The sequence below is a fragment of the Limanda limanda genome, chromosome 16 (genome assembly GCF_963576545.1).
Source record: "Limanda limanda chromosome 16, fLimLim1.1, whole genome shotgun sequence".
NCBI lineage: Eukaryota > Metazoa > Chordata > Actinopteri > Pleuronectiformes > Pleuronectidae > Limanda > Limanda limanda.
In genome coordinates this window covers 5,245,014-5,297,255 of record NC_083651.1, presented here as the reverse complement: position 1 = coordinate 5,297,255, position 52,242 = coordinate 5,245,014, and the positions used below count along the sequence as shown (strand labels likewise).

Here is a 52,242-nt window from a genome sequence, read left to right as displayed (position 1 = left end):
GATGTATTAGCAGGTTTTGTTAAAGCTATAGACAGGAACGTGTTTAAATGAAGCAGCAGCATTAAATATGAGAGTGAACTTATGTTCTTTGTTACTCTCTTTTTGCATAACTTCCCTCACTCTGCTCTGTAAACAGTTATCAATGAACCCACAGCTACAGAATAAAGATCATTGTTATACAAATACTGAGAAGCTGATGTGGAAGCAGAAGTGGTTTCTCCCAGTGCCGACGCCATCCAGTGAGTAAAAGGCTCTTGTGATGAATCTGTGCAGAACCACAGAGTCTGCTGAGGAACCGTTATTCCTCCGTGAGTCCACTGAGCTGTTTCAGAGTCAATGAATAAATATAATAAAATAGAAATACATCAGAAGAGGTCTTGTGAAATGAAGAACTGAAGAGCAAACCACGACTGTATGAAAATAGAACAAAGCTGCGTCTGCGATCAGAGAATTCATCCAAACTCAGAGCGCTGGCTGGTGTTTGGGGAGGGGGGGGTGGGGGGGGGGGACTGGGCCGACTCCAGACCCTTGGGACTCCACAGCTTCACAGGCATAAAGATGTCATCCTGATGTAGAGGTGCTCTTGTCTCTCTGCGCCGCCTCTCGATGGACAAACTGGATTATTAGTGATACAGTTGTTGGAGGCTGAACATCTCTCCTGTCACTGGGTGTAGATCTGGGTCGGGGGGGGGGGGGGGGGGAGGCAGCACAGTGATTTCTTATGAGCATCATAATCAATCAGGAAACAATCCATCCAAATTCCATCTTCCCCTTCTTTTACACTGCATTCATCAAATACAAGTTAATGAATCGTGATGGAAATAAATCAGACGTGTGGAGGAATGTTTTTTACGAGCGGGTGGAATTTTGTGCAGATTCAAATATCAATTCCAGTTCTAGTGAATTTAAATGTGGTTTATGTGCTGTTGGACTGTTGGACATGTGTTCTACTGAGTGACATTCCACTTAGTTTGGTATTTGATTAAACCACTGGAATCAAACTATCGAATCTACAGCGGCTTCAAGATTCTCCTCGTCTGTTGAACCTACAAAGGTTTTAAACCCAGATCCAGAGCCGCCCTGAATCACAAGGTGTGAAACTGAGGTTCAGATGCTACCGACACTTTCTCCTCTCATCACACCAAGGACACATCCAAGAGCTGCTATCACACAAAGTCATTCTAAGAGAGCAGCGGTGGAAAGGAGACGACAAAGAGACAGCATCACTGTCTCCGTCTTCAACTCGAGGAGCTGAGATGAGATGAGATATGATGATGACTGGAGTGAAGAGTAACAGGATCTGAATCAGAAATTAACACAGCTGATCAACTTGGTGGAGATCTGGGGACAGAGAAGACCATGATGGGACTAATCCAATGCCAATAGTGACACCTTGATACAAGCATCTGTCTCAACCCTGTCTCTCCATTACTTCTAAACTGTTTTAAAGGAGACATGTTATGCCCATTTTATCGCAGTTGATATGGTTCCTTGGGGTCTTGATGAAATGTCTGTAACATATTTTGGCACAATACCACAAGGATCATTTAAAACAGAACTTTTTTTAACCCTGTCTAAAACAGCCCTCCTCAGATTGTTTTTTTCCAGAGTTTTTGGGACGGTAGACATGCCAGATACCCAAATGAACGTGTAGAAGCACTACAAAAGTGGAATTTTCATAATATGACCCCTTTATTGGAACAACGTCTTCTCCAGCTGGATTCCATTCAGAAGACATGGTTTATTTACAGAGTTGCCAAGAGGTGGTTGTGTTTGTTTGTAGTTAACTTCACATTTAAAATGTCAATCAGCTGATTAAAGTATTTTCTAGAGTCAGATCCTTGAATTTTTTGAATCAGTGCAGTGCCAGTTCCTTCCTGTCTGTTCGGACCGGGCTGTGTAATTGCTCCAGAGTCTATTGTTGGGATGAAGTCTAAGAGCAATGTCTGATTTCTATTTCCCATTGTGGTGAACGTGTTCAGCTGCTGAATGAATCACTGAGACCTCTTTTGTTTTTCTCTTTAATTGTTATAAATTATCTTTTTCGATGCTTTAATTTCAGAAACTCTCAGACATGACTGAAGCTATATGTTAGTGTCAAGTAAAATAGCTTCATACGTCTGTCTTCACATTATATTCTCTCTCGTTACCCCTCCTCTCCAGCCGGCGGAGCCCTATCCTTCAGAGAGACACAGACGTGTGTGTGTGTGTGTGTGTTTGTGTGTGTGTGTGTGTGTGTGTGTGTGTGTTGCAGACATAAATCCTTGTGAGCAAACCCTGCTTTTGGATACCTGTCAATTGTGATTACAAATAATAAGACACAGCTGCTTTCTTATCCCTCCGAGTGCTCAGTGAGTGATTTGAATAAGTCAGCCAGCGGAACGGAAGTGCCTCCGCTCCACTTGATAACAGCAATTGTCGGAGCACAAAAGGTTTTCCAGAGCAGGGCTGTTGTCTTCATCCTTCCATTTCCATAGCAACTCACGGAAATGGGAGGGACCTTTGGAGATGATGGCCGTGAAGAAATGAGGTGAAGAGGCAAACTTGTGCCTGGTGTGTGTGTGTGTGTGTGTGTGTGATTCAAACATCAGTTGAAATCTGTCCAAACCTCAACGTGACATGAATGCATTTATTTGTAAGTGGATGATTGTCTTGAGTGTTTTGATTTTACATGTAGTTTACAGATTGCACCGTTACATTTGCCTCCATGTGAGGTTTATGAATTTATCTGCCCACAGTTGGAGTCAAAGCCTGATTCCCATGAGGAATCTGTAAATCCAGGCCAAACTTATTTGTGCCACCTTCAGGTGACTGCAGATATTCAGTGTCCTGCTGGAGCTGTGACCTCTTTCCTTATCTTATCTTCACACACACACACACACATAGACACACACGCCGTCTCATAAGCAGTATCGATTGGGTTAAGCCTCCGTTAGCAGCTGTGCACAACTTCTCACACGTCACATGTTCTCCATTCACTTTCACTTTGTCCTTCATTGCACCTCAGTCTTAATCTGCCTGGCTCCTCTGTATCGGTATCTGATTACATTTGGGTTTACAGGCTCGCTGTGCCCAGCCAATGTCAGAATAACACCCCCCCCCCACCACCCCTTTTGCATGTTATCTTCTGTGCAACTGGATGTCCTGCAGAGTCTGATGATGGTGGGGGGTGGTGTGGGGGGGGGGTGAATCTGAGATTCAGGTGAAGAAGCTGCTGTTTAATGTGCACGGCCTCATTATGCTAATCCTCCTAAACGCAGCCTCCATAGGACGCAGACATGCATGAGCGTGAATTGGCTTTGAAGAACAGAACATGCCCAGAGAATAAATCCATGGGGGTGGGGGGGGCTCTGTTTTCCTCTCTTTTGAATGTGTATTCATGAGAGGAGGCGTATATGCATTCAGTTTGTGTCTCTTCCTCTTGTAAGAGTGCAGCTCTCATGTGCATGTTCCCAGTTGAACACCAGTAAGGGGGGGGTTACCATAGGAATCCACTGTAGCTGACCACTTCCTCAAATGGTCACCTGATTGTGTGTGTGTGTGTGTGGGTGGCTGATGTAATCCAGGGAGCAGACTTATCACACAAACTTACTCCTGCGCTCACACTCTTAAACTGATTAGTTTAAATGATGCAAATTCCCAATAATTACACTTCACTGTATTCACTTGTATTGTTTATGCAGCGTTTACTTTATACTTCATACTTCATACCTCTGGTGTAAGTATGATACTGTGGTAAACTTGTGTTGCAGATCTCTCACTGCTTTACTCGGTCTTTTCTTTCTTTTTATATTTCATAGGAAAATTCATTTAAAGGACATTTTACCTTCATGAGGATTTTATTAAAATAATGTCCTTGTTCAATCATTTCTTTCTTTGCCTGCTCAGGTTCCAAGGTAAGAACATATCCAGTCTGAGTCATGTCTCAGCATATAATACCCAGTGATCCCCCTCCCCCCCCCCTGTACTGATTATGACCTACCTTTTACCTGCACTGCTGACACAGGGCGTTTATAAAATACCTGCTAAAAAAAAAAGTCAACTCACGGAATGTGTGCTGCTCTCACAGGGAGTGGATCATAAATCACACAGACAAGCCTCCTGCAGCTGGAGAGGAGGAAACAGTTCAGTGTGATTTTTAAATCTGCAGCGGAACATGTTGTAATGAATCAAATTAACCAGAGGGGGGCAGTCTCACACTAAGAGAGAATAATGAGAACCGCCTGATTCCTGTGGAGACGTGAGATGTGAGTGAGGAACAGAAACTCAGAGAATCAGATGCACATCATGAGAATAATCAGAAATATGAATAATATAAAGACTACACAATATAAAACAAAGTGTAACATGTTGTCAGCACTGTAACCTCACACTCAGAAGGTTCCTGGTTCAAATCCCAGATTGACCAGGGGCCATTCTGAGTGGAGTTTGTGTTTTGAGTCTTATTAAACCTGTGTCACTTATGGAAGTTAATGGGAATGTAAGAGGCAAGTTAGAATCCACAGAATAACTGAGGCTCACACATGACGGATCCAAACAGTTTCCAGTAACCGTCAGTTGTTAAGAGGCAAATACATAAAAACATAGAGAAGTTAGATTTCAGACCAGATCAGCGATCAGGATTCAAACTCTGATTACAGAATGATATCAGCAGCTCGGCCGTTAGAAGAATGAGTTTGTGCACTTGGGCCTCGATCGCCCTTCACTCCACCCTCTCTCTCACATCTCTGACCGGAAAGCTCACATTTCATTGGCAGGTCTTTTCAAAGGCTGCCTTCAGGAGATAGCCATATCTCTAAATTCATCCCGTGCCCCCCCCGAGAGGGGCTCCGAGTTCTCCGGCTCAATCGCACCGATTTCATGCATATCATATTAATGCAGAATCTGACAGGAATACAGAGCGGAGGGGAGGAGCCTGTGTGCTGGCAGGAGAAGGACTTTGTGTTTGCTTTTGTTTTTCCTCAGCTGGTGTGAGATTAGGAAATTGTGTTCAAGAGGAAATGTAATGTGTCTTCTTGAACTTTCCATCTTTTTTATCTAAAGGCAAATCCTCAGGTCACACTGGACCTCGGGGTATAACAGCCAGTATGAAGTGAAATAAAATACACATATTATATCTATTGTAAAAGGTTCAATGCAGAACACACTGGTGAAATGTCTCCTTTGTGTTGGGAGCAGCAGTTTGAAGCAGCTCTGCAGCTTCAGCCTCTTTGAGCTCGTTGTTGTGGTCGACTGGTCCCAGTGCTCGTTGAATCCCATCAGTCGCTCAGTTCTTTCCACCAAACCGTAGATGGAAAAACAAGTGATCACTCGACACACACTTGTTTGGTGGTGAGATGGAAATGATGAACGATTAGTGAGATGATGCATGTTAAAACCACAGCTTTTTTTGACCTGCTTCAAATGGGGCCAGCAGAAAAAAAACACATCAACAAACCACCAACTTTTTAAACTGGCACTTGTTAAATTACAAATTCAAATGTGGAAGTTGCTCCTCCCACAAAAAACAGCAGAATTTGCCTTTTAAGCCGCAAAATGTTCTATTGACTCAGCCCCATAAAACATTAGACTCTAACGTGGGAGTTTGTTGTTTCAATCCCAAACACAAGTGATGGGTTTAACCACATCCCAGCACTGGTTCTGAGCCAAAGTCTATTTCCCTTTGTGCCTAAACCGAACCAAACCTTTGACGTTGATCTAATTTACACAAGAGATTTGGAACGAAGGTAGAAGCCAAAAAACAAATGATGCAGAACCTGATGAAAGCATCAGACCAAAATCACTCCTGTGTGTATATAAAATACTTATTTCTATTTATAGAAAGTATATCGGCTTCATACATCATCCACGTGATGACATTTCCCCCCCCCCCCCCCCCCGTCCTAGAGCATGGTATATTTTTATATAAGAAAAAGTTCTATAAGAAAGTAGAGAGTGTGTTTTTTTCCTCCTGGAGAGATACCCTGGGATGTCTTAGAGCACATCTCTGGCTCCAGGAGGCCGGTTCATGCTCCACGTATTTATCTATCGACTGCTTTTCCTCCGACATGTTTGTCCATCCATGTCTATAGAGCAGGTCGATCCTCGGGCCAGGGGATGATACAGAGTGTGTGAGTTCTACACCTCTCCAGTACTGAGCTATTGAAAATGAGAAAAATATCTTATGTTGGTTATTATCATGATAATAACCAACATAACATATTTTCTCATATCTCAGGTATGGTGATGGCTAAGCAAGGCTGTAATCATATATCTGATTGATAAAGAACGATCCTGCTAAAAAGAGTTTGCAGAAAGGTGTATTTATGTTTGAGTATCTTTATGTTTCTCAGGCCTTTCAAAGCCAAAAGCTACTGAGAAATAAATGCAAGCTATGGGTTGAATTGTGTTGGAATCAAAAATATGCTCCAAATAAAAGCAAAGACCTAACATTACATAGAACACTATTACAGAGAGGAAAGAGCATGTTATTAGCTGACTGTGCAGTTAGAGATTTACAAAGACATGCGTCTGCTGAGTTACATTTAAAGTGATATATATTCTATTTTAGATTATTTCAGTCAAAACATTATACAAAGTAAACACAAAGTTTCTATGTAGAAGCATTATGCTTATAAATGCCTGTCCTACATTACCATCCATCCGATTCATCATCCAGATATAAACAAAGCAAAGAGTTTAGTGTCATATTGTAAAAATAAAGTACTAAAACTGCTTCATTTAGAAAGAATGAATCTATAAATCTATGCAATATGAATATATTTAATTCAAATGCACTTGTACCTGTTTTAAATGAAGCTCCAGTGCATTAGCTCATTAAACTGAATTCCATAAAGCAGATGAATTTGCTTCATGAAAAAGAAAATGAAATACATTCATCTTGTACTTGTCAACCAGAGAGGACAGATATTTGTTGTGACTCTTTCCTGCCACATGCATCGCCTCCCTGCAGAAAGGTTAAGTAGGTGCTTGATAAAAATCAAGTGAAAGGTCAAAAGAAAAATGCCTCCGGTTTTTCCTTCCAATCCTTTCCATCTCCTCCTGAGATCTACATGTCACTGCCGCCCTGTGACATCTGCTCTGGTCCTTCTCCCTCCGGAAGCTGGAGAGAAGGACTGAGCCACAACTCGACTGAGCCGAGCTGTCCTCTCTGATCTGAGGACTGAAACCAGCACAGGGCTCAGCACCAGTGGCTTCAATCTGCACATGATCCAGATCGTCCCTGACATATTTATTTCAGGCTTGCATGTGAGGTCGATCATCTTCTTCCCATAATTGAATTCCTGGGTGAAAAAGGCATATTTACTGGGGCTGCGACTCCGTCTGCTGTCTCTAACCTTATCAAAACCAAATGGGCAAAGAAATGCTCCATGAAATACCAAAGGCTCCATCAGGGCTTTGTCTCATATCTATGGAAATTTATATTCACGCCGTCTTCTGTCTTCTTCACCTGCATTCGTCTGCATTTCTGATTTGAAAAGTCCCATTAACGTCTATACTGGCTTTGCTGCTTTGGATCATCTTTATAAAACTACAGGAGACACAGTTCAGTGGATTTTTCGATGGATTTTTCTGCTGCTAAAGAATCAGAATCATTCAGTGCTCAGGACCCGAAGCACATTATTACATCAAATTCAGTGTAGAAATCAGCAGAGAGACATCAAGGAGCATCCTCATCTACAGTAGGGAGACCCTGAGGACTCTCAGTGAAAGATGAGTGGCCCCAAGGACAAACAAACACACACACACAAGAGATAACACACACATCAAGAGGAAAGGCTTTCCAGTCCAGCAGCTCAACACAGACACACATGATTGAGAGCACAAACATTGACAATAACGTGAACACAATACAAATATAAACACATTCACATACATGCATGTTTTCAAGGAAGTAGCAGTGAGCGCAAGGGGAAGATGTAGTAAGACTAAAGATGAGAATTCAAGTAAATATTATATACAAAAGTAGAAAAGTAGAAAAATCATAAATGCGAGAAATACAATAAACAAGTGTTGTGGTAAAGCCTTGAGATAAAAGTGCTAAAATGGAAGAAAAGATTCTTTAAGATGTCTGGATGAATGGACCCGATCAGTTTGGAGGAAGAAGAAGATTCATAACAGCCATTTTAACATTTTAACAACTTGTTCATTGGACTGAAATCGTAAAGAAATGAAGCAAATGGGCTTGTAAATAAAATGTTAATCAATTTTTTCACGGTACAACAATTATTTATTGTTGTTATTATTTCAAACGAAGCATGAATCATTTTTGAAACACTATCTTTAATGTAAAATCATTTCTTTGATGTGAAACGTTCGGCACAGCAGAACAACAGGCAGATCTGATTGTGAGTGATGACTCAGCGTTACAGTTACTTTCCTCTCTGTGTAAGTGTTTAATTGTCTCAGTCACAGTTTCTGTGTTTACACCACTTTACTTCACCTGTTAAACTTCCCATCAGCAACATGTTTGACCTCATCCAAGCTAATAACTCCATGTTCAACTCCATGTGCTGCCACTGGGAACCAGTTGCTCCTGCAGCCGTCCTCAGCTCGGAGCTGTTCTCAGCTCATTGTTTTGGTTTGCTGGTCAGTATGATTAAGTCCCAGAGGCTCCCACTGACTCCATCCATCCGCCCACTCTCCCACTCCCATAGAACTGTGGACGGCAGCACACGAGCTAAACCAACTGGACTGTGTGCTGCTCTTCTTTGTATCAAGCAGTGGAGCGAAGAGCAAGATACTGAGTGGTGCAGAGTCAAGTGAGAAGCAGGTCAAAGGTAATCTGACTCCAGAAGATTTCCATGATGCTCACATGTGTTTTACTAGGCAACGATGTCTTCGCTGTAGGAACCGAACAAATCAACACAGAATAATCTCCACGTTGTTTGTGTAGCTTTGCAAACACAACGGAGCAGCTGGAGGCTACGGGGAGAAAAATCTGACAAATGTCACAAAGTGTTGTTCGAGGTTAGAAGACACGTTAGCAAACCGAGAAGTGATGCCTTAATGGATGATTCGTCCCGTGGCTGCACGGCAGAACAATAACCTCCTGCTTTTATCCACTTCATGAACCTTGAGCTGGTGAAACAAGTGCCGGGGCTTTGTTCCTGTAAACAAACAGACTCCACACGATGCGCTCAATGCAACTGAGAGTCAGAGCGAATACGTAACCACCTCCTTCCCCATTGATTAAAACTGGGCTGAGATCAGCAGCAGACCTGAGATCCAAAGCTGTGGCTCTCACACCACAGCACCAGCTCTTCTGTCTCAGACTCAAACACAACCCGGGTCCTGTTGTGTCCTGGGATCAGCAGAAAGCTGCTTGGTTTCACGTGTGTTCAATGTCTAGTCCTGTATATTTAACTTTCACCTGCTGCTGTCCTCCTACAAGAAATAAGCACCATCTGTTTCAGCTTATTTAACAAGGTCTGATGGGGGGTGTGGTATTAATAAAACAGTAACCTGGCATAAACTGTGGTGTTTTTAGGTTGCCATCATCCATCATTATGGTATAGAGGTGGTGTACACTGCCTCACTTCATAGATCTGCTTTAATGTTGCCCTTGCATTTGTTCTGTATTTTATTTAGTCTAGTGAGAATATGGCTGTTGGTGCAAAAGAAACATTCGACATCAGCAAATCCTGACGAACTTTACAATTTCCCTCAGGGTTTGATGCCCTTTGTCTAACAGAGGGAAACGTAAAGGCAACAGCAATAACGCTGCTCGGAGCAATCCACAGTTAAGAGTCGCATCTGTGGTGAGATGTTTTCACAAAGCTGTGAATGTCTCATGCAACGTGCCATTGATGGAAAACACTTAAAAAGAGTCGGTTGACCATGAAAACTCTGCATTGCACAAATTCTCTGAGAAGTTTGACATTTGAAAGGTCACAGGATATTTCATGTTGACACATGCGATGTAAGCTTCAGTACCAAGGAGAATTCTCTTTTGTTGACTGATTCAAATCGAATGAAACGCTGCTACTTATAAAGCCACAAGAAACATGCGCTGGAGGCTTTTCCATGTCTCTTCAAATGACTCAGCAGGTCGGTGGGAATCATGCAGGACAAAGAGACGCAGCAGAAACGTCTTTTATACCAGTCGTGTTCAGATTTCACCTGCAGAGGTTTTCACAGTTCACCTCTCTGCTCTCTGGGAGGTTCTCTGCTCTCACCACAGCAACAGAAGACCTCCCGACTTCATCCTGAGATATTTGAATTCTTTTTGCGTCTGGTACCATCTTAATGTACCAGGTTGTGACCGAACCCCCTGGAGGAGGCAACGACTTCCTAATTCACTCGTACTACATTATGAATGATAGAGAAAAGATAGTCAAACCCAGAAGAAAAACGACTTGTCCGTCACATGGACTGGGACTTTGTTCCTCTCTGGCTCTCACTGCTCTCCGGATGGAAGCATTAGCATAATCTGTCCAGTTGATTATGTTTGGGCAGCGGTGACATAAAACTGTGGCTCTGTGATGAGGCTCTGCCGGGCCGACAGCCAAGGCCGCCGGAAAGCAATCAGCGGAGCAGATTAAAAGGTGCGGCAGCAAACAAAATAAGGAAGGTGCAGACGGCCATGACGCTGAGAGCCCCCCCCCCCTCCCGTCTGTCTGTGTGGACGGGTCAAACCATGATGAGTGACAAGTCGGTTAATGGAGGAGTCCGTCCCCTTCCTGTCCCGGTTCTCCTGTCTGATGACTTCTGAATTAGCCGGAGGAGACAGTGACAGACATCTGATAATGAAACAAACACGGAGACATTTAATTGTAACCGTGTTCACTCGGAATGAAGCGGGAATCATCACCATCACCCACACAGCTGCGGTCAGGTGACGAATGGGGGGGGGGGCAGGATCATTAGATCTGCATCCAGCCACATATGCTCCAAGGAACTGAGGTCTGGGCGCTCAGCACTTTGTCTGGGAGAGAAGACAACCTGTGAATATTCATGATCTGAGACAGAACTCCCCCCCCCCCCCCCCCCCCCCACCTGCGGACCGTGGGTGTTAACGATGTGGTGGAGCCCATCTGTTGGTGCAGGTCTGTGGTAACAGGTGATTCTCTGACAGCACCGGGATCCGTCTGAGGTCGGTCGGTACGGAACAGTTTGTACTTTTATTTGCAGCAGAGAGCTTAAAGGGATAGTTCACCCAAAACTAAAATATCTTATTATTTAACCTTACAATAAAAAACATGCATAAATGCATTTCTTTAAAAATACATCTAATAATGTATAAACTGTTGATAGAAAGGGGAAAAATCATTTGGAAATTAGATTAATAAATACACAAATTAATCTAGCCTTAAATAATAAAATTGTTAAAAATGCAGTTTCATTTTACAAACTGATTAAAAAAAAATCAGAAGGAATTGCAGCAGGGAAACAAAGATGCAAAACGGGAATTTGAGACACATTTAAATATTTATTTATGAATGAATTCATGTCTTTTGAAATGATGAAGATGAGGAACTAGGTCTAAAAGAAGAAATGCAAGTGTGTGAAACTTTCACATTAATTGAGCCACTGAGACCAATTTTTCCATTTCCGTGCCCTGGTGTTAAAAAAGTTATGAATTCAGTTTAAAACAAAAAAGAACAAATCGTTATATTTCTGCAGCATCTGGTTGGAAACACAGATTGATGAGGAGACGCTCTTTGTCTGTGCCTCCCTCTACGCCCCCCCGCTCTTCCCTCCATGTGCTTTTCCAGATGTTCTCCTGATAATTCCAGGGTATAATAACGTCTCAAAAGAATAACGAGGGCGTTTCGACACTAAACTGTGTTTCTAACGCTACCTCCCGAATACTTAATTTCTATCATCAAGCCTGAGACGGACACAAGACCTCAGCAAACTCCCCGGAGACAAGTCGAGGAACGAGAGGTGAAGCAGTGCTAAGTACTGTGAATTGCCCCCATGCTGTTTTACCAGAATCACACAGCAAAGTATCCGGCTAAGGACAACAATGCTATTGTTCATTTTGTAAAACACGGGACTTTGTTTTCCATGTCATCAGTGGAACCCTTCGTTTCCCACTAAGCAAAACTGCCGATGTCACGTAGACACTCTGCTGTCGGTCGGAGATTCAATTCCCATTTACACCATCGACTTTGGATTTGCAAGTGACAGCATTTTGTGTAACCTGCCTTCCCAAACTGAATCACTTGGATTAAAAGGCTGCTGCAAATCTAGGAACATTGTTAAGAAAAATTGCACTTAGATTTTGTCATTTTTGCACATGACAATCAATCATTTTAATTATTTTTTTGGTGGCATTAAAATTAATTTTCTCTTTTCGTCGTCTCCTCCACTTTGCATCTCATTCCCAACTGATTTTAAGTGAGTTCAGAAGAAAATAGTCGAGTGAACCTGTTCCAAAAAGACGTTCTCTTCTTGTTCTTCTCCTTCCTGCCTGAGGCTCCCGGCTGCTCACTGGTGCGTGTGCTGCCCCCCTGTGGAGACTCCGGTGCTGGTGCAGCGCTCACCTGCTCCTCCACAGGCTCCTCGATGCTCACGCCCTCCTTCCTCTTGGATAGAAGCTGGATCTTTGAGTGCAGGTCAGCATTCGACTGTGTTTCAGACATCAGCTTCACTTTGAGCTCTTTGTATCTGTTGTGAAGTTTCCCCCGGTCCGTCTGTAGACCCAGCAGAGTCGTCTGTGTCTCGCAGAGCTGGGCGTCGAGGTCGGCACTGAAACGCTTCTCCTGCAGCAGCAGTTCAGAGAGATCCAGATTCTCATTGGCCAGTAACTTATTCTCCTGTAAGAGTTCTACTTCCCGCTTGCTCACCTTTCGAATCGCAGAGTCATCAGCTTTCCTCTTCTCATGTTTCATCGTCGTCAGCTCCTCACTGAGATGCTGATAGTTCTGTTTCAGACACGTACATATCTGTTTGTATTTCTCTGCATCCTCCATCACCAGTTGAATTGTTCTATTTAAATCGGCGCAGAAATCTTCTCTCAGTTTGATCTTCTCCTTCACCGTCTCCAGCTCTGCACGGCACTCCTTCAGCCTCAGCTTCTTATTGCTGACCAGCAGTATGTGGTTGATGTTGTCGTCGTACATGATGAACATCGCTTTGAACGTCCGGCGTTCTCGTCGGGTCTTCTCCTCGGTCTCCTGAGCCCTCAGCTTCTCAAGGTACAGGGGATCCATGATCGGCTGTGGGTCAATCATCTCGTGGTCTTTTCCCTCGATCGACTGCTCTGTTGACTTGAGCTGTTCAGTGGTGATGTGTCCAGTAATCCAGGATGATTTACTTTGAATATGTTCAGCTGAACTGCGCCCAGGCCTTATACAGAAGAACCCTAAAGGAGGGCATTAGGTAAAGAGTTCCTTTGATCCTGTTTCCTTAATTAAATGGCCCAGTGTCTGAGGTCATAGATGGCTTTGATCTCTTAGGCAACATGTTGCAATGGTGATAGATTTCTGAAGGGAAACGGGAGAGTGTGGTTGTTTTTCCTATGTAGCAGGTGTATGAACCGCACCATTAGACCAACAGAAGAAGAAGGAGACGCTGTCAAGTGTCCAGTATGACCAGTACAGGCTGAGCAGGGATAACTGGATCTCCATGGTGGTGGTGGTGGTGCACCTTGGTGATGGTGCAGCCAACTGCCAATGGGCCGATTCGAGGAAGAAGAGGAAGAGCTCAACTAATTTATGGAATTTATTACACATCCCAAAGGTTTACGACCATAAATTCAGGGTCAAAGTCAACACCCCCTTCGTTGAAAGTCTCCTCTCCTTAGCTGAGTCCTAGTGTGTGAGAGTGTGTGTGTGTGTGTGTGTGTGTGTGTGTGTGTGTGTGTGTGTGTGTGTGTGTGTGTAGGAACTTCACAGAGACAACCCGCTGCCGTTCAGCTTCTCAAAGGAGCTGCAGGAATAAATGTGACTATGAAAGCATTAAAATCAATGTGCTTTAACACAGAGATCCATTTGAGTAGTTTGTTACTGACTGTAAAGGTTTTAAATTACTGGTGAATTCACATTTTCTTGGCAATTGAAGGAGCTGTAAATGTAATATTGACGCATTACACCTCATAAAGTCGTGACGGCAAACAATTGCTTATTTACACTTTCAGGAGCAGCTCTGCTTCACAGAAATTATATATTTGCACATCCTGATTTGTGTCGTCAAACCCGTTCTGAAGAGATGTGTTTGCTGCTGGATTCTATTTACTGGCTAAATGTAACCAGTTCCTTTGGTGCAGTGGTTGGTGATGTGCTTCCTCCTGCAGGCCAGAGACTTTCAGATTGGGTTGATTTGAGTTGTGGTCTGGATGGACGTGTTTATTCCCATCAGATCGGTTAAATATTAAAAAAGCCATTAGAACATTGACTTATACAATTTGTAACCAACAAAATTGCCAAATCCAGTGGTTTGAGTTTCCTAAAAAGTGCAAATAGAACCAATGCTTGAGTAACACCACATTTGTGAGAGCCGTGTTTATTCTGTATGTTAAGGACCTTGAACACGATGACTTTAATAACCGGGAACCAAATACAAAGCTACACAGTGAAGCTCCCTGAAAGCTGAATGCATGATGAAGAGGAGCCACTGGTTTCTTCATCATAGAATTTATTTAATCAGACGTACGATCCACTGACCTCCACAGTATTCAATCATTTGGCTTTGGTTAAAATGTCTGTTTTTTAATTTCTAATGTTGCATCAAACGTAGCAGCATCCTGTTTGTGTGGAATCTGGTTAATACGAATACAAAGTCCTTTATTAGTCCTTCAATGGGGACATCTGCAATATTACAGCTGCAAAAAGACATCAGCAGCAATAGGGAGAAATATAGAAACATATGAATGGAATTAAACTAATTTATACAGTGTTGAGAAATATATTACGTGAGCGAATATGTGCAGTGAAGGATTTGCACATGAACCGTTCATATTGAATGTGGCACAGAGGAGAGCATCTCTGGGAGCTGGCCAAGAGTTTCACATTTTCTTTCTGGATCTAATGAAGCATGATAAAGTGCTCGGGCTCATATTTTCAACTCTTTCAAAGTGAGTGGATTGTTCTATCTTGCTTGTGGGCGGCCATCTTTCCAGCATGTGAAGCCCTGCTGGGCTCAGTTTCTGTTCTGCCTGATGACAACAGCTTTGTCAAATGCTTTAAAATAACATCACTGCGAGTTTGGGTATTTCTGAGTGTTACTAATATGAAGAGAAATGTAATTGTCATGCATCAAATCCAAAGTAAACATTGGGGTATTTGATTACAGTACTTTCCTCAGAGAGCACAGAGGTAAATAAAGGAACCAATTGAAATACAATACACCTTTAATGCGTGTTTGTCTTTTAAGATTGAAATTGCCTCATCATTGTTAATGTAAATTATTAATGTTGGAAAGACAGAAACACAGCAAAGGCAACAAAGTGCGGATATGTGTTGTGTTTCTCTGTTGTTCAACAGATGAAAGCTGCTGTCGGCAGTTTTCACGAGGAGGTGAAAGGTCACTTTGTTTTCTGTGGTGACTTGTTATTTCCCTTAAGCTCATGTTCATCATTTAAGTATGATGCAGTATTTGCAGTGAAGTGTGTTTTACCTTTTTTCCATTGGTTTTAGGGATTTCTTCCCCAGAATGTGTCAAAAAGAGGTGTTTGAAATAGTGAATTTAAGATCATTTTTTAATCCCTTCAGCACAGAAAAATGTAATTAAACTTTTTGTACAAATTGTTGAAATGCGCTGTGTAACTATATGAATTACAATTTCAAGCGCTTAGTTGAGTTAAGATTTATGCGTCTCACGGTTCACAATACTCTGCATAGATGCAAACCAGTCTCAGGTTTTCTGATGAAGACTATAGGTTGAAACCAGTTTTCTGTGACATCTGTTAGATTGAGTGTTAGGTTCGTGTACAGTGAATGGAAGCATTGAAATGGAGCAGTGTGTGAACATGGCACGCACAATGTATTTACGTCTCAGACAGACATTTTCCTTTTTGCCCTTTTATATTTGTAGACAGGCTGTGATGCATCTGGCAATCTATGAAAGAGATTGCATTTCAAACCGGTCTTTCAACAGCTCTTTTTGAAGCTCTCGCAGGCGTCAGTGCATATGAGTTGAGCAGAAATCACATTATACACATGCGCTTGCATACGATTACTGGTGGAAGAAAGTGTTTTTCTCCAGGCACGAGCTCACAAGGAGTTACAATCGATTTGGTGAATCGATCAGCCTCTGGCTACTGCCAGGATGTAAACAAATCCTCGAGTCTTTTCTGTCTGGGGAGACCGAGGCTGGTGTAAATAATTTGATATTCAAATCAAGTGAGTGGGTTGCCATGCCGACACTTTGTCTCCAGCCTCTGAACAGTGGTTAGTCTCTGAGCTCAGATTTAAACATGCATCACATTAAATTAAGTCACTGTACCACGTTGACCTGAAGGCCGCTGCAGCATGTTTAATACCTCAAAGCTTGTGTAATGGGAATCAAACCCCCGAGCCTCTGGTCCCTCTGCTTGTTTCCTCCTGTAGTCGAAGTCAACAGTCACCAAAAGCCACGACTTGCCATGTTTCCAAATCTGTTATTAAACTCCATTGAATCCCACGTTAACGGTGCATCGGAGGACATTGTTATCCTCCCTCTCCGCCGCCCCGATCGTTTAGCCTGTCAGCCCGACAGCCCGGTGGCTCAATGAAGATTAATTATGATCCCGCTGTCGACAGGGTGGCCGGGGTAATGAGATGAGCCGCGTGCACATCGTCTCCCGGCCTGTCACATACAGTATCCTGCCTCGTCTCTCTGCCACTCGGCATAAGGTCCACCCTCACGTTACGGCTCCGGTGACAGCAGCTGGGGGGGGAGAGACGGGAAACATGCCTGCCAGTAAACACACAACACGGTAACAACCTCATTATAATGACGGTTGTGGGAAACCAGTGGATTCCTGGCGCTGGATTCTGGTGCCGTCACACTGTGAACTGGGAGAGAAAAGTGTTGTTTGGTGAGAACATGAAAGAGAACAGATGAATGTTTCTCCTGCTAAAATATTTTCCAGCTGCCACTTTTTTCAAAAAACAAACCTACCAATAGCTGTCTCCTGATTGTCAGCATCGTTATTCCTCAAATGAAGCAATAATATTTCAAATGAAAATCTGCTGTGATGAAACTGGAGCATTTTTTTAATGTGCTGCTTCTACTACGTCTATATTTTCTTGTTTTTTCTTGAAATAATGAGTTTGAGAGTTATTTTCTCAACAGCACTTCTTAAAATGTCTCCTTCTAAAAAGAGCTCAAGATGTTTTCTGCCTCCTAGGACTTTTGCATCTTACTTTCTTCAGCCACACACACGATATCAAACCACACCATCTAACATTAACTACACAATAAAAGAAACTGATACTCATAGTCAGAAATATATTTAGTAGTTTATTTAAATTAAGCTTAGTTAAGAACATATCTTTAATAACTCTTTTCTCTCTGTGTACACGTTCCTCCTCTCGGTTGGAAAAACAGGCATATTCGTTATTCATTAAACGTAGATTCATTATTTTGGTATTTTTAATCATACAAAGGGCAAAATTATTGTAAAATTACCATATTGAACAAACATAAATACTTAAATCATGTGGAAACTTTATGGAACATTAATTTCAAACTGTAAGACAGGCTGTAGAATTACTGATAGAATGTCATGGTCTTATTTTCATAGAGTACATGGTTATAATTGTAATTTGGCAGGTGAATCGATTGATTGCTTTTCACTATATCAGCGGCGACTGTCGCAGCAAGTCTCCGCAAGGAAAAAGTACCTTTGTCCAACTTTTCTTTCTTTTAATTAAAAAGCTCATTAAAAAGCAGATGAATTGTCTGATAACTTCACTTCCTTTTCTGCTGACCTCAATTTGGCTCCGCTCACCTCTGCAAATGAGTCCTGAGAAGCTGCCTGAGCCTGAAAACTCACTTTGTTATAACCTTTCAAATGAATTCATTAAATGTGGCGGAGGTTTTTGGTTTGTTAATGTTGTGGATTGCTCACGGTGCAGCCTGGAGTGAGCCGACAGTGGTGATAACGAACATGGACTCCGGTGAAGAAGTGATGAATTATCGCTGACAGGCTACAGGTACGAGACAATATCTAAAGAGAAGATTTATTCTCTAAGCAAGTCTGAATTAAGTCATAAGAGCTCTATAGTAGATTTAATTAAGATCTGCAGTTTCTCTTCTTTTACGGCTGAGTAGATAGAAATTCTTCACTGGAGTGGATCTCTCACCTCAAACTTACAATACATCTCAAGAAGTGTTGATCTTAAAGTTGTACTGGATTTACTGTATTTGCCAAATGAACTTTGAGTTTTGTGAACCTTTTAGAATGATTTTAACTTGATTAAATGTAGAGGCAACACAAAGGAAACACAACAGATGTGAAAAGTTCGTTTTTAGCGAGTGACTTACACTAAACCACTTAACATAACTCGTTTTCATCTACTCTCATATCATAATTAATGTCTCCTATGGGTGCACAGGGTGGTTGTCTGCTGCATGTTGTCAGAACGACTCTGTGGCGTCTGAAGTCAGGAAATGAAACTGATACCAAATCATTCAAGGGAATTGTTCCGAAGGGTCCAGGTTATTCAGAAGTCAAGACCTGACTGGTGTTAAAGTCTTTGCACGTCTCATTTGATAATGTGTCTGACTCACACATCTGCAGCTTGTACACGGAGCTCAGTGTGTGAAGTGTAAACTTATATAGATTAAAGGGCCTTGGGAAAGTTGAAGAGAGGCAGGTCAGTGAGATGAAAAGTGAAGGAAAGAAAGTTGTGTGTCTATACCTCAACTCCTAGCATCACTTCCCACACGGCCCTACACACACACACACACTCACACACACCCACACACACACAGACACACACAGCAACCACCCACCACCTCCTGAACAGAGGCAAGCTGCACTCTGTCGATAACACGCTCAGAAACATAGGCAGCACTTCAGCCCTGTACAGAGCCTCCAGTGCTAATGTGATGCATTCCTCCAGCCGCCTGGATCTGCTGCTGTGGCTGCACTCGGAGTTGCATTGCTCAGATATATCATATCGCACCGAGGAACACCTCCGGGACACGGCTCCCGTTATCTACACTTGGATTCTGCTGTTATACGTTCTTTTATGGATCCGCACTACAACAGAGGTGCAGAGACTTTTTTCCTGTCGAGGGCCGTTTGGTTCTTTACAGCATCCTTCATGGAGCCGGACTAACTTCTCCAACACGGGCTATGTTTTGTTTGTCTGTATCTCCTCTGATTCGTTTGCTAATAGCACATTTATTAATGTAAGGAACATTTATGTATTTATCACACCAACCACTCGAACCTGTCTAATGTGGAGGTTGGAGCTGGGGTTCAGTAACGCTAAGATTTTGTTTTACAAGCTTTGGATCAATCAAGAAGTGTTTTAAAGTCTGAGCTGACTTTATCCCAGTGTTTCTCAACCTGGACCCTGTGTTTATGAATTAAGTTTTATTATTATGCTGGGTCCACAAGTCTAGAAACATCCCACGTCTTTTCTGAATATCATTGATTTACAAAGGATTCACCACGTTGACTGAACCTGAGTCAGGATCCAGAGCAGCTTTCCCCTCGTGCTGCTGCTCTCTTGGTCACAAGAAACATTTGCAGCCTAATCACATTCATGCAGATTTATTAATTGTGTTGCAACAATAGACGTGTGTGTGCATGTGTGTGGGGGGGGGGACATTATAGAAAAGTACGACAGAACACAATAACACCTTGAAACGAGCAGGGACCCAAAAAGATTCCTGTTCCTCGCTGGTGCATGCTGGGAAGTTGATGTTCCTCTATCCCTGTACGGAGGCTTCGTGATGTAACAACATTAACCGCCCTCCGTCACACATCACACAATCCATTCAGATAATGCAAATACATGAATATATTATTTAGGAATGCATGTTGCCCTGACCCTAAGATGAGTAATGAATATAATGTCCCTGCAGCTCAATACTGATTCATTCTCCCTACGTTTGCACTTGGAAAGATGTGGATAAACCTGAATCCTTTTTCTGCCAAACGACATCTCTCTCTCCTGCTTTCTCTGAATATTCAGTGTCCTGAATAACCGCTGAAGCACAGCGTTCCTCCCTGCGTTCAAACCACTGAAATGTCAAGTGGTCCCAGCTCCACACTCAAGGCTCGGTGATACATTATCTCTCATGTCTACCTTTGGGATATTTATTTGAATATTTTTTTTGCTCTGCCAATTCATCATGTAAATGTTGTTCTCGTCGGCCAGAGTGCTCGGTAAAAATTCTGAATTCAAGCGCCGCATGCACTCGATTTCTGTCGACAGGAGAGCAGGCTGAAGTCAGGGAGGTTTACTGAGCTCAATGTGCATGAAGCCAGAAACAGGACCACTTCATATCAGAACCCAAGGGAAGTTAACCCTGAATTACATCAATAATATTCTTGATTTTGTTGTTTTCAGTTTAAATTGGGGGTGGGGGGTGGTATCATCTCGGGTAGGAGGGCAGATTCAAAGATTAATGCATCAAGAACATCTTTCCCATCTTCGCGTTCAGTAGAGTTTACTACAACACACACAGTTTTACACTTTTCTCTACTTCTTGTATTCTGTATGCACTACTTTATTAAATGGAGTTATTATTTCAAAGTAATATACAGTATATATATATATGTATATAATGACTGAGATTCATAGAATACATATCCACGGAGTTACATGTATGTAAACACATTTGGACAGTGTGGCCGTGTGTCTTATGGTTCCAGAGGGTATCACTGTTGCAATTAATTATTGATAAATCTGCCAAGAAATTACAGCATAAAAGACACATCTCACCCCCCCGCGGGTTGCTGGAGGGCTGCAGGGTTTTGTCTGAGGAGTGTTTTCCACAGTGTCGGATTATGGAGAATACTGGATTCTTATAGAGCTAAAAAAAAACGTTCTTTGGAGAATAAATGTGTTTTCACAATCTTTTCATCTCCGCTCAGACGACTGAGCATTCTGATTGGCTGGCTTCGTTATGCTCTGGGCGTTCTTGAGCTGCTTCCTGTCAGACGCTCAAACCCTCCACCAGTGGAGCCACCTCAGGCTGACAGACACAAACATAACTTATTCTGAGGCTCAGAGCGAGTAGACTTCATCATGAACTATTTAAGAATGATAAATTAGAGTTAAAGAATTGGATCCATAACTTTTAAATTCAATATTATGAGAAATTAAAATAATCCTGGCAAAGGACTGACACATTCAGGTGATTGTTTTGAAATCCACAAATATCCACAGTAAAGCCAAATGTTTTGTTCTGTGCTGCCAGGCGTGTTGCATTCTGCCAGCAGTCCTGGTTCTGGAGGAAAAGACCCAAATGGGCTTGAATGCTGGAGAGAGAGTTGATTTTCAAATGTCACAGTGTGAAACACACTAGCCCTCATTGTTTCAGGTGTCGACCAATCAGCTGTAAGCGTGTGCTCCTTCACAGAGACACAGAGTGAAGTTACACAACTGTTTTTCTCCTTGCTCTAGAAAATTGACTTATTTGTTATTGTGCTTCTTTCACTCAACATAGTCAGTATTAAATTAGCTGTTAACATAGAATCTAGCTGGCTACCCCATACTTTATTAAATAAAGGGGTTTTCCTCATATTACAACATTTTTCACAAGGCGCATTGAAATTACTAATCTATATTATCGAGGTAAAGCAAAACAGTGAAAGGAGTTAAATGGAGAGACCATCGTTTTTGACCTGGTTTGTCATCGACAGTGAGTTGATATGAAGTTGGAAGAGTGCAAAAGGTGAAGGTGAGACAGCATTTATACATGGAACTAACGAAATAGTTCATTAAAATACAACTTACTCTTTAATCCAATATCATCATTTTGAGTTTTTCAGGAAGTTTAAGTTTCATCCAATATTATACTTGAATAAAACTACACTCAGTTCTTTGAGAGTGAAGACAAAATCCTCTAGATTGTGTTAAAAGTGTTTCATTGTTGAAAGCAATAGTGTTGAATTTGTCAGTATTGAAAACCAGTGGATCAAAATAAAATTAACATAAGTTTAATTAAAAGGAAAACAGGTTGTTATTGTGCTTCTTTCACTCACGCTCACACAGTGATGCTACATAATCACAGATAGTTTGGCTGAGACCGGAGCAGCCACAGATCGAACCGTCAACCTTTAGTCGACCTTTCTGACTTCATCTCAGACGGGGATTAAGACACAGATTAGCTTCTCGATAGCATTTATGGCTCTATTTCTCCGCTGTTCAATTTCAGCAGCTGAGCATCTTGAGAAACAGCTCCTGGCACAAGGCTGCGGATGAGAAAGAGAATCACACGGTGCTGTCACAGGGAAACTGTCAGAAATAGCTTGTTTGTTGGAAGATGTGGAGGAACTGCTCCGGCTGCGTTGACAGGTTAGAGGGCGGGACACGGTGACACTGCTGTCAGTGTGTCTGCTGGATTCATAGTGCTGCTTTGAGACCTTCAGCTCGGAGACGACACACAACGACACACATTGAACAAGCAGGAGTTGTCAGGAAAACACACACATTTGTCTAGTCACAGTATGATGAAGGTTTTACCTCCATTTAACTCCTGTCACTGTTTTGCTTTACCTCGATAATATAGATTAGTAATTTCAATGCGCCTTGTGACAAATGTTGTAATATGAGGAAAACCCCTTATTTAATAAAGTATGGGGTAGCCAGCTAGATTCTATGTTAATAGCTAATTTAATACTGACTATGTTGAGGAAACTGATGGTTTGATCTGTTGAGTCCGAGTTCTAAAATTATGAAAGATGGAACCAGGGCCGGGTCTAGGCAGGGGCAAGAGGGAGCCTGGCCCCCTCAAATAAATGTTGTGCCCCCTCAAACTAAATCCCAATTTATAATAATAATAATATAATAAAGCGCAATGCCCCCTCAAGATTTGTGGCTGCCCCCTCATACATGCCTGTCTAGACCCGGCCCTGGATGGAAACATCATTTACTTCTGAGGGTTTTCAGTAAATTAAATGAGAAACGAATGAAGATGTTTAAGTGTTTTTTTGTGTATTGATTTGTCTCTCTTTCCCTTTTTGAGAAACTGAACTGCCACAAAGCAAATGGATTATTCTGAATTAAAGTTTAATAGGGGAGATCGGTGCCTCTGTATTTTAAGAGATTTATAATGCATATATTTTACTGGACAAGGGATGATGACATGGATCCACAGCAGTTCAGACACGTTCTCATCTCACGTTTTCACAGCAGGGGAGAACATGACTCAACATAATCCCACCATAAGTAAATGTTCCCCATCAGGAACATACTGGCCCGACAGCTTGTTGTATCACTGGGGTAACGACTGGGAGGCACCACAGCAAATATTGTTCCCTGATGGGTGAAGCTCGAGTTAACAACGGTAAACGAAACGCAGGCATCGCCGACAGAGTCGGGTTGAATTGAGACCGGAGAAGTCTTCTCTGTGGAAAAGTGCTTTTCAGTAACTGATCCAGAAGTTTAATAAGCAGACGCTACAGGGAGAAAGAGGAGGTGCAGAGTTGATCCGGGGGGTGTGTGCAGAGCTGGCAATGGTATTTATCTTTGAATGATTCTCCCAATTAAAAGACTTGGAAAGTGAAGCGATCCATAAATACACGGACGGGTTTTCAGACGCCCGGGGCTCTGTAATCGAGAAGGATTTATTTATAAAACTGCTCTGTCACTGCAAATGCAATAAGGCGGCATAATTGATGTCAGGCAGATAAAGACTTGGAGACAGGTCCAAAAAGGGGCCGGCTCTTCAGAGGATTCTTCTGTCTCGTTAACATCGTGAAGCTTTCAACGAGTTCAGCAGAGTCAGAGCTTGTTAACCCTGTGGGCTCGTTTCAGAATCTGCTACTGGAAGAATGCGAGAGTAATGTAGTAATGTGGTTTCAACCCAGTGAATAAAAGTGTTTACCACTGTGATTTCTGAATAAGACTCATTGTAGTAACTAACCTGTGAACGCCACAGGATCCTCTGTGGTGTTTCAGTGACTGATCAGACCTGATGAAAGAACATGGTCAAAGAACATGAAATATTGCGAATCATTTTTTTCAGATGAGATCATTGTTTTTGACCTGGTGTGTCATCCACAGTGAGTTTATGTGAAGTTGCATGAGTGCAAAAGGTGAAGATGAGACTAACAAAATAGTTCATTAAAAGACGACTTACTCTTTAATCCAATATCATCCTTTTTAGTTTCATCGAATATTATACTTGAATAAAACTACACTCAGTTCTTTGAGTGCGAAGACTTGTGTTAAACGTGTTTCATTGTTAAAAGCAATAGTGTTGAATCCTTTGTTATTGAAAACCAGTGGATCAAAAGAATATGAACATAAGTTTAATTAAAAAGAAAACTTTTTTGTATGAAAAGCTTAGAAGAAAAAACTCTGCCAGTTTTTATACCGGGTGATTATTATTGTTCCTTCAACTATGATTTGCCGGCTTTGTTTTGGTTTTGCTAGCCGTAATTATATTATATATGTATATATTTCTTTGTTATGTGAACCAGGCCTGTGGGTACAGAGACAGTTTTGTTACCCAGCGAAGTTGGTACGACCACTAAAACTTCATTGATGAGCACATCTGGAAGTTGTGGCCTCTTAGTTCCCTCAGAATCCAGCAGAGCCTCTTCAACATTAATGTCTGTGTTCTGTCTTGTTGATGTGTCAGCAGCTTTATACTTGGGGAAGAGGCTCTGGGGCTTGTCCCTCCTTTTTTTATTTTCCCTTATGTTATGTTTTTTGGGGTTTTATTAAAAACACGATTTCTCATTATTCACTTGATTTTCTCCTCTGGTTCCTCAGGACTTGGGGCCGATTGGACCGGACAGGAACTGGAAGGGCATCGGCATCTCTCTGCTGGTTATTCTGCTGGTTCTCTCTCTCATTGGACTGTCCATTGTTCTGCTGTCAAGAAGTAAGGTTCCCATTTATATTGACTCCTAGAATAATGATGACCTTTATGATCTATGTTTTTGATTTGCCCTGTGAGTATCCCTCTGACAGTGAACAGTATTAAATGCATTTTCTTCTTCCTGCAGATGAAGGTGTCAAACCCTCTGGTTCCCAGTTGACAGTCGATGACCTGTTTCACCGGAACTTCCAAATACACGACCCTGATGCAAAGTGGATTAGTGGTGAGTTAGAAACCTGGCTTCAAATCGCCTCAAACTAATTGTTGATCACATAATATGTATCAAAAAATCATCGAATCTTCCACCTGTAAAGACACATGTGTCATCTTCAGTATTTGTAATCTGCTCCTACATCGTTCTGCTCTGACAGCTGATAGTTTGCTCGTGTTCATCCAGTTACAAACTCTTCCTCTACACTCTTCACTGTTGTTGTTGAGTCTGGATGTTTTCTCCTGAACAATCACGTCACCACTTTGCTCTGTTTCTATTTTCACAGTAACTTTCATTTTGCTGTTTTGATTGGAATCAAAATCTAATGGGTGTGAATGATTTTTTCTTGAGAAACTCTGCAAAAGCTGCAACTCTGATTCATTTCATTTGAATATGATAGTTTCATCAGCATCTGATGAGATGGCAGATAATTACCCAATCAACGCTCACAGCTGTGTTCCACACTGGGTTTGCACGCAGGTACAGTCTCTGTTGAATGTTTATTGATTTCCTGTTCCACTCGGAGGGAGCGGAGCCGACACAACAGCTGATTTATTATCACACCGTGAAGTTGAGGAGAATAACTGTGTCTGAAATGTGATGGTTGATTCCTGCTCACCACTGGATTCCAGTCTCCTCCATGTTCTCTGGGCTGGAGAGCTTCCTCACAAACAGGCCCCAGTCAGTTTGAATGGCGTCACCCCCCCCCCTCCACCCTGGTGGCCCCAGCAGTCTGTGAGTTTTCTTCCAGTGTCACCCGGACTAACGGAGTCAACAGCAGCGTCACATGGGATTTCCTTTCATTATTGTTTTAACCAAATCACTGACGGACTCAGACTCTTGTAATCACGGTTGAAACGACTCATCACCTTTATCCTCAGAGTTTTTCCTGATGGGACCGTGACCCAGTTTCACAATTACTTTTGCTGTAAAATGTTTTATGCAACCGTTGATTTGATACATGCACAGAATATAAAACAATACCCGGTTTGTTTCACTGCAGGGAAGAGTTTTTCTAAATGACAAAAGCCTTTGGAGGATTCTCTCGCCTGTTGAATACGAGCAATTCATCCGTCTTTCATCTTTATTTTCCCGTCACACTCGAGTGTTTTGAGTGTTAGCGAGTGCACAGCCTCATTGGCTGAGAGTGATGCCTCGGAGCTCATTCATTGACATCTACATGAGATGGGGACTTCACAATGATTTAGACCTGTCACATGAGGTAATGGGATTCAGTCCTGTCTGGACTGGTGGGTGTGGGGGGGTTTGATTTAGACCAGAGTTATTGCAGAAGCTCCTGTCGTTGATTCCACTGAATCTCACTAGTTCTCTGAGGCAGATGCTCCTGAAGGAGTTTGTGTTCCTGCTGTTGTTGGTCTCTCCTCTCTCCTGTCAGATCCGTGTTCCTCTCCTGGGGAAACTTAACGTCCAACTCATAAAACCCCCCCATGAATCTCAGAGTTGTTCTGTCTGCACATTATCATCTTAAGAAAATGGTTTCCAGTGGAGGAACCAAGGAATCTAAGGAATGGAGCATCCAGCCTTTCTGTGTCGCTGATTCATGTATTTGTCTATTTTAACCTTATTAAATGCACTTCATCACATTCAAATCCATTGATTCTGGACATTTATGTGTCCGTCCAATAGGAAAGGAGATCATCTTTCAGAACTGGGACGGAGATGTTTTGAAAACGTCTTTAAAGAGCAATGAAACACAACTCCTGCTGAAAAACTCCACATTTGTAAGTATTGAGTCAAATAAAATGTTTATTTAAGGAAAATAACAATTATTCAAGTATTTTTCTCATCAAGTTTTAATGCGTCATCGTTTTAATGGTAAACAGCTTTGCCGGTGTACTGACCTGGTGGAGGTTGACTCAAGATTGTAATGTTTTATAATGATTTCAGGTTGTCAGTGTGTTGGTTGTTGGGTCTGTGTGTGTGTGTGTCTGTGTGTGTGTGTGTGTGTGTGGGTGTGTGTGTGTGTGTGTGTGTGTGTGTGTGTGTGTGTGTGTGTGTGTGTGTGTGTGTGTGTGTGTGTGTGTGTGTGTGTGTGTGTGTGTATGTGTGTGTACCTCCGATGATTTCTTAGTTTTGCAGAACAAATCTTCACCATGTCTGTTCCTCTTCCCACAGGCAACTTTTAAGGCCTCAAGGTTTTCAGTGTCTCCTGATCTCAACTATGTTCTTCTGGGATATGATGTCAAGCAGGTAAGCTCTTAATACTATGATACACTATGGTAACAGCAGTGTGGGTCAAAGCTGTGTGTGTGCGTTGTGGCCATAAATGACTCAGCAGGAGTCTGGCGACTTTCCTTCATAACTCTCCTCACGATAAAGTCAGACACCGTTTGGTGACCAATGGGAATAAATTATTATTATAGTGGCATTTAAATGTCAGGTAGTGGAGAGACGTGAAAGAGAGAGATAGAGAGAGAAATTGTTTCATTCTGTCTGTGGACCTACATGGTCGACAACTGTCTCTTGTGAGCATTGGTTAAGTTTAGAGTATAAAGCATGATAACCACAACAAAACATAACACAATGAATGGATGCATATTTGTCCTTGACCTGATTTCTCCTGATTCTCTGCTGTCATGCATCAAAGGGTAAAGAAGTAAGGTTTGTCTGCTTCATTACTCACTGTGCTGCCTACGCAACAAAACCTCAACTTATTGTTCGGGAAACAGTTCAAACAACGAGCAAACACTCGAGAGGAGGGACATGGGGGAGAGAGGAGAGAGTTGGGGTCACCAGGAACACTGTTGTCAATACAGTTATGAAGATAGTGGCTTTGTCCCAATTGCCCGAACATCTTGTTCGAGGTCTTTATCTCTTTTTGAAAACTGATTCACGGCCGGCGTACAATGAATCCTGGAGCAGCTCGGCCTGTAGAGGGAGCCGCCATTGTTCAGGGATTGAAGGTCGAATCTGTCAGCCAAAACTGAGGAGCCTTCAAGGTGCAGAAACCCGGTCAGACCACTGTGTCACAGCACCTGAAGGACAGGGACACTGACTGGGACTTAGCTGTAAGGACATTATTAATGATCGCAGCACCAGTTAATAGAAGCAGTTATGATAATAATAAAAGATGATGAATAGTGGGCTACTAATAATTATAACAATATAATAGTCTCTGCAGTAGTAGTGTCAGATCTGGACGCTGCAGATTTTGAGTCAGAGAGAGAGAGAGAGAGAGAGAGAGAGAGAGAGAGAGAGAGAGAGAGAGAGAGAGCCCAGTGCATCATGGGAGTTCCCTCAGCACTCTAGGTCTATAACAGTATAACGATGGGATGGTTCAGGGCTCTGCTGATTGCAACAAAGCTAATTACTCTTCATGCCAAATCCTTTCCAAAGTTATTTTTTACTCAACAAGCTCATTTGGCTTCTGCTGACAGAGCTGTGGCTTCACTCAGTGCTTTAGAGAGAATATCATGACTGAATGTTATGGATACCAATTCAAAGCAGTTGTTCCCTTTTTCATTCGGGTTCATTTCATCAACAAGCAGCTTTTATAGTTAAAGGACACATATGTATTTCAGCTTCATGTTTTCAATGGAAGGTTGTGTGTGTGATGAAAGTGTATTTGTGTTGACATTTGTACATAATTTCTGAAAAAGGAGAAAACCAGACAAATGCAAACACGACGCTAATCAGGGGTGGTGAATAATTAGCGAAGCTCGTAAATGTGCTGAATCAATAACTCAGAGCAAGTGATTTGTTGGATATTATTTAATTTATTCCGTTTAATTTAAACATCAAGATAAACAAAATATAATAATGTTAATCTTTATACACTCTGAAAGGACAGACACTGGCCTGTAAGTCCAGTCCATCACAAACGTTACACATTCCAAACGCGTTTTGACAATATTCAGCAGAACAGATAAAGTACACAAATTAAATGGACAGAGCCATTAACCACGGCCCCACTCACACGTGGTGATCTCCTTTCCAATGAATCTGATTAAATCCCTAATCCCACAGCACACAGTGGAATCTGTCCCTGACACTGACGGAAGCATCACCACCTCCCACAAGGACCAGTGTTCAGCTACAGGCGGATTCAGGTGAACACTGTGGCGATGCTGTAGAAATAAGAATCTAATGCTGGACACACACAGATCATTGTGATGTTTCCCCAACCAGTCGCACTAAAGACTGATTCTATCAAAGAGGTAATTTGCAATGAATTATCCCCTTAACCACACTCATTTGGTAGAAGTAAAAGAAATGATGAGAACATTATAAGAAGTTCCACATCCACAGATCCCTCTCTGTCTGCTGTACAGATCATTGATGACTAAGCGTTTTTTTACCCATTCCCAGTAAAACATCGTAGTTATGCTGGTGTGAACTGTGGCCCAGTTGAGACTCAGCGTTTCTTTTAATCCCTAATCGGTCCAAACATGTCTTTAGAAAAAGGCAGATATCACCGAACAAAGAGCGCAGTGTGGTGCTCAGCGTCTCCAGGTGTGTGTCACACGAGGGGTTTACAGAGCATGAGGATGGAATTGGGGGGGGCGGGGGGCAAGGATTGACTATTATCATCTCCAGAACAATCTCTCCTCTCAGCCTGCTGCTCGGCTGCAGAGCCACGGAAACATTTCCACTATTTCAGCTGTTCCATTGTCGAGAGGAGATTCTGCCGGTGGAGCAGTTTTCCTCCTCGTGCGTCTCTGATAGAATTCAAATGACTGGAATGAATCAAATGCTGATTGTGGTGAAGAGATGTTTTTATTGGAGCCTCTTCCAATTACAAAATGTTTCACTGAGTTTGCAAACAAGTGATAATAAAGGATTAAGTTCTTCAGCTGCTGGAGCAACATGTCCACCCCAGAGGCCACGCTGCTATCAGGAATAAACATACAGCAAATTAACTCTTGTTGATGTTTATCATGAAGTCATGAATATTACTATAAAATAGTGTCTGTTGTTAAAAATAAACGGTTATTGGACATTTTGCTCCTCCGCCATTTCAGAAAATCACACCAGAGTAATAACTTCATCTGTGGATGCAGAATCCTTTTTTGTTAAGTTTTCTGTGCTGCTCATGGTCAGCGACAAAGAGTCTGAATATTCTGTTTGCTGCACAAGACATTTTATATATTTCTTTCAGGGCTTTGGATGTTGTCCTCAAACACAAGCAGTCTGAGTAAATAACTTGAGTTGAGCTGTAAACAAACTGAAGCCCGACTCAACAAAAGCAACACAACACAAATCGAGCGGCTGAGCTTCTTCTAATCCTGTGTTGTCGAAGTGACGCTGCCAACTTTCTTGCCGTTTGCATTTTCTTTAAATATTTATGTTCGTCGTTGTCCACAGTGGGAAATAATACCTTGGGAAATCTGCAACAGCCAATCAAAGAGCAGCCTCAGGTCACATGGTTGCAAAAACTTTCAGGACCCACATTCACTTCCATTTGGACACGTGATGTATTCAATACAAATACATCTTGAATAAACAGTGCCCTCTAGTTGTAGGTTGGGGTTAGTCATTGACATGCAGGTCTTTACTCGCTGCAGCTGAATTACTGCAGGTTACTGTTGTTTCAGAAGGAAAGCTTGTGATTTGCAACAGCTCAGCTTGCTAGGAACGAGCAAAGCACTAGAATGATACGTTTCAGCTCCAAATTCGCCTTAGCTATGAAAACAGCTGTTCTTTGCATCGCTATCATTTTCAAAATTATGTGTTTTGGCAGCTTTTAGGCACTGGTACCATTTTATAAGTATGTATTTTGGTCTGGTTTTGGAAAATGAAACCAAACCAGCAGCAGATGTAACAGAGGAGTTGGTAACTTTCTATCATTTCCTCCTTTTGATATAGGTTGTTTTTCGATCCATCAGAACATTGTTCTCGATCTCTACCAGTTTCTTCTCGTGGCTGTTTTTCTCCGGCCTCTCTTTTTTTTATGGTTTTGTGCTGAAACCTCTGAAGTTCATGAATTATTCTCTTGTTCATTGATAAGAAAACATGTCCTCCTACTTCTTGGAGTCTTCTTCACTTTCTCTGCAGCCGTTATTTATTAACTGCTCATGGACAAGAGCTGCTTGTTTGCAATGTTCTAGTTTTTCCGAGTGCAGCTCGTGAAGAAGTTTTCTTCTTCATGTTGCTTCTCTCTCAGTCGCTCTGTATTCCTTGACTGAGGAAGCTTCTGCACAAAGAGCAGGCAGAGGTCACCGTAGGTCACTGTTTCATATGTTTATCTGTCGCCCAGAATGTGTGCAGCTGCTTAATTCCCATCAGCGGTAGCCATAGCAACCGTGGTCAGCGCATGGCCCCTTATTGACGGGGACATTACCCAGCGCCTGGAAGCCGGAGGAAGAGATGTGAAACTTACTGAAAGAAAACTGAAGAAACTCCCTCACACCAATTTATATGTCCTCAACGATTGTGACAAATCAAATACATTTGACATTTCCATGTTTTAAAACTCCTTGTATGCGGCTGTAAGTGTCTACGTGATCATTTCCAAACTCCACGGATTCAGTGGATCTAATTCTCTGAAGTTGAGCGGATTCCATGTGCATCTGTGGGAAATCTTCAAAACGAAAACTTAGCATGGATGTAGCCTCAGTTCCAGTTTAACAACCTACTGGGAAAAACAAGTATACAATACAAAAAGATTAGTGTTTTGTGATTAAAGCAGGTTTCCGTGTTTCCACCTGCACACCTCCAGCCCTCTGCTCCACAGCTCCCATCGCTTCTCTGCTCCAAACAGACTGGGAGCTGGGATTTTTCGTGTTATGTTTTTCATGCACTTAGTTACAAACAGGGACGGGAACACAGCTCATTTATCACAGCTGGCTTTCCAGTCCCTCTGCCCAATAATAGGGAAATAGCTAGTTGCAAACCACATGACTCGGTTGCTCCTGGTTCCGTCCTGCGATGTGACGCCACCGAGACTCGTCGGGGGTGCAGAGCAGCGAGCTGGTTTGATAATGAGCTGTGTGAGCTCGATGGGATGGAGAGAGCAGAGCGTTAACGGCTCCGTCTCCTCCCGAGCTGGACGGAGCAGATGTGTTCATCATCAAAGTGACAGCCGTAATCTATGGAGAGTAATGGCTCGCCCCGGCACCACTGTCTCCAGTTGTCTTATGAATTTATCATAATCACGCTGGCTCTCTCTCTGCTGCACTATACTGCTGCGTCGAAAGGTTTCCATGCATCTTATTCAGATGTGTGTATGGTCAGCAGCCTCCTGTGCACATTGTCCAGGACTTCACTCGTGTGCTTACGACAGGAGGAATCCTCCAGTGGCTGATTATTATTGTGTCTGTACAGAGGAACTGGTTTCAACGCATGTTAATGACGTTGTAGTGGGAAAATAAGCAGAGTGCACCAATTAGGCCCATCATCAGCTGATGATCTCTGAGAGTAAACACTTTTAATGAGACTCAATCTGCTTTGTGAGAATTTTCGCAATGAGATTGTTTAAAAATGTCTCGAAACAAATCATAACTAATTTAGAGATGAAGATCTGTCCCAATAAGTTCCCATTAGAACAAGTGTCTCTACAGTTAATTCTTCACTGGTTTGTTTCACTGCTGCTGTTAAAAAAGCTTTTATTTTTTAAATCCTCACTTCAGTTTTGAGTAATGAAAAGGGTAATGAATAATCTTCTTCCTAACAATAAACCAAAGAAATGTGTTAACTTTATTTTGTAAAAACATTTTCTAAAGGGCTTTTCTATAAATTAATTATTCTGCTACATATATTGATTTGATCACATAATCAAACCAGTCTTAAGATATATATATTTATATCTATATATCTATAGATTTATATATAGATATATAGACAGACGACTTTATAAATCCCCGGAGTCATTAATTTCCCATAGCAGCTTTCCAGTGAAGAAAGTATTGAAATGCAAAAATACCAAACACAGAAATACAAATTGTTAAGTGCTGAAGTTAGCGAGCGTTAAATAAGGTGCAGTATAAAAAGCGCAAAGTATAAATGTGTTACTATGATTAATATCAGTCCAGTGCAGTGGTCTCAGGTCCGGTGGAGACAGAGGAGTTGAAACGACGCATGAAGGCAACACAATTATTTCACAGTTTTTCACTGTTATTTAAGAGGCCATTATTAATAGTAATATACATTCTAGCACAATGTGTTCACACTCAGATAATCTGCTTGTGCTCGAGCATCATAATACCAATTTGCTACGGTGCAAGTGCACTTGACTTCTATCGGGAACGGGAGATGACACTAATGGTGTAAACCAAACCAAATTAGACACATCCTAATTTAATTTGTTTTCAAGCCTGTCGGCATCATTTTCTGTCTAAAGTCAACAATGCACCAACAGTGCAACTCTTCTTCAGACCAACACATGTCAGGGTTGGGTTAGAGGCAGATGGACCCAGGATGCAGAGTTTAAACAAAAAGTGTCCCTTTAAAACACATGTGTTATTTCATGTATAAAAACTGACTCCTCCGTCACCACGGGGTCCATTTTCATTGCTACGCCGATGACACACAGGTCTACATCTCCTCTAAACCGACCGCTGCCATCCCTCCTACCTCCCTCATCACCTGCCTTGATGACATCCGGGGAAGCAGGAACTTCCTAAAGCTAAACGGCTCCAAATCCACAATCGCCAAATCCCAACACAGCCCTGCTCCACCCATCATCGTCGACGGATTCCCTGTACCCTTCTCCCCTCAAGTCAAGAGCTTCGGCGTCATTCTGGACTGCACCCTTTCATTCGCACCCCATTTTCAAAACATCACCCGGACTGCATTCTTCCACCTCCGCAACATCTCCAGACTCCGCCCATCACTGACCCAGTCCAGCACCGAAATCCTGGTCCACTCGTTTGTCACATCCCGCATCGACTACTGCAATGCCCTTCTCACCGGACTCCCCACCAAACTCATCAACAGACTCATTCAGAACTCGGCCGCCCGGAATCATCACCTGCACCAAATCATCGGATCACATCACTCCTGTACTCATCCGACTCCACCGGCTCCCTGTACAACACCGCATCGACTACAAAAACCTACTTCTCACCTATAAAGCTCTCCACAATCTAGCCCCCACTTAGCTCTACGACCTCCTTCAGGAATACACTCCCTCCCGCACCCTCCGCTCATCCTCTTCTGGACTGCTAACCATCCCCACATCTCGCCTCAGTAGCCTGGGTGCCCGAGCCTTCAGCTGCTCAGCACCCAGGCTCTGGAACTCCCTCCCCGGGCGGCTGTGGCTGAGGGGTAGAGTGGTCGTCCTCCAACCTGAAGGTCGGCGGTTCGATCCCCAGTCTGAACCATCTGCATGCCGAAGTGTCCTTGGGCAAGATGCTGAACCCTCAATAGCCCCCCATAGAATAACAAAGTGCTGCAAGTAGATGCACTGTATGAATGTGTGTGTGAATGGGTGAATGTGAAACTGTACTGTAAAGCGCTTTGAGTGGTCTTCATCAGACTAGAAAGGCGCTATATAAATACAAATCCATTTACCAATCCATTCCCCCCACACAGAAGACAATCAGACTCCATCACATCATTCAAGTCTCAACTCAAAACTCACCTGTTCAAACTGGCTTACTCTCTATAACTGGACCCTGTGCACTTCACTTGTTTTTATGTTGATGTTCTGTTTTAATGTTGTCTCTATCTTTCATGCTTTTATCTTTTATCCTGTATTATTTTATTGTAAGGTGACCTTGGGTGACTTGAAAGGCGCCTCCAAATAAAAATGTATTATTATTATTATTATTATTATTATAACTATATTTAGAAAACAGAACATTCTTAAGTCTTTTGTCATTTCCTACACAAACACTACATCTGTTGGTTTTACTCTTCCAAGCTTCTGTTTAAATAACAGTCACAGTTCTCATGCGAGAGAAATACCAACCAAGTGTCAGGATCAAACTGCAAACACCAGCAAAGTGCTTCTAAGATGTAAGAAACAAACACTATAGGAACTATTTACAAGTGCCGTGTAGGCGCAGTCTGCTGGGAACACCACCAACCACCCCCCCACCACCACCACCACCACCATCCAACACATCACCACCACCCTCCTCTCTCATGCGTCACCCTGTGGTGACAGCCTTATCAAGGAGTCATCACAGAGCTGTCAGCAAGGGGGGGGCGTCCGCTGAATGATGTTGACGTCTCTGTTTCGAGAAAAGAAGAAAAGAAGAGACGTGGAGATACAGTTCACGATCTACAGTGAAGAGTTCTGTCCAAATCAGGAGTGACGGTTTCGTAGTGAGGCGCCGAGCAGATTCCATCCTGTGCACGACTGATCTTCTGCTGAGGGGAATGGAAACGCTCGACTGTATTTATCATATCCCTCTGGGGGGGGGGGTGGTGGTTTCAGGTACTGAGCCATCATCAAATTGAATCCTGAAACAAAAGCAGTGAGAGCGGATGTTCCTCCGACACTTCAGCGCACACAAATTGGGCGGAAATTTAACATGAGGCTCGATAGAATGAAAATGATCTTCTTATTGCATATAAAATTAAATGTAGAAATGATATTCACATCCGATACTGAAAGCATCTACTCTTTTTTTTTTTTCATTCTTTGCAACCCAGCCTCCTGCCGGATTTCTTTTTAAGGGGCCAAGTGTTCAGTGCATCGTATTTTAATAATATTTTCCCTTTGAATAAATTTGAATTAATATAAAATACATTTATCCTAACTATCTAAATGATTTCCTTTTACGTCCTGATTATCAATAAGTTGTGAAATCAACAGTTATGTGTTCTAATGACCCTGAACCAGTTCCTTCTTGTGTTGGTGTCCAGGTCTACCAGCACTCGTTCCTGGCTTCATACCTCGTCTACAACCTGTACACACGGTGAGAAGAACAACAAATAAGATCAATCATTTAACATCATGGTCAGAATCCAGTGGCTGTGGCTGGTTCATGATATACAAACTAAAGATGTTGCTTTGTGTTCTTGCGTCAGAGAGGTGCGGGAGCTGAATCCTCCAGAGGTCTCCGACTCAGTCCTCCAGTTCGCCTCATGGGGGGTTCGGGGTCAACAGCTGGTGAGTCGGGCACTTGGGTAAATAACGGTCGTGAACACATGAAGAGTAAGAGGCAGCAGCATCTTCTCCTCCACAGACACAAGAATCTGGACCATATTTCTCCTTCTCTTAACAAATATTGTGGTTTTTCAGCTCCGGGTTCAGCAGCAATATGCAGAATATTAATGTGACTTAAGACTCTGTGATTAAATCCTGCATCTAGAAGCATGAATGATAATGCAGGAGAAATGTCCTGATAATATCAACTGTGATTTGAAGCATCTGCCTGAAAGCTGTTTGAGGCTTTTTAGTCAAATAATCAATCTCATAACTTGATCTAAAATCAGTAAAAACATCGACACAAAACACTGAGCAGCCAATTGTTCAACAACTTATTTGATCACTTCATAATTTCAGTGAATTTTAAACAAAACATGAATATCTAATTGTCTGCACTGTCTGTTTTAATTCATTGCAATTTGATTGTTTGTGGGTTTCAAAACAAAGTGATTTTAATTCTTCAAGTGTGTGTAACAGAATAAACACTTAATTGGTTTATTGAGAAAGTAATTTGCAGATTCCTTCACAATGAGAAGGAAACGTCCTCGATGTGGATTTCATTTAGATTCTCGTCGTTTTCCATGAAGAGGCCTCGCTGCAGAACGCTGAGAATCAATGTTTATTGTCTTGTGTTTAATGTATAATTCATTCCTCTGAGGTAAAGTCCAATCAAAGGCAGTTTCTCTCCTGAAAGAAAAACAAACTAGCGGAGCAGTTGCTGGAAAACGACTTTCCTCGAGTATTGTGTGCAGAATTATCAGTCCATTATTGTCTCCAGTGCAGACAAGGAAAGCAATTAACCATTTGATAGCATATTTATCTGGTTTCCTCAGTATTTATACCTGCCCCCCCGGTGGAGCCTGGCTCGGTGAAGCCCTTCAGCAGAGGGCCACCACCGGTGCTAGCTAATAACAAGTATCATTAATCATGAGCTGCATATATATTTGTGTTATCGTGAGCCGCTGCCTTATTATTTTTATCGCTGAGTGTTTTCTCTCTGTGATCACGTCACCGGGCTTTTCTCTGTTTGGTCACCAGAGACGTTCTGAAACAAGAGTTACTTCAAGGAAACTGTGTAAAAAGGTGGCAGCAGTGCAACGACTTCTCATGTAACTTGTGAATTCATGACTTCATAAGTCAGATACGGTAATAATATTCATTTGGATTAAAAAGAAATGGGTCAGGTCTCCACACATGCTGAGCCGCTGGTTCACCTGCAGTGCTTTGTTCACAATGTTCCAGCTCAGGAAACTGTCAGATGAATTCATGTAATCCTGGACAGGTTAACTAAAATATTATTTCACATATTTCCAATTATCTGGGCTGATTATAACAATTTTATGATAATGAATCACGATTACATGTAATCTTTTATCCCTGTGAACACTCTCTACAAAGCAATGTGTGCAATTATTTTTGGTTCATTTTTTCAAATGAAATCCTACTTTATATTTTCTGTCTTTTCAGATCTATATATTTGAGAACAACATTTACTACCAGACGGATGTTCAGAGCAGCTCGTGGAGACTCACGTCCTCGGGACAGGAAGGGATCGTCTTCAATGGGATCGCAGACTGGTTGTACGAGGGTAAGAGAGAGACGCCACTGGTTCACACACTGGTTCACATCACCTCACACACCTTTCAAAAGAAACACCCACCAAAACTTAAACATCTGAGTTGAGGAGATAAGTGGTCGATGCTGTTTGTTGTATTTTACCTGCATAGCAGATGAATTGTGATGGACCTGGTGATTAACTCCTCCAATCAGATTAAATACTTGACTGCAAAACAAATGCACTGATGCTAAAACCGACACTCTGACATGGTGGAACCTTTGTATCAGTTCTGTATGGAACCTGCACTCGGGTTGGGTATCGATCGGGTTCGTTATGAAGCTAAATCAATACCTTTAAAACGGTCGCGTTGCCTAAATGATGCAGAAACTTTACATAAAACAAAGGTTGACGATAAGAGCAGGTATTTAGTTTTTAGCCAAGGCAAATCGGAGGAGGAAACTCGACACAAAAACAGTTCAAAGTAAACTATGTCTATGTATATATTATGTAATAACAGCTTCTTCATCAGTCTTCACTGGGTCCAGGGCCGACCACACTGATGTGATCATCGTCACTCGAGCAAACATTAGATCCTCCCTCTACCTTCACATGTTTATCCGTGCGTTGCCGGCAGTTATTTTACGTTTTTTCATTTTCCTCCTTTTCCTTCTTCTGTTCTCAGTTTGCTGGCAGAAGGCAAACATCATGGCTATTGCTCAGACATTTGCTGCATGCTCGGGTGTTGGGAACCTTTCACGTGAAATGCAGCCACACGTTCGACTGTTAGGATTTAGTCTCTTTGTTGACATGTTGACTCATGTTTGAGGTATATCCTGTTTGTGTATGGAACCAGGTTTCGGTACCCAACCCTGACCTGCAGACTCAATCCTCAGGTGCATTCAGTGCAGCACCAACAATCAACTAAACATGTAATTGGGATGATTGTTGTTGTCCAATCACAGCTCTCGTCAAACTAGGATCTAAGAGAAGCTGCAGGAGCATCTCCTCTGTGATGGCTGTCACTCTCCTGGCCCAGATCTTTCCTGATTTGTCTCTTCTTGTCTTTCCAGAGGAGGTGCTCCACACTCAGGCTTCTCACTGGTGGTCCCCTGATGGGACCAGACTGGCCTACCTCACCATCAACGACTCCCTGGTTCCCAACATGCTCCTGCCTCGCTTCACAGGAGCCCTCTACCCTCGAGGGAAGGAATACCCCTACCCAAAGGTAATCATAGTACAGACAGTAAACCCAAGTCTCATCTCCTCTCTCTGTCACTGGAGCAGAACTAGAAATGATGAGCAGCATTTACAATCTGCCAGCTCCCTCCAAAAGCCTCACAACCTGACAGTATCTAAACCTCCATTGTATCAAACCAGTCCTATGAATAATACAACTGAAGGTTAGTCAAACCTTTGTTCAATTCACGCTTACCTGCTTCCTGTGAAGAGGGAACTTTGTAGGGAGCCGTGGGGGGAGAAGGAACGTGAAATGCTTCGGTGAGGTAAGCGAACACGACTCCATTCCCTTGATGAGGATGGTTAGCACATCGGATGAGTCTCAGATGAGGGAACGGTTGTGGAAAAGTGGTGGAATGAGGGTCATGAGGGAGAGGGCAATCTCATTTGTTGGCTCAGACTCATCCCGGGGGGGAAGTCTAATTAATGAAGCGCTGCTCTCGCTCTCAGGCTCACCTACGGGGGGGGGGGGAAGAACTGATTCTGCAGCAGCTAAAGGGAAGACAACCCCGGGGATTGAACTACCGGCCTCTTGGTCAGCTGATTACCCGTTCTACCTCCCCTCCGCCAGTCACATGACCGGCCTCTTAGAGCAGACAGCTGGGCCGGTCACATGGCAACAGCTCAATAAATTGAGAGATGATTTTTCAGGAAATCATCAGAGCTGTGCAATGAGGTCAAATCTCAAATCTGAAGCCAGACGCAGATCTATTATTCAGATGATAGAATGATCTGTTTGTGAGTAATTGTGACCCAGATAAATAATAGTGCACACATACTGTAAATGTATTCTACAGAATGGGAGCCACTGTTAGAGGCAGCGTAGGAACATCCACTGCACAGCTTGATATTTACAGAACGTAAAAAGCCACTTCAGCTGTCGTCTGCTCCACATGAAACATCTCAAACACGCTGACAGTGCACATTTGTTCGGTGCTACTGAAAGCTACAAGAAGTGCGAGGTCAAAGACCTACAGCTCTGTCTCAGTGGTGCTGCTGATAGGTCATGATATTCATGCCTGGGTCAGTAATACACAGCAGAGAAGTAAACAATAACAGGTTGAAGGACGGGTCTAAACTCAGCATATTCCATCGTCCTATAACAAACAAACAAACCATCACTTTAAAGTACATATCTATTGCGTGATCTGGATGACGGATCCCTTCTCTGTGATATCAGTTTCACGTATTGTCTCTGGCTTCCTGGCTGGAGTATACGTCAGTAAAGTAAGAAAAGCTCCGAGCTCAGATTATATACCTGTCAAGTGAAATGAGGCCCGTGCCGTCAGCAGACAGAGGAAACAGCAGCGGAGAGTTATTGGGATAAGCTGTTATACCTCCACACGAGCAGAAAGTGAAGGATTGCAGAAGACGTATAATAACCGATCCTAATAAGAGCAGGAGCGCCGGAGAGACGCTGTCACAGAGGTGACAGGTGGCTCTGCGTCCCGGAGATCTCCCGTCTCATGTCGACTAATGAGCCGTGTTTCTGAGGGAGGCTGAGGAGAGGAGAGATGAGTGACTCGCCCCGGGGCCGGCCCAGTAAACATCAACACAGTTTGTTCTCCACTTGTTTTATACTCTCATTATATTCCTTGTTAAAGTCCGACTGACGCTGGACAGTTTGCTGGCAAATAAAAATAGAAAAACAAGCGCGATGTGCTGCTCAGTGCTTTCTGTCGTTGCTGCAGTGCATCATGGGTATGATATCAGATTCGATTAAACCAATGTGTGATTGTCTACATTTGTGTTGTTTTTCCCACAGATGGGTCAAATCAATCCGACTGTCAGACTCTACGTGGTCACTCTGGACGGCAGCTCCCTGACCACTGAGCTGAGGCCTCCGGACAGTTTGGAAAAGAGGTACTTACTGTATGAAGGTTAATTTAGATAATGATAATATGTTGTTGGTTTTATATTTTCAATTGTTTCCATCTATGTGTTTGTACTAGTGAGTTCTACATCACCATGGTGACGTGGGTGACACGGGAGAGGCTGAGCGTGCGCTGGGTGAATCGAGCTCAGAACATGTCCGTTCTCTCCCTGTGTGATGTCACCACGGCCGAATGCACCAAGGTAAGAACTCAACGGTTCTTCTTCTAAAATCACAAGTTAATATACAGACATTTTATGGAGTAACTCGATCTCTCTAATGCAGAAACATGTGATGACATCAGAGAAGTGGCTTGATCGCCAGGTGAGTGTTTCGACCTTGCAGGACCAATTTATTTTTGTATTTCCAAGCAGTTTAACCTGATTTTAGCCCTGAATCAGTTTCCTCTAATTCATTTTAGACTCATGTAAGTCTAAGTTATAAAAATATCTTTAACAAAGTTATGTCTGTTTGTTATCGTCTGATCAGATGTTTTGATTTTGCTCTACTTTAACAGTCACTTGTTTCAAGCTTAAAATTCCAGTTGAGATATTGCACAGAGGTAGAGTGTTGTTCTCAAATAATTTAATTTTATGATGTATAAAAATGTATTTGTCATTGTTTCTCCTTTCCCAGAATGAGGAGCCGGTATTTTCCAGAGACGTCTCAACATTCTTCATCACGATGCCTTTGAAACATGGCGACAGAGGGACGTTCAGCCACATCACCATGATCTCCAACCACGTAAACTCCCTCCCACTTATTCATAATGCGTATGATGTAATCTGGAAGTCTCCTCATTCTGAAATATATTTCCTGCAACACGAGAGAATTAGAACATTCATTAAGTGAAGGAGAGTGTTTTAAATTCGGGGAGTGTGCCAGGTTAAAAAATAAAAGACTCAACAGCGGTGTGGCCCTTACAGAGCATGTAGGTCATGTGAGGTCATGTTAACACGACTTCTCTGGTGTTCTGTGTCTATCCTTCAGTCTGAGGGTCAAGAGGTCAACCTCCGCCACCTCACCTCAGGAAGCTGGGAGGTCTCTCACATCCTGGCCTACGACGAGACCAGCAACTCAGTGTGAGTGACTGACTGTGTGTATGTGTACAGTTACACACAAACTATAAGAACTAACTGGTTCACTTTATGTTTTACAGTTATTTTCTAAGCACAGAGGAAGGATCAGCACAGCGGCAATTGTACAGGTACCGTCAATTCAATACAGAAGCAATATATATAATATTAATTAGGGCTGGGCAAGTTAACTCATTTTAATCGAGTTAACTCAAGTGATGAGTTAACAGCAACAGACTTTCACAAAATAAAAGCCTGACTTTCACAATAAAACAATAAATAATCAAACCTGAGTTAATGCGAGATAAAATAATTAATCGAGTTAACTCATCACTTGAGTTAACTCGATTGAAACGAGTTAACTTGCCCAGCCCTAATATTAATATATATATAAAGCTCCCCACATACATCCATAAAATGTTTGTGTCTGAAGTAGAGAGCATGTTTCAACCATTTTTAGCCAAACGTCAACGTATAATAGCTTTCTAAACATCCAACTGTTTTGATTTACTCCAGAAACAATTTGTCAGATGATGTAAAACCTGTGAAATCAACCCCCCCCACCCCCACCCCCCCACCCCCAACAGGGTCTCCACTGTGGATCCGCTCCGTAAAGAATGCCTCAGCTGCTCGCTCTTCAGATCAAAGTGCAGCTACTACGACGCCGCTCTCAGCCCGGACCGCCGCCATGTGCTCCTCAACTGCAGAGGTAACCCCCCCCCATCCCCCCACCCCCCCATGAGCAACACAGCAGGTTCACTGAGAGGATATAACGTGTTTGAGGCAACGCCAAAAACGTTAGAGAGCTGCACAGGCTCGGGTGAATCACATTTCTGACTCTTTAATCGAGGGTCAGACACCATCTTGGCTCTGAAATGAATCATGTGATCATCATTGCAGCAATAATCTTCTGTTTTTAATCTTTAATTTAATCTTTTTAAGACAAAAATGGTCAAACAGAACTTAACTGTTACAGAGAAACCTACATGCCTCGTGTCACATCAGAGTATGTGCAACATAAAAACCCTGCTGCCTTTACATCTCATAAACTTCACGACTGCCATTAGTTTTAAAACACTTTTCCGATCAGACAATCAAATATATAATAAAATTGTATTGCCTGATCTAAAACTCTTTTTCCACAGGTCCTGGAATACCTCAATCATCTCTCCACAAACTCAATGATATGAACAGTAAGTGCACTGGCACACCTGACCCAGTTTACTATGTAGATTTACAAACTTACACTCTATTGCATCAAGCATGATTTTTTAAAATTCTGTGTGGGTAGAAGCTGGATTTCTCATTTTTTGGTTTGAGGGCCTGAATCGATCGACTGATATTTAGAGATGAAGTCAGTAACTTGTGGTGATTAACACAACATTCATTGAGGGAGATTAACATTGGACACATGGATGAATTAAAGATGAACTTATTCCTTACTCCAGTGAGATAAACCATCAAGCAGATAGTTATTAATCATCTCTCATCAAATCACCACATGTTTGACCTTTAAAGGATGATCTGTTACAGTTTCATGATACATGTGATCATGTCTGTTTGTATAACTTTATTATTTGTCACTTTGTCCTTTAACAGAATACAAGATTTTTGAAAAGAACACAGTATTACAACAGTCACTGGCAAACAGGACGTTACCCAAGTGGGAGAGAAGAACCGTTCAAATCAACGACTTTGGTAAGACACTAAAACTATGATGAGCTACAGAATTTTGCATTATGGTTTGTGATAATTCTTGTTGTTCTCCACCTTGTGTGTAACAGTGGTTCCCAAAGTGTTCAGCTGTATTTATTTATAACCAATATATCTTCTGTCTTTAGGATGAATATACTGCAGCTGGGAAATCAGGTTTTTCTAATCCTCTCTGTAGATTAACTGTTTTTCTCTTTGTATCATTTGTTTTATAACAATCCAAACTGTAAACTGTATGAATGAAGTGGTTTCCAGCAGGCGTGCTGTTCCCATGACCCACTGTGTTTATTTTGGGTATTTTCCTGAAGCCTGTCAGATCTGAATCCTCCAGAGGTCACAGAGCACACTGAGCAGAGGTCAGAGGCAGCTGGACTTGGCAGAGCAGCCTCACAGGCATCTTGACACTTGTTTAAAAGTCCTCATCTTGAATCTTAAACTCCTTTATTAGCTGATACTCACTGCTCCTGCGCTGACAGTTCTGCTCTGACATCGTTGCTCCGCATGTTTCACACCACTTAACATCTCGAGCAACGATCCCAAGACTCTTTATTTCAACTGCACATCACTGTGAATCACTCACATCAGGAAATAGATGCCAGGCAGGAAGCATCTTACAGAGTCTGCAGCTCTACTGAACTCTTGAATCATGATGACCTGAGCTTTAATGTACAAACAAGGTTGGATGATGCTCAACATCAGCATCATCCTGCAATCTGGACTGAATATTGATCTGTGAGACAGAATCATGTGAAGCAGGAAACAGTAGTTTGGATAAACAACACGGTGAGTCTCCTGTTTGTCCTCAGATCTTCGTCTGGAGTTGATTGTCCCTGTAGATCTGGATGAAGAGAAGGAGTACCCACTTGTGTTGGTTCTGTAAGTAGCTTCAGATACTTTTCTCCTTAGTAGAAGCATTTTTCAATCACATTTGCTAAGTTACATGTTCCATTTAGATCAAGCCGATATTAATTGTTGTATCCTGTACCCTTTCCCAGGGACAGCGCCCCCGGTGGTCAGGCGGTGAGCGAGCGCTTCTCTCTGGGCTGGGAGTCGGTGCTGGTCAGCTCGGACAAAGTGATCGTGGCTCGTCTGGACGGCCGAGGCAGCGGCTCCCAGGGTCAGAGGGTTCTCCACCAGGTGCACATGGGCCTGGGAACTGTGGACGTCCAGGACCAGATCACAGCTCTGGAGTAAGTGGTTTCTACCTGAATGTGATCCAGTGGATTCTGGACCAGGTTAACAAACTGATTTGCAGTTAGCCTCTTTTTATTTCCTTCGTTTATGGTCATTATCAATAATTAAAACCAAATAACAAACCATGATAACCATTTAGTCATAAATATATAGATTTGGGATCACGTTGTTCTTCATATACAGTTTATTGTGTTTCTGGATGTGTGTTTTTGCACTGGTATCCATTACTATTGCCTTATTCACAAATTAATTAAGCTGCTAGGAAAGATTTAACCAACCTAATAGTAAATAATTCATTTTAAAGTGAATATTTTCCAATTTGCAGACTTCAGGATCCCACACGCGTTATTTTAATGTGATTCCTTTTTCTAAAGCTCAAACTATAAAATATTCATAATTTGACATTTGACATTATGCCTTTAGGATCTGCTTGTTTTCCATCTAATAATGATTCACACTAAAATGTGTTGTGTTGTGATGTGTTGCTTCACATACCAGAAACTAAATACTAAAGCACAGCACAAGGACAGGTTCTATTCATTTCTTTCTTTTACAGAGCCTCCACCCCAACCCCCCCCCCCCCTTCCTTTCGTGAATCCATTAGTTTGTATTTAATTATTTCAGCCTTCATGATAAATAATGAATAACACCATTAACAACTTGTTTTATAATCCTTGTGATGTTTCCATTAATACCAGTTCTATAACAGAAAAAGCTTTTTGATTTCTGTATATTCTCCAGGCACCTGATCAGGCTGCCTTATATCGATGGAAACAGAGTTGGAGTTTATGGAAAGGTAATGCACAGCCCCCCCGCCCTGCAGCTGATATATTAAGACATGAAGTTGAACCTGTTTCTGGAGGGGCAGTGATGTTCTTTCTTCTCCAGGCGTACGGAGGCTTCTTGTCCTCGCTCCTGCTGCTGACCCACAGCTCCAGGTTCAAGTGCGGCATCGCTGTGGCTCCGATCACCAACTGGAGACTCTATGGTGAGAGCCACACACACCAGTGGAATACTAACAGACCATCAGCATCACAGTGATATAGATCTGATTTAAGATGGATCGCTTAAACAATCTCAAGAAGGCAAATAAACAGCAGAGCACCGTGAGTCATCAGCGTTGTTTTAAAGTCCAATGTTAAAGTGAAGAAGACTGAAAAAACATTGGAAATGTTGTAATGAATAAACAATGTGTGATAAAACAGAGACGCTGACCTTTACTCTCAACATCTCCCCATTGACTGATGTGTTTTTCATCCCAACAAAGGATCGGCCTTCACAGAGAAATACTTTGTCTCTCGGCTGCCAGAGGATCACGAACACCAGGTACGAGGGAGTCTCAAGGTTTTCTAGAGTAAACAGCTATGAACAGGTTTGACCTCTGACCTCTCACTGCGCTGCTGGGATTCAAAGCACACTCATGTTTGACAGTTTATTATGGGTCAATATTAGTTTATTAGTTTTATCTTTGCAAAACAGCAATCTAAATACATTATCACCGCTGTTTAACAGCAAAGTAACAGTTTGTAATGTATGTGATCAGTAGATGTGTTTAAACCTGACAACAGAACCAGCAGCAGGGACGTGCACAGACATTTTGGGGCTCCAGGGAAAAAAAGGGCACTTCTCATAAGTATGGCTTTAAAAAAGTGTTGAGAACAAAAGTTAAATATAGTAGAACATCTCTGACTTACTAAATAATCTTTTTTTATACACTCACATGACTAGAGACACCAAGTTATTTCAATTACAATTATAAAATTCCCTTAAGTCACATTTGAGGGTAGAAACTAAAGTCTAATCTAATCTCTCGACCTGATATTTAGATTTTTCATTCAATCAGTATATTTAATTGACAGGGAAGCTTTGCACAAACAGGAATATAATATTAATGTATTTAATGTGTGCACATTCCTGTTTACCTTCGGGATCTAAATCCATTTCACATACATTTGGGTCATTCTCTCACACACCTTTTATTCACAGCAGACTTTTTGATTTGTCTTTACAGGTAAAGAATAATTAATAACATAACAATGGCTGCGTTCCATTAAGGTATATGGTGTTGTTCTTGCCAGCTCGTGGGCATTGGCTTACTGAGACAGGTGAATGGAAGCGAGCCACTGGTGATTAATTACATCCAGGCTTTTCCTGTAACCAGTGGAGACGTCTGCTGTGAAAACGTCCATTGCAACGACAAAGCTTCTAATTATAGCAGCAGATTGCAACGACTCGCACCTTTGACTACAGCCTCTTCTCCATAGCAACACTATGTAGTGGGGCTTATAGGTGTTCTGTAAATGACTTCTTAGAAACTATTTCTTAGAAATTGAAATCTATCGAGAAGCCTGACGATTCCATCTAAAGACCACACACACACTCCGGAGGCTTCTTTTCACCTCCACTCCAAACAGCAACAATTCACTTTGCTCCGCCTCATTTAACGTTCACGGTTGTTTGCGCCGCTCCTCCACCTGATGGATGTGTGTGCTGCACTTTCCACAAAACACCGGAGAAACAGTTAAAGCTCCATTTTAAGGTACAGGAAATAGGATCCGGTGCAATAAATCCAAATAGATTAGAGATAAAGCCCATTATGGTCTTTAACTTCTCTTTTACCGCTGATTTCACTGTGTGTAGATGTTGAAACTGATCTTGAACTTCCCCTCGTCTAACTTCAGTCTTTATTAGTTGGTGGAAATAAACTTTATTTCCCAGCTACATGTTTAAAGAAGGGTAACACTACTGCTTCTTCTCCGGAACAGATTTCCTCTGTGCTCAACAACATCACATTCCTGAGTCCAGTGAACTTCCTCATCATCCACGGCACAGCAGATGGTGAGTATACAGGTGTGATGCAGGTGTGGAGATGTATACTGGGCTTCATTGGCATGGAAACCATTATCCAGGCCAGCTTCTGATCCTGAGTCAGGTCTGAAGTTAACCTGTGGAAACGGCCTTGTGAGACGGAGGATGACAGGAGCATCAGAAACAACAGATCACAAACTGTGACGGTTTAACGATGAATCTATTGTTATCGTCTCTTTCAGCCACTGTTCATTTCCAACATTCTGCTGAGCTGGTCAAACTACTGGCTGCATCCAACGTGAACTACACCCTCCAGGTGAGTGCTGACATTTCTAATGTCTGAGTTCATATCATTTGTCCTTAGATTTATTGTATTTCGAACAGAAGTACCGACAAGATCTGTACCATAGAGTTTAAAAAGTGTCCCCATGAAAATACACTATGCAGTTGATTTGACTCAAACTTACATTCCCTTTCCAAACAATGAAAATTTTCCCAAGTACATTGAATCTGGGACTGAAAACAGTCCCTAACAAGTGCTTGTTTTCCTTCTGTCTGAGTCACATCAGCCACAAGCCACAGGGACTGTGTTAAGACATTAATGACCTTTAATGAAAAAGAGCACACAGCACTGTCAGGAAATTGGTTTTGACTATTCTACAGCATTCGTTGACAAAAAGAAAGACAAACATCACCAGATGTATTCTTCTTACTGGAACTTTCCTTGTCTTCTTGTGACTCTCAGGCGTCTAAATGAACCACATTCTTAATAAAACACATTCTACATGAAGAACAAATTAAAAAAGTCAATTAAACCCGTCTTTGCTTTTGATTCTCCGCCGCCCCAGATCTTCCCGGACGAAGGACACAACCTTGCGTCAGTCGGGAGCCGACACTACCTGCTGAGCTCCGTGCTCAGCTTCTTCAGGCGCTGCCTCGAGGAGGAGGAAGAGGTTTCTGTCCCTCAGACATCCAAAGAAGACGACTAGCCCCTGGGACCCCCTGGGACCCCCTGCTGTGAGACAGTGAGAGGCTGAAGGGCTGCTCCCTGTCAAAGTGCTCCCAGGAATAAGTAGCATTCTATTCACTTGCATGGTGACTCCAGGGTTAGGACGGTCATTTGAAAGGATTGTAGTATTGCTGTAATCTAACGCTTCAGGTTATAATGATTATATGTAACATGTACTGAGTACAGAAGTCAGGGTATCAAAGAAACGTGTATTTTTACATTTAAGAGAACAATTTTCACTGACTACTTTAATCTACTGTGACTATTTCTATGTAGCCTACTGAGGGAAGCAAGTTCACTTAATACCAACATTTTGAGATCATATCAACGAATGGTTTATTGCAGGTGCCTTTACCTCATCACAGTCGTTATGTTCACACTGTTCACTCACATCACGTCTGTAATATCATCAGCTCTGAGGATCACCAGAGAAAACACATCTTCAGCTTCACTTTCCTGCTTAGATAAGAATTAAAAAAACTATTTATATATGGTTTTGATCACATTCAGGTTTAAAGAACTATTCTGTGAAACTTCAGACAATAGGATTTGTGTCTCAAGGAAGGAAGGGAGGGTTTCACGTCACCTGTCTGGAGCATGTGTGTGTGCGTGTGTGTGTGTTTTCTTTAACCGCACTGCAGTTTTAATAACAGCCACAATTGCCTGTTTTTACCATTAAATTTGATGTAACAATCCCACATTAGTTCCTTCAGGAGTTGTGTTTGTCCTTTTGTTGTCAGCTCGGTGTGACTTAACTTATGTCTAGCAATGTTTTTGTCAGTCTGAAAGTTGCATATCCAGAAGTCCTGTCTAGGAACTAATATGATATAAAACAGATTGTTGTACTGTCATATGAATCTAATACAGGTCCTGCTAATCTCTTTATAGATTGTATTTAGTCACATTTGTACAAACTGGCACAATTAAAGAATGTTTGAATAAACTCTTAGCATTTCATGTTGTACCCATAGATGAACAAAAAACTATGACTATGGATTATTTTGATACTGAAGAAAACCTCAAACTCTTTTTTGGAACTTCTGGTTCTTTATCCTGAACATGAACATCAGAGACAGTGAAATCCTCCGGGAGCCTCACCCACACTGACTGATTTCACTTTTTGTTTCATGTCTCTGTGTTTAAAGGTTTGACTGAGTTACAATCCCAAGAAAGAATGAAGGAATCCATGTTTTGTCACACACACAGTATTTAACCCCACATCTATTTAACCCTTTAGTATGAACGTGTTGTTTAAACTGCTAGCTGTAGAACTGTTAGATGTCTCCTGCTCTTTTCTATACTTTATGTTCACTCAAGATGGAGTTTTTGCAATAATATTTATTCTTTTGAGTATTTTTGAAAGGATGAATTCCACAATATGTTAATATGTAGTGTTTAAAATTGAATTATGAAATGGAGAACTGTGAAATAATACTTTTCTCTGCTGTACAGTGGTTCATAACCAGTGTCCTGTTGTAATGTTTATCATCGTATCCTCCATATGATCACAGCTCATTCTCTGACCACGATCCTCTGCTGCTCACACTTCTGCATGACATCTACATACCTGGTAAAAGATGAAATAAACAGTTGTAATAACAGCCTCTTGTTGTTTGTTCTTGATTCAACATCTTCTTTCATATCCACAGGTACATGTTAGCTTCTCTATCACGAGGGAGGAAACCTTGTGGCAGACGGATTGTTTTGTTGCCTCTAGCTTTTCATTTAAATGTCACATTATATTTACTCTGCTGGGATGTGTTAGTGCTTCTGAGTACAACTGTCATTACTAAGAATAACACATTCAGTAAAACATCAAACGCCCAAGAAATAACATTCGGCTTCAGGTGGATTGATTCTTTATGTTTATGGGATTAAAAATAAACAAGTGACTGCTTCTATATGTTTTTTATATTACGTTAGAATAGAAAATAAGTATATGCTCGATGTTCTGCACCACACAGTGAGTTTCAGTACTTGATCAAGAGCAACTTTAGTTTGTGTGATCTCATCCGGTTCGGTTCATTAGCTTCACATCAGTTCAGGGCACAGTGAAGGGAAAGTTGCATTTTGACCAGCATCAGCACATTTTGTGAAGTTGATCATTGTACATTTACAGTTTGGCACGAAGCCCGAGAAGCAGTCAAACTTGTGGACCTCTGTGCAGCAACAATTTATCTGAGCGCAGACAAGCGGAAAAATCACAGAATCTGAATGTGAAATGAATAAAATACACAAACGGTTCCTGAGATGGTTTTAGTTTCAACTCCGATATTTTGTTCCCTCAAAACACAAGAAAAAATGTCACATGGAATTAAAACTACATCAGAGTTTGGATCAGAGCTTCATCTGGAAAACACCAGAACTACTCGTGGTTCCTCACATCCTGCAGATTAAAGAGCTTCTGTCCTTCAGCAGACTGAACATCTGCTTGTCCATTCAGGCCGGGGAGTGCAGCCAGTGCTGATTAATGCACACAGACACACAATGTTAAGGCAGCGATCGCTCTCAAGGAGCAGACCATGCCTGCTACATCATTAATGTCGGGGGTCCGGGGGCCATGACAGACCGCCTGCTCTCCTTAATGTGACTCCTGCGATGAACACAACAACAACAAATGAAAGATTAAATTGCAGCGTTAGGACGATTGAATTATTCATGTTCTCAAACGATTGATCCTGCGAAACAAACGTGGCTGATTTGATTTTTCTGTTGCGCCTCACACATCAGCATGTCTCGTTGTTTTTTCATCGTTTCTTTTTATTCATAATCATCACTGTAGGACAATCACAATAATCCCCAAACCACACCCCTGTCCCCTTTCCCCTTTTTAAAACAGCAAAAAGAACAAGACCAAGCTTTACAAAATCCAGATCCTAAAAAGCAAATCAACAGCTGAAAAGGAAAACAGAAAGAAAAACAATCAAGACATCCAGGTCAAATCAATCCATCCCCGTAGACTAAACTTCCTATGAGATCTGACGTCTCAAAAATATATTTATGTACACACTCTGCTGTATTGTACTATACAAAATGTGGCAACACTTGACACATTCCCTGTGGACATGCAAACACCTTACTGACCCTGGGAAGTTCTCCATCTCAGTACAGCTATTTTAAATACAAATAAAAGAATCCAAAACTCCAGAAAAGATCTCTTGACTTCAGCAAAGCTCTTAACTCTGGTGTCGAAGAGATTCCATCACTTGACGTAACAATATTAAGATGGAGAACTTTCGCAGTGGGGCCTGGAAACTGAAAAAACTGTAAATCCGATAACCTTTAACTCCTTTATAGAATCCTTCACTTATCCATGACCGAACAGCCGACATAGTTCAGATACTAAACTGCGATGCTGTGTCTCGAGGACCTGAGTTGACAAAGGTTTATGTGACACTGCTGATGGACGACCACCGGGCGCCAGCGAGAACATTACAGCATGTTGAACCTCATAGGGCATCGCACATGTCTACACACGCCCCTGTACAATGAGATGAGACCTACAAGGACTGCTTCTGTTGAGGTCGGTGGTGGTGGTGGTGGGGGGGGTTGATTGCGGT

General features: G+C 42.1%; 1 protein-coding gene across 1 annotated transcript; it reads left to right on the top strand.

Annotated features, from left to right (window-relative positions):
* The first annotated feature begins 23,378 nt into the window (after positions 1-23,378).
* Positions 23,379-48,662, top strand: LOC133022042 (inactive dipeptidyl peptidase 10-like). The gene is made up of 26 exons (XM_061089058.1): positions 23,379-23,432; positions 24,837-24,948; positions 25,073-25,168; positions 26,804-26,898; positions 27,293-27,367; positions 35,930-35,982; positions 36,095-36,176; positions 37,683-37,803; positions 38,844-38,998; positions 40,775-40,872; positions 40,962-41,085; positions 41,168-41,206; positions 41,519-41,626; positions 41,873-41,964; positions 42,042-42,089; positions 42,546-42,667; positions 43,104-43,151; positions 43,558-43,656; positions 44,478-44,547; positions 44,667-44,861; positions 45,607-45,661; positions 45,754-45,853; positions 46,133-46,191; positions 47,631-47,703; positions 47,916-47,989; positions 48,522-48,662. The coding sequence occupies exons 1-26, from the start codon at positions 23,379-23,381 to the stop codon at positions 48,660-48,662; spliced, it is 2,388 nt and encodes a 795-aa protein (XP_060945041.1).
* The last annotated feature ends 3,580 nt before the right edge of the window (positions 48,663-52,242 follow it).

Excerpts from the sequence above, each read along its gene's own strand:
- LOC133022042 (XM_061089058.1), top strand. The coding sequence starts at position 23,379 with ATGGGTGAAGCTCGAGTTAACAACGGTAAACGAAACGCAGGCATCGCC. Across the intron at positions 24,949-25,072 it reads CATTGTTCTGCTGTCAAGAA|ATGAAGGTGTCAAACCCTCT; the intron begins GTAAGGTTCCCA and ends TTCTTCCTGCAG. Across the intron at positions 26,899-27,292 it reads TGCTGAAAAACTCCACATTT|GCAACTTTTAAGGCCTCAAG; the intron begins GTAAGTATTGAG and ends CTCTTCCCACAG.